At 39.5% G+C, this 72089-nt stretch overlaps 4 protein-coding genes across 5 annotated transcripts in view; 1 reads left to right on the top strand and 3 right to left on the bottom strand.

Moving 5' to 3' along the window:
- LOC124267607 (EF-hand calcium-binding domain-containing protein 6-like) overlaps positions 1 to 19538 on the bottom strand; it is a 25999-nt gene extending 6461 nt beyond the window's left edge. The window contains 5 exon segments of the mRNA XM_046702570.1: positions 213 to 464; positions 787 to 869; positions 871 to 885; positions 1694 to 1794; positions 19039 to 19538. Of these exon segments, the coding sequence (XP_046558526.1) occupies positions 213 to 464; positions 787 to 869; positions 871 to 885; positions 1694 to 1794; positions 19039 to 19408 (821 nt within the window). The 5' untranslated portion in view covers positions 19409 to 19538.
- A 2946-nt stretch (positions 19539 to 22484) lies between these two features.
- LOC124267605 (rab11 family-interacting protein 3-like) lies at positions 22485 to 23288 on the bottom strand. The gene has a single exon (XM_046702569.1). The coding sequence runs from the start codon at positions 23286 to 23288 to the stop codon at positions 22485 to 22487; it is 804 nt and encodes a 267-aa protein (XP_046558525.1).
- Positions 23289 to 26544: 3256 nt separating this feature from the next.
- On the bottom strand, positions 26545 to 46210 carry LOC124267599 (U4/U6.U5 tri-snRNP-associated protein 2-like). 2 transcript variants are annotated; one of them, XM_046702562.1, is made up of 14 exons: positions 46106 to 46210; positions 44709 to 44772; positions 44041 to 44135; positions 43284 to 43420; positions 42921 to 43017; positions 42320 to 42375; positions 40425 to 40650; positions 33317 to 33462; positions 32115 to 32160; positions 31211 to 31434; positions 30112 to 30173; positions 29212 to 29353; positions 27234 to 27320; positions 26545 to 27089 (listed from the first exon to the last, which is right to left on the bottom strand). In XM_046702562.1, exons 1-14 carry the CDS (start codon positions 46191 to 46193, stop codon positions 26976 to 26978), a joined length of 1584 nt encoding a protein of 527 aa, XP_046558518.1. In that variant the 5' UTR covers positions 46194 to 46210; the 3' UTR covers positions 26545 to 26975. The 2 variants fall into 2 exon arrangements, with proteins under 2 accessions (XP_046558518.1, XP_046558519.1); XM_046702563.1 differs by lacking the exons at positions 26545 to 27089; positions 27234 to 27320 and having other exon boundaries at positions 29223 to 29353; positions 31158 to 31434.
- A 258-nt stretch (positions 46211 to 46468) lies between these two features.
- Positions 46469 to 55235, top strand: LOC124267598 (UPF0561 protein C2orf68 homolog). The gene is made up of 4 exons (XM_046702561.1): positions 46469 to 46623; positions 52024 to 52184; positions 53672 to 53754; positions 54145 to 55235. Exons 1-4 carry the CDS (start codon positions 46550 to 46552, stop codon positions 54280 to 54282), a joined length of 456 nt encoding a protein of 151 aa, XP_046558517.1. The 5' UTR covers positions 46469 to 46549; the 3' UTR covers positions 54283 to 55235.
- The last annotated feature ends 16854 nt before the right edge of the window (positions 55236 to 72089 follow it).

The raw sequence follows: 72089 nt of genomic DNA, 5'->3' as shown, positions 1-72089 counted from the left end.
TTTTCAGGTATTCTCGGGGTAAGCGACTGACTTGATTTTGCATGTGTTCGTGCCATCGGTGCAGCAGGATACGCTCGTCATTTGACGAACACCTGGTGTCATCACTAGTGGCTAATGATTCAGAAACACACGTTCATGGTATAGTGGCAATTGTAAATCGACTATGCCAGTAGCAGATATTTATTGTAACTATATTTACTAAGTATAAGTACCTCTGCTTTGCCTTCTCCTTGAGGTGCATGTGGACGGATGCAGCACTCATGGTGACTCTGTCTGTCCTGTTCACGGGGTCCATCCACTGAGGATAGTCCGATTCGCCAGGCACATCTCGGAAGTGACTGAAGAACTCGGTGAAGGAGACAACGCTCTTGTTCTTGAGGCCTATCCTCTCGCTCAGCCTGTTGAACTGAGACTGGCTGACTGGGCGGTTGATAACCACCATCAGTATACGACAGAATGCCTCTCTGAAAGGTAGCAATACAATCAAGAGTACTCTTTAAACTTCTCTGAAACAAAGTAGCGCAGACTTTTGGGAATGGGCACAAAGTCAAACTTCTGAAGGATATCAGGCTTATAGTTGGGGATAGTATCATGACATTAAGGAGGTCAAGTTGAGTATAAGGTCGATTCTACATACACAGAAATACATCGAAGAATTTGTTCTATATTGTTGTATATTAATCATGTATTCTACTTCCATGTGGACTGGGGTGGACTTTCATAGTTAAAAAGCGTAATTTTGTGTGGTAAAATACGGTATTTGTTCCACAGGAACTGGACACTGACCTTGACACATTGCCCTTGCCCTCAGGGTCGTTGTCCTTGAACCTTTTCCTGACCTCGTAGTAGTTGGTTTTCAACTTTTCTTTTCAGCAAAGACTCCAGCTAAGGTCAGAACAATGTTGTTATCTTTAAATTTATAGTTCTCTGGCGGGTCCTTAATATAAGGATCTAGATTTTCTAAAAATCAGACTTAATACCAACATAAGCATTTAGCGAGTTCATGATCGAATGTACATGTTGCATCTCATCACTTGAATAGGTTTACAATGTTCCTGCGTTCGATGATTAATGAACCAGTTGTTATTACAATCTAAGATATGCATTGTATCTCATACAACACTATTACAGAAGGATCGTGGGGAGGTTGCTCCAGAACATATGAAGTAATTGAACTTCTACTTCGTTTGTCTGTCAACTTACACTTACGTCTGCAGTTACTGATTATGCTCGTTTCACAGAGACAATGACACGCTTTCCCAAGTCTTCTAGTCGTTCGAGAGGAATCGGGCACCAGACTATGGGGATAGTTCCCCTTGAAAGCAATTTGACAAGCATTGACAGTCTCTAAGTGAACTGAGGGCAAAAGCAAGTTAACAACCTTGAAAACTGGACTTTAACATTACAAACGTTAATATGAAAATGTTAATAAGCTAACAGTCGCGGAAACACTGGAAGCATAATAACAGAATTAAGACACCCGAAACCCATTGCAATATTTTTTCATATTTACCATATCACCATCAACAAACATACGAGTAGTGTTTTTTTGCCCGGCAGTTTGTTATATTTGTACTTGTAGACTTCTAATATACCTAATATAGTGATATCGGGACACCGTTCGTGCCTTAGTAAACGAATCACATTATTGCTTCAATGTTTCAAGTAAGTTACAATCATCGTCTCCGGATACCTCATCTATTTCTATCCTGGCCTGTGTGCCGGGTCGGGACAGTCTGGTGGAGGCACGGCTTGGAGGAACCTCAGCCCGGTCAGCAACGCTAGCTCTGCTTCCTGAGGAACATACAAAGCAATGCATCACATGTGCAATATATAACATTATATATTTTGATATGAAATGTATTTGGGATTTTTCGGTTTGTACATCCGATGAAAGGACCTCGATAATCAAGCAGTCCCTTTGGTTCCTTGGCTGCCGGTATACTCTGGTCGTGGGTTTGAATCCAAGGTTCGTCCCCTCGGTTAATCTCTGCTGTAACCCTAGGTTAATATCATCACCATACGTTCTCCCATGGATTCTGAAGATGTACACTCTCGTCTGTTTCGGAGTTTCCGCAAGCATTAATATAACATGTTGAAATACTTTACATCTGACTATATTTCATTCCCTCACTGGATTCAGTTATGAAACATCACAGGTTGCCATTACGGTTTCACATAACGGATTGAATCTGAATTGAGCCCAAACACTGATGACATTCTCCACTACCGCGTTGTGAAGAAATGTCTTTTACATTTATACACAAGCATATACATATAATTATAAACTGCTTCCAACAACCTCAGTACCTAAGTGTATAATAGTATGATAAAATAATGTTTAATGTTTTCTTGCATTCCTTCCCAGTCTATTACAGAGTAGTAATTTCGCCGTCAATCGATGGCTTGCTGTGTGTTGGGGATGTTTGTCCACCACATCGAGTTCATCATAAAAGGTAGTTAACTAACATTCCCATTCAAGACAGCAGCAGCCATTCTCTCCAGGAATGTTCAACCAGTTGGAGCGGATAATCCAGTATCACTGTGTCAGATCGATGGCGCCCCCGTCCAGGAGGCCACGGGTAAATGAGTGCTTGAGCACTTCAGATTAGGAGTAAGACTTGGGAGTTATTATTCATAAACATGATTTACAAACACAGCAAGATTTCAACACTTTGACCATTACTCATGAGTTTTGGAGTGAGTGAAAAACCAAATACATTAATTAGGTGAATCAGTCACGTGTTTGAGATATTTTGAGCCTCTAATAACAGTTGCTAATGTTTTGATGATAATGTTTGAATGCAACGCTGAAACATGGAACAAGGGGCACACGGCATGAGTAGGATGAACAGAGGGACATTTAGAATCATCGTGTTGATGACGTATTTACGAAAATTATTTTGCCTAACGATAAGCTTCAAACTGATATTCATGATGTTCTGATGTTCATAGTTGTAATATCGTGGTAGTACAACCCAGACCACTACAAGACAACGCAACTTATACGTGGAACGTGGACACATATAATAGACTTCTTGATTCATTCATTTGGATTTTATATAATACCTGATATAACATTTTATTTGTTTCTAAATTCTGGTAATTGTCGTTCTTTCCTCGAGAAGAATAAATGTAGACCGCACAATAATGACGGATTCCAACGCATGTAAGAAAAAGCCATTACCAATACGTTATTCTATGATGAGTGAAAGAGTATGGTTTTACGACTCTTTTATTCGAACTATATCACGGTGGGGTACACCAGAAATGGGCTTCACACATTGTACCTATGTGGGAAGTGGGCGTGACGAGAAAACGCATTAACCACTAGACCACGCCCCTGGTAAGTAGATGTATGGTGAGTCAGCATTATTCCCGTGGCGATCAGTAACGGATGTCCAGACAAAGCCATTAGGCCATCGGGAAACAATAACAGTCAATCAATCAAGTCATCGAGTCTGACCACCTGGATTGTACGACACACATGGAAGCTGGGGAATTCTTACCCGGAATACTAATGGGGGTATCCTGTCTCATTTGCAGACGGGTGGGAATTAAACTGTCTTGTTATAACACTGAGCTTTACCTACATTTGTTTTTCGGAACAATTTATTATTAATTGTTGTGATACCTTTAGCTCTCTTAACCAGAAAGTAGTGACGGATGAATACTTTTCAAGAGTACACCAGTTAAAACTATTTAGGAATAAGACTTGAAATCAATAAAATTGGTGCATGGTGATCCGTTTCGGGTTGATAAGAGTTGCATTGTTTCTTTATCAGTAATGACAATCCTTAGGAAACTAGCACAGTTATTGTAACTATGTAGACCATTGTCGCGATACAGGATATCAAGGCTTCTAGTGACGCTCATATCGTACATTTTGTGTATGATTTGTCTCCATTCCTGTTTGATTATCTCATTATGTGGGTCATCATGTGGCTATTTTAACAGATTAAGGCATCACAAGGGCGCTCCACAACACAGGTCAACACATATGACAAGGACTTTAAACTGTTAATCGTCAGCTGATCTTCAGTTCCTTAGCAACCGTAAACAAATGATTCAGTTATGATATGACGGTACACGCCACTGGAATATTCAAGTGCTATGTACATACCACTGTGTGGGGGCTGTCTAGAATTCTGTTTGTGCGTTACGTGTGTTCTCGTTTCTGTCCGTACCCTTCGTGTGATGTTGTGAAACATTTCGTGGACAATCTAAACCCGTAATAAGATCTGTACCCTCATATCCATTCGATAGTCGTAACGAAAGCATCGTTTTGCGCACGAGAATTCTGATTCCCTGTGTTAGAAAGATTGTGGAAACGAAACTCGTGTAAATTAATACATAGTTTGTTTGGGTTCTAAAACATAGTAAAATCTGTACCGTTTTTATACTATTCTGTATAGTTGGGTGGCGTCTTCGACTGGATCAACATGTTTTATGCTAATTGTTAGTTTTGCCGCCTTCCTCAGTCACTAAATACGAACGAGGACGAACGCGTTAGGTCTGTGCGTCTTCCTTATCAAACATTGTACCAAGCCCCGATAGTCTAAGATGAAACTGACTGATAAAAAAGCAATGCTGAATCAAGAATCAGGAAGCTCTTATGAATATAATCCCTTTCTTGTAGATATATCAAGCAGTGCTCGCTAGTGTAACAGAACCAGGACCCTACAATGGCAGGAGGTCAACACGGGGGGATACACGCCGTATTGCCCTCACCCTCCCTGTGGGCACCTAGTAACGAGGGGCACCAAGACAAGTGTACTTGACTTCTACCCGACTACAGATCTACATAATCCTGCTACTACAGATCGTGTACAGATGTGATGGACACCTTGGTGTGATCCTTGTGTCAAATACTGCAATTGATAACTGATTTGTGGGAGTACGATGTCAAATGTTATTCTAGTGTAGTATTTTACAGATGGCTAATGAAAGTACGATATTTTGTGTGAAACTCGTGTAGTATTGTAAAAGTAATGACTGGTTGCTGGAGGTGCGACATTTTGTGTGATGTTAGTTTAGTATCTTAGGAATAATGGGTTGTTGGGGTGGGGAAGCACGGTATCTAGTGTGATCCTCATGTAGTGTTGTGCAAATAATAACTAGTTGGCAGGAGTACAATAATATACTGAATCGTAAAAGAAACGTCACCTTTAAAACCAAATGCAGTTGTTTTTTCTTACAAGGTGGTGTTTTTATTATGATTGTGCCGTTTTGTTAACACGGTTTTCAATCCAAATTGACAGTTATTACCAACATCAGTGTGTTTCCTGATGAACAAACATATCGACCAAACGCACCTACAAAGGCAGACGTGGTAAAGGGTCAGTATGACATTCATGAAAATTAAAATGCTCGTGCATATCGTGACAACCCTACCAAAGGGAGTCCAAACTCGCCTGAAATCATTTTTGTTTTGATACAATCGCCATGTCACGACTTACGAGAGATCAGAGAAACCAAGCGTGTGTGTGTGTGTGTCCAATATTTTGGCTTAAAAACTGTTGTTATGAGTGAGTGAGTGTGGTTTTACTCCTGTCCTAGCAGTTTTTCACAGTATCAACACAGGAGACACTATAAAATGAGTTTGAAACCCAGGAAGTCAAACCTGGGTCTTGGTCTTCATGAGCAAATGCTTTAATCACGTTCGTATGTTTGGCTTGGATTTAAATAACTAAATGTGTTTGGGTCATTCAGAATGAATGGATACTGCTATAACATCCAGCTAATCACTCCGTCAATTTTAACTCCACATTGACTCAACCGGCATTCATTTGAAAATATCATTGACGATAACACACTAACAGAAGGTCAGATATTACTGCAGCCGTGTAATTGAAACAGACACTCGAAGAATTGATCAATGATGATTGATGTCGACTCTAAATTGAGGAACAACCGTGCGCGCACTCAATATTATTTTACACTCAATATCGGGGTGCATTACCAGCCGACCCGGTTATCTGACTTAAGGACACGGTTGTTCAAGCAATGACATAGAACGTGTGTTTAATACAGTCGTAAAAATCTTTCCAGTCTGTTATCATTCCAGCCCCACTGTAATCCCTAGTGGTAAAAAGGGAGCATGGAATTTTCTTTTGTTCCGCCATGTTGACGAGGTCTTAATCCTTCGAGGGTACTCTTCCGATAAGTAAATCCGATGTTCTCCGAGTGGGCTTGTGTGAGCTCTGCTGGGTCCGGATAATAGCCGGCTTTGTGGTTGCCCGAGAACCAAGTATTTCAAACTGTATTACATTAGGTTAACGCAAGGTTTAGGTGGCGTCGTTATTGACTTATTATTGCCACCGTTCTGTGTCTCCATGGGCGAAGGAAGGGTTACCTGATTTATGTAAGTTCCAGTTTGTTACACCTGAAGGTTCATGTCACTCAGCTTGACGACTGAATGTGATTCACTTAGAAACAATACCAGCGACGTCATTTTATGGCCAACAGTTTCACAATAAACTCAGGATTTGTTTCCAGTGCGCATTTAAGTACATGAGCTCATAATCATAAATACAAAATCGTTAGGGCCTCTTTAGGTCCATTGTTTTTAATTTCAAGAGATAAGTTTGTTTAAAGTTTAAAGAATTAACATTAATGAGTAAATGTATTCAAGAATAACATTAAAAAGGCGTCTTGATCCCAAAATTAGTCATCGATGTCATGCAATGGGCTGGCCTGTATTTCCCACAAACAACCTTTAAATAATATTATGATTTAATAAATGTAAGATAAATTCTACAAAAATAAGCCATGGACAGTCACATTTGATTTTGCGCCGTTACCATGCTATCCTCTTAAACACGATAAAAGATCGAATACATAAGATGTAGCCACAACACGCCGATCAGCGTACTTCCTGTGCAGAGTGAAATCAGCGTGGTGATATTGTCGATAACGTCACTGACGCGTGTTGTCACCTGACGTTAACGTCTATAGCACGGTGGATAGTTCCAGCGAGTTGATTGGCTGTCTCTCTGCGGGTGGGGACATACGGCTGTGTACACCGGGATGAAGTCTCATTGACTATTACGTCCACGGGAATAATTCCAAATAGATTCTTATTTGAAGAAAATATAAATCGATGTTTGCTTTGTTATATGGAATCTATTTTATTGCTATAGAATATTTTGAGGATCGATGCTGGGTTTATTTGTTAATCGAAGTACACTTTAGTTACAGAATGGAAGAACGTATTGACAGAGTGGATGCCCATATTCCAAGTCCATCTCGGCTGACGACAGAGACATATCAGCATACACATTTGAATATATCAATGTTTAATGCTGCTAAATTTATATTTAGGGGCAAATAAATGCGATATACCTAACCATGCTGTATGGTCAATGGCAATCCGTGCACATCATATTGAAGGTTCTGTACACTAAAGTGATTTTTATGTCAGAATATTGGAATTAGATGTAAACCGATAGTCCGCTTTAAGTACTGTAAGCGATATTGTTCGACAACGTTTCGGATACACATAAATATAATAATCAAATTACACAAACGACAAAACACAATGAGAACAGTGTTCGCCTCACCACTCTGACAACCTTCTCAATGCTGTCTTCGAAGAATAATAGGATGTCTGACACATATTGCCTTATCGTATATATGAGGACAACCAACACCTATTGCATTTATCTTATACATGAGGACAACCAACAGCTATTGCCTTTATCGTATATATGAGGACAACCAACACATATTGCCTTTATCGTATATATGAGGACAACCAACATATATTGCATTTATCGTATATATGAGGACAACCAACACATATTGCCTTTATCGTATATATGAGGACAACCAACATATATTGCATTTATCGTATATATGAGGACAACCAACAGCTATTGCATTTATCGTATATATGAGGACAACCAACAGCTATTGCCTTTATCGTATATATGAGGACAACCAAGACCTATTGCCTTTATCGTATATATGAGGACAACCAACAGCTATTGCCTTTATCGTATATATTATGACAACCAACAGCTATTGCCTTTATCGTATATATGAGGACAACCAACATATATTGCCTTTATCGTATATATGAGGACAACCAACAGCTATTGCCTTTATCGTATATACGAGAACAACCAACATCTATTGCTTTTATCGTATATATGAGGACAACCAACATATATTGCCTTTATCGTATATATGAGGACAACCAACAGCTATTGCCTTTATCGTATATATGAGAACAACCAACATATATTGCCTTTATCGTATATATGAGGACAACCAACAGCTATTGCCTTTATCGTATATATGAGGACAACCAACAGCTATTGCCTTTATCGTATATATGAGGACAACCAACACCTATTGCCTTTATCGTATATATGAGGACAACCAACAGCTATTGCATTTATCGTATATATGAGGACAACCAACAACTATTGCCTTTATCGTATATATGAGGACAAACAAAAGCTATTGCTTTTTATCTTATACATGAGGACAACCAACACATATTGCCTTTATCGTATATATGAGGACAACCAACAGCTATTGCATTTATCGTATATATGAGGACAACCAACAACTATTGCCTTTATCGTATATATGAGGACAACCAAGACCTATTGCCTTTATCGTATATATGAGGACAACCAACAGCTATTGCCTTTATCGTATATATGAGGACAACCAACAGCTATTGCCTTTATCGTATATATGAGGACAACCAACAGCTATTGCCTTTATCGTATATATGAGGACAACCAACATATATTGCCTTTATCGTATATATGAGGGCAACCAACATATATTGCCTGTAGTAACATATATATCAGGACAACCAACATCTGTTGTCTGTAACAGATACATCAGGACAACCAACATCTAATGTCTGCAACATATATATCAGGACAACCAACATCTACTGCCTGTAACATATACATCAGGACAACCAACATCTACTGTCTGTAACATATACATCAGGACAACCAACATCTACTGTCTGTAACAGATACATCAGGACAACCAACATCTACTGTCTGTAACATATATATCAGGACAACCAACATCTACTGTCTGTAACATATACATCAGGACAACCAACATCTACTGTCTGTAACATATACATCAGGACAACCAACATCTACTGTCTGTAACAGATACATCAGGACAACCAACATCTACTGTCTGTAACAGATACATCAGGACAACCAACATCTACTGTCTGTAACATATACATCAGGACAACCAACATCTACTGTCTGTAACAGATACATCAGGACAACCAACATCTACTGTCTGTAACAGATACATCAGGACAACCAACATCTACTGTCTGTAACATATATATCAGGACAACCAACATCTACTGGCTGTAACAGATACATCAGGACAACCAACATCTACTGTCTGTAACAGATACATCAGGACAACCGACATCTACTGTCTGTAACATAAACATCAGGACAACCAACATCTACTGTCTGTAACATATACATCAGGACAACCAACATCTACTGTCTAACATATATATCAGGACAACCAACATCTACTGTCAGTAACATATATATCAGGACAACCAATATCTACTGTCTGTAACATATACATCAGGACAACCAACATCTACTGTCTGTAACATTATCAGGACAACCAACATCTACTGTCTGTAAACATATATATCAGGACAACCAACATCTACTGTCTGTAACATATACATCAGGACAACCAACATCTACTGTCTGTAACATTATCAGGACAACCAACATCTACTGTCTGTAACAGATACATCAGGACAACCAACATCTACTGTCTGTAACATAAACATCAGGACAACCAACATCTACTGTCTGTAACATATACATCAGGACAACCAACATCTACTGTCTGTAACATATATATCAGGACAACCAACATCTACTGTCTGTAACATATATATCAGGACAACCAACATCTACTGTCTGTAACATATACATCAGGACAACCAACATCTACTGTCTGTAACATTATCAGGACAACCAACATCTACTGTCTGTAACATATATATCAGGACAACCAACATCTACTGTCTGTAACATATATATCAGGACAACCAACATCTACTGTCTGTAACATATACATCAGGACAACCAACATCTACTGTCTGTAACAGATACATCAGGACAACCAACATCTACTGTCTGTAACAGATACATCAGGACAACCAACATCTATTGCCTGCAACATATACATCTGGGGCTCCTTTCACGAAGCAACCCCTACTCAGGTTAACCTTAACTACCATTATTTAACATTGCACTAAGGTTACCTTAGTGACTTACGATCACCTTAGTGATTTGTGAAAGAAGGCCCAGAACAACCAACATCTACTGCCTGTAACATATAAATCACGACAACCAACATTTATTGTATTTCAGCTGATTGATGTAAGATAGTGTGATGTTTTGTTAAAGCTCACATGCAACCAAAAAATCAAACATAATTAAAACACAATTATCACTTATTCATGACATATAATATACATTGCTGGTTATGAAAAACAAATAAACAACATTATAAGCGTACAATCGCAAATCAAAAGTGCAATATTGTGTCGGTTTACTTCCCAAGAAACGAAGCAGCTGGGATACCGAACCCAGTCAGAGCGGGTGGGTGTGCACTCAAGTGTAACGGCTTGTTCATTTGCAGATGTTCATTGTGTGTATATATATAGAGATGTTGGGTTTTGTAAATACATGCTCATTTTTTGTGTATAACATTTTGCAATCAACAGACATCATAACATGTCATGTGTTCAAAGTATCACACCTGCCTGTCTGTGTAATTACATAATGTGACAGAGACCGAACTCGGGCCATAAATCAATGCATTTTGTTTATGGTGTATAGCCTGATTGGTGTTAAGTTCAAATTGCATGTGGTCAGTGATAGCAGCTGTGTATTGAATATTGTCATTAGCACACAGGCAGTCAGACACACAGGTGTCAATAAAACAAGACATTGAGTTTTGTCTGTGACAACAACATATCTAAATCACAGTTAGAAATTCTGTCAACGTTAAATAATGACATTGCTTTTAAGTATCGAACTGAGAAAGTGACTCGGTAAGAAGAACGTGTGGTGAAATAGACAAATGAAATCATATAAACAGTTAATTTACTGTCATAACATATAAAAGCTCGCGCCTGTGAGATATCAACAAAACATTAGAAAATAGCTCACACCAAAGCCTTCACCGAGTATTCACCGGACAACCCGCTTCCAACCCGCGCGAACCTATTTCACTGCGCACATGCTATGAGCGTAGCCCAGCTGTTGAAACCCGTTTTCCCAGAAAAGTCTGGGGAAATTTAGTGAAACGTTTGAACTCCGATTTCGCGCGGTTTTTTTCATCGCGTTATTTTTCAACTTTATAAGTTGAATTTGCATTTTGACGATTTGTTTCTGGTAAGTCCATACCGAAAGTTATCAGAATCTGCAAAGTTGTGTTTTACGTTAGATAGTGTGATGTTTTGTTAAGCTAGCACTACCGTCACACAAAGAACCGTCTTTCATTTCCGATGTTTTCCTTCCCATGTCAGCTATTTTATCGGTCTAACAAAGATATTCAAGTTGAAAAACTTAAACCGATTGAAAAAGTCAAATGGTTTATGTTCATAAAACAAAATGTTTCCATTGTTTGTCAATAATGTTATAAGTTATTTCTCATTTTATGTCCCGTAAAGATGCGCTTTTAAACACTCATCGTGTTATGTTTGGGAAATTCAATCTACCATCGCCTTTTTCGAATTTACCTACCATCAGAAATACTTCAAGTACATGTTCTAAACAAATAATGAAAAAGCAAACAGCTCAAGTTCCGAGTTAAAAAGGCTATAGTTAAGTCCCATCGTAAATATTTGCCAACCCGATAACCAGTTCTGTGTGGACAACCATGGGTTTATCGGTGGCCCTGACAAAACAAACGCCATGTCAAGATAAAAATCAGATGCCTTCCACAAATAGTAAAATCAAGTTGACAAAAGAGCTAACGTAAGTTTAGGTGCGTGGACGATATCATTGTTTGGGATAATCTGATCCTCAGAGAGTTGAGACATGCCTGTTTTAAACTCAATAATAAACTACCTCTGGTAGAGTTGAGTGTTTTATGTAGGTCGGACCAAAGTTTGTATTGCATGATCAAAGAATTTTATAAATCTACTGATTCACAATATTGGGGATTTTTTGGTTAATGTTTATTTTGTCATGGCAGTGCAAGCCAAGTAAGTACCATCACAAATGAGTCATCATCTTGAACAATAATAGTGGTCTGTAAATAATCGAGTCTGGGTCAGACAATCAAGTGATCAACAGCATGAGCATCAATCTACGCAATTGGGATACGATAACATGATGTTGCTGGAATATTGCTAAAAGCGGCGTAAAACCAAACTCAGTCAGTAAGTCAGTAAAGGTCACATGCAACGTAAAACACAACTTTGCAGATTCTGATACCTTTCGATATGGACTTACCGAAACAAACATAAAAAATGCAAATTCAATTTATAAAGTTGAAAAATAACGTGATGGGAAAAAACGCGCGAAATCTGAGTTCAAACGATTCACTAATTTTCCCCCAGCGCTTGGGGGGAAAAAGTGGTTTCAACAGCTGGGCTGCGCTCATAGCACATGCGCAGTGAAATTGGTTCGCGCAGCTTGGAAGCGGGTTGTCCGGATTATAAGGTCGTGAGCAGGAGTAGTCTAATCAAAACAAATAGTAAATAACCTACTCATTACATAAAAGAACCTTGTTAGGATCTAGATCTACTCAGCTATGTGTCAACCAGTGAGGCGTTCAACATTTCAAGACGGAAAACCTTCGCTGGCGGTGAATACTCGGTGAAGGCTTTGGTGTGAGCTATTTTTCTAATGTTTTGTTGATATTTCACAGGCGCGAGCTTTTTATATGTTATGACAGTAGATTACCGATTTAACTGTTTATATAATTTCATTTGTCTGTTTCACCACACGTTCTTCTTACCGAGTCACTTTCTCAGTTCGATACTTAAAAGCAATGTCATTATTTAGCGTTGACAGAATTTCTAACTGTGATATAGATATGTCTTTGTTACAGACAAACCTCAATGTCTGTTTTATTGACACCTATGTGTCTGCCTGCCTGTCTGCTAATGACAATATTCAATACACAACTTCGGTCACTGACCACGTGCAATTTGAACTTAACACCTATCAGGTATTTACAAAACCCAACATCTCTATATATACACACACAATCGGCAAATGAACCAGCCGTTACACTGGAGTGCACACCCACCCGCTCTGACTGGGTTCGGTATCCCGGCTGCATCGTTTCTAGAGAAGTAAACACAAGTATAAAATGTTGCACTTTTGATTTGCGATTGTACGCTTATAATTTTGTTTATATTTTTTTTCATAATCAGCAATGTATGTTATATGTCATGAATAAGTGATAATTGTGTTTTAATTATGTTTGATTTTTTGGTTGCATGTGACCTTTAAGTACTGTTTATGAAATATACTTATCCTGCCAAACAGGTGGCACCAGTCACAAACACATACACAGGTTAGTCAATTGTTCACCTGAACATCAGACATGATATTTGTCACTGATGAGTCGGACTCATGTCTGTCATAAAAGACTCTGAACGACGTACTAAACCCTACAAAGGCCAACTAAGATCTTGCAAGCAGCAGTTCATATGTTGGGATACCATTCAAAGCCGGCACTGCTGTAGCAGCCGTTTTAAAGTCTTCCAAATTCATTTATATAGTTCATTGGGTTTTGTTCTGGTCGATGTATGAACTGACATGAAAATGAGATAATTTTGTATGGTCACATTCCTTTGATATTTTGATATTGGGTGACAGGAGATAATTTCCTTCCGCATAATGATCCTATACACACAAGATATATATCATGTATGCCTTCTATTGCCCAGATTCTTAACAAACAGGCAATCGAAGCTTCTATTTACTTGTACCAGAATGGTAGCCAATATCTAGTTATCTTTATACTATTGTACATAGTTGACTCAGTAGTCCCACTTCCCGTGCAATGCCTACTTATCCTCAAAACATATCGGAAGCCCTTATTGAGAGATGAAAAGGGAATTGACAAAATCGGCCTTATCAAGAGCGACAACACAATAAAACACACATGCAGGAGATCTCAAGCTGATTTTTATACCAACCATTGCGTGGCTGGCCAGAGTCTCGGCAGATTTACGAGATAAGTACAAAAGTATGAGCGTGTCGGTTTGAACAGAAGGGAGTCATTTATTACTAGAATAGTGTTTGCGCGTGTTGATATTTTCAGTCAATAAACCAGAACAGCCTTAAGATGACAAGTGTGTTAAGACATAAAAATATGTCACTTTATTGGATGTTACTAGATTTCAAGACAAATATGTGTATATTGTATATTGTCAGGCATCAAATGACATTTTAACTCTATGCATGGTCACATTAAAGCATTCCATAAGCAGTCCACAATAACTAAGTTAACAAGTGCCGTTGATCCGACTGGGAAGAGAAAACAACCCTGTCATCACCCTAATGTTAAAAGTGTGTGTGTATGAGTGAGGTCAGTTTTACGCCGGACTCAGCAATATTCCAGCTATATGGCGGCGGTCTGTAAATAATCGAGTCTGGACCAGACAAACCGCTGATCAACAGCATGAACATCGATCTACGCAACTGGGATTCGATGACATGTGTCAAGCAAGCCAGATAGCCTGACCACCCGATCCCGTTAGTCGCCTCTTACGACAAGCATGCGTTACTGAAGATCAACTCTAACCCGGGTCTTCATGGGTTAATGTTAAAAGTAATTTGGACTTTAGGTAAGGCGATCTTGAAACGCGGGCATATCACAACACGTCTCCACTTCGTGGGAGTCCTTGTTTTTTCAATCCAAATTCGTAAATGGGTTTTTGTATGTCATTACAAAACAAGAACGTGCGATAGCTTTGAAAACAGGGATCAGTTAAGCCAGTAATTTCGAATGCAAATCATATTTTACAAAGTTATCAAATTTATTAAATCTGTCGGCATCAAGATATTCCTTCAAGTTGTGTTTTACTTGTTTACATTTAAATTACTTTTGTTTGGTATGCGCTAGGTAGCACTCCACTTATTTCATTGCCTGTTAACTCACTAGAGTGTACTGCTCGATAACGGGGGCTGATAAGAAAGGCCTGTATCAACCACACAGTATATGTATAGCGAACAGAACTAACCATATCCCAGGAAGTTTAACACGGATTCCATATACTGAAAAATAAGTATTGTTTAAATGTCCTCATTGTTCCAGTCACAAGGAGCGACTTGTCACAAAGCTGTGTAGGCGAGTGGTGGAGGTACCTAGTGTCTATCTAATACTTAGATAACGACTGACTGACTGAGTTTGGTTTTACGCCGCTTTTAGCAATATTCCGGCAGCATCACGGCGGGGGACACCAGAAATGGGCTTCACACCTTGTACCCATGTGGGGATTCGAACCCGGGTCTTCGGCGTGACGAGCCAACGCTTTAACCACTAGGCTACCCCACCGCCCCACTTAGATAACGAACACGCTTATAACGTAATGACTGACACAAGGGGTTTTGTGCCGGCCACTTGCTGAATATTTTAGTTAAAATTCCTATAATGACCAAAGGTGATAACGAGTAAACTTAGGAGTCCCTATGAGTTGAGTATACCCGTAGTTTACTGTACTGCAGTTAAATATACCCATGTGGGGAATCGAACCCGGGTCTTCGCCGTGACGAGCGAACGATTTACCCACTAGGCTACCCCACCGCCCCGGTCCCACACTGAAACAAATCCGTCCCGTCATATACTTCCTGGAATCCCTGTCGACATATAGGGACTATTTGAAAGACAGGTGTGAGCTTGAGTTTAATTGAGTCCACCTATCGTGAAGCTAATGACTATACATATATACAATGTAGAAACTATGTCATACAGGGACATGTACGTGTGAAAAGTGTGAGCATAACCATTTCACGATCTGTGTACAGCTATAACAACCTTCTTCTACAGGGAACGCAAGGAGTTGATAAACCTTGATTACTGCTGAGACCGGTGTTAAAGCACATTCATTTAGTGTTCAGCCATTCCTGGGTGCCGTTGTACAAAGCGATCTTAGTGCTAAGGTGACCGTAACTCCAATACATTAACATAGACTTAAGGTAGTCTTAGCACTAAGGTGACCGTAACTCCAATACATTAACATAGACTTAAGGTAGTCTTAGCGCTAAGGTGACCGTAACTCCCATACATTAACATAGACTTAAGGTAGTCTTAGCACTAAGGTGACCGTAACTCCCATACATTAACATAGACTTAAGGTAGTCTTAGCGCTAAGGTGACCGTAACTCCCATACATTAACATAGACTTAAGGTAGTCTTAGCGCTAAGGTGACCGTAACTCCAATACATTAACATAGACTTAAGGTAGTCTTAGCGCTAAGGTGACCGTAACTCCCATACATTAACATAGACTTAAGGTAGTCTTAGCGCTAAGGTGACCGTAACTCCCATACATTAACATAGACTTAAGGTAGTCTTAGCACTAAGGTGGCCGTAACTCCAATACATTAACATAGACTTAAGGTAGTCTTAGCGCTAAGGTGACCGTAACTCCCATACATTAACATAGACTTAAGGTAGTCTTAGCGCTAAGGTGGCCGTAACTCCAATACATTAACATAGACTTAAGGTAGTCTTAGCACTAAGGTTGCTTTGTACAAGATCACCCAGATCACCCATGTATACTGTGTTGCCATGTCTGTTAAAGTCATTGCACTCTCCCCTGGTTCCTGTCACTGTTGCTGAACTCTCTGTGAGCACTCGTCTGTCACTTGATTTTCGATTACCCGGCAATATGTGATCAGTTTCAGGCTTTATTCACAGAGATCAATATCGATCTGGGCAATCTATCATTGACGATTTATACAGAGCACTTTGTCTAGGGCGCAGCGGGTCGCATTGTTTTAAGTAAAGTGATTTGTTAATGTCAGTGGATAACGGTTGTGGAACAGGGTGTGCAGCTGCATAATCAACTACAATCTTGACGTAAAGACGATTACTGCTATTGGAGCGAGAGGCACTCTTAGGACACGAAATATTTATCAACGATTCTGATTTTTTCTCAGGCAGTTTTCTTCAATTGTTGAATATAATTGTTTGCAAAACAGGAAACTTCTTTGTTTTAGCAGATAGACACAGTTTACATAGCTTGAGAATTTTAACTAAATATCTGCCTTTGTCATGAATACCATGTCATCTCTATAAACCTTAACCAGCCGAATATAGTATTTGTATAGAATACTAAGACTACAGATATGAATACAACGGGGTTTTTCATGTCCAACGTTTCGTAAACATCATGTCAATGAAAATTTATGCTGCCTCCTAAAACGGTTCTTGACCATAGAAACTAATAACTTCCTTGAATACGAAAACTAATCTTTTCCATGACCATTATTCTTGCTTGCGAATACTAATCTTTTCCATTTATTTTGAAGCTTACTAACCATGTCCATGGAAACCAATCTTGTCCACGAATAATAAACCTTTTCATGAATGCTAATCTAATTCCATGAAATATTTTGTCTGTGAATACTTCTCTTGTCCATGAACATATTCTTGTCTACGAATACTTCTCTTGTCCATGAATACTAATCTTGTCAACGAATACTAGTCTTGTCCATGAATCTTAATCATTTTCATGAATATTATCTTTCCCATGAATACTATCTTGTCTATGAATTCTAATCTTGTCAACGAAAACTAATCTTTTCCACGAATACAATCTTGGTAACGAATAGTAATTTTGTCCACGAATTCTAGTCTTGTTCATGAACAGTAATCTGAATACTTTCATACCCGTGAATACAGATTTTGCATATGAAAACCTAGTCCAAATTTTTAAATGGCCTTCATAGAAGTTTTTGTACGCTTTACTTGGGCCTTGAAATTGCAACCCTGATATTGAAACAGACAACAACAAAATAAAATAAAAAATTAGTAGTTGTTTAAACTATTTTCAGGAGATATTGAGATGAAACACCAGGAAGATTTGAAACCTGAAGCATTCGTACGTTATTGTCTAAGATGATCCTGAACGTTGGAGTAAGCACAATACTCCTTGTATACAATTATGACACACAAATGCAGGGATGTTCTCCATAGCTACGATGTAGTAACATATAAGGTACGTTTTTCCCTAATCTACAAACAAACTCCGCTGTTCACTGACTACTTCACAACGCCTACAAGCTGTTTCGGGTCAATCTCAGTGGAACCCTCGTTAACCCGTGTAGTAAGACTATTGTGTGGTGAGTTTTATGGTCATGTGAGATTAACTTTATTTACTGTGACTACCAAATGTACAATGACATGTGTCAAACACGCATGTTTTATTTGTACTCAAACGATAAACATTCAATTCTTCTACTTTTCCACTGTGCTGATACACTCCACTAAGCTCCTTACATGGTCGACACAACCGCCATGGTACTGTTGGTATTATAAGCGTTAATGACATAAACTATGCGGTATGTTTAATTATTTCAGTTCAACCCATCAGCAATTACACGAACATATGCGTCGTCTCATGGACCCTGAACCACATTATTTCCCCTTCCATGCAGCCTTTTCTGCAAAGCACAAACCCTTAACAGAGTTTTCTTAATTTCCCAGCGCACTGTGTCACCTTTTCAATTTTAATGGAGTATTCATTTTTGTGTTCTTTATTATATATTTTCAGAGATTATGCGTTATTTACGAACGTAATTTAACAAGGGAAATCACACTTGCAATCACAGAGAAAACACACGAAAATAGCTGTCTAAAGACTTTTCACACCACTTAGTTCGGTCTTAGTAATTTGATACAAATGGTGATCGGTTTGATCGACACGCATGTTACCGATGCCTTTAAAGGAAAATTTAAATGTTGACAGTGACCGCGACTCTCGCTTATTTGTGAGACGCTATACATACAGTTGTACACCACACTTACCGAATACGGGCATCCTTGGCTTGTCAGGGTTCCCGTAGGTCACCTCTACACCTTCTGGAATGGTTTCAATGGCGTCTTGAGGAGCCATGGCTTCCTTTCTGAAACTTAGACGACTTTCTCGTCGTTCTCCAGTACTGATAGCACTCGTACTTTTCCTCAAACGGTAGATATTTTCATTGGCTAAAGGTCTGCCGGAGCCTGGATTTGAACCTGGCCTGTCTCCCGCTCGTGAAACTCCTCTTACATCCATGTTCCCTGGGTTGCTCATTCTGGAAAGCGGGTGCTGTATTTCTGGAAGACTCACCCCGACCCCAACACCAACTCTCCCGCTGAGCTGGGTGGCAGGGCGAGAAAATCCTACCTGGGACATTTCGACCACTTCAAACACTCTCAGTCAAGTTTTTCAATAAAATTTCACTTGTGGAAATCCCTGTGTTTTTCTGGTCCGCGATACGAACGCTGTACAGGTCTGTCTACCGAGGAGTGGCGATACCATCGGGCCGCTCTAACAACGGGTAGCTATTGGCAACGGCTCCACGGTTACCCGCGACTTGTGATTAATTTGCTAATGTATCGATGTTGAAGGCCCGTATTTCCTCCCCCATAGGGTTTAACGAAATCCCGCTACGCTAAAGCGATCACCCATTTGGAGGATTTGCCCCCTATGTAATCCACACGTCTTGTTTTGTTTAAACCTTGGCCTCAACCTACCGTGTGGCTGGTCGGCGTGCGATCGCTATACCTATACCACGAGATTGTCAGTGGAGAGAGGACACTTTGACATTTTGTGGAGTATTTAATGCACTTAGGATTAGTTATGAAGCGTTGTTTAACGAATATGCTTTAGCACCTTTCGGAAATCTGTTATGGTATATAATTTTTAAAGTAATATTTAAACAAGGTAGGTAGCATTCCAGGTAGGATGCAACATTCAGGCATTTGGATCAGACAAATGGTTCTTTTGTCACAGGGTCGGTGGGGTAGCCTAGAGGTTAAAGCGTCCGCTCGTCACGCCGAAGACCCGAGTTCGATTCCCCACATGGGTACAATGTGTGAAGCCCATTTCTGATGTCCCCTGCCGTGATATTGCTGGAATATTGCTAAAAGCGACGTAAAACCAAACTCACTCACTCTTTTGTCACAATTTCAAGAATGTGCGAATATTTCACAATATACTGGTTTGAAAAAGTGTGGCTGCGCTACTTCATAACAAAAGCAAGGGAACCTTCGGGTGAGCTCTTCCTATGACAGAGTATTCATCCTTTTCTATGTACCCGACACCTACTAACTAAACTGTTTCAGTAATGTCACGGGATGTCCTGTCTTCAAACCATGGCACCATCGAACGTCTACAAGCACTGATGCTCAACTACCTCTTCGACTAAATGCTCGTATAAAGAACTTTCATAATCACGACAGCAACAAACTGATCATTTTCTCTTCGGAATTTCTTCATTCTTCTTTTCAAAATAAGAAAAGGAGTAAATGAATTGGTAGGTGAAGCACGGAGACTTGGTTGGTTAATGACGTGGCAGCGTTCCCAAACAGCGTGGATCCCTTCTCATGATATTAATCACCGGATTGTCTGATGCGGACTCGATCAGATAGTCGGAATATTGACGAGTATGGAGACAAACAACTTCACACGTTCATATTCACTCAACACATTTCAAAATGTGGATATTAAGCACAAGGCAGTTGTACCTAAATCTTGTTTACCGTCAGATCACCAAACGTACAGTATGCATCTAAACGTTTTAACCATGCAGTACACATCCCTTAATACAGAGATTATTTATGTACACTTTCATAACATATGTAAGCGAAACACTCTAGTATAAGGCTGAAGATAACTCCGTGTTACCTGTCTATACACCTGTATGTAATAGCACAATCATATACAGTGTCGCCCCACCGCGGGACAACCGTCAGACCATGGCGCACAACTAGCAATAGCCGCTAATATAAGAGAACATAACTGTAACTCTATAATATACCCCGGCGTTTCGGGCCATCAGGTAGCGCCATTATGTACGACTATCTACGGCAGGTAACGGAACAGCTAGACCGACAGTCAGTCAATAGGTATGGGAGAGGATTATCTAGTGATTAGGTTACCTGATACTAACGTCAAGCGCACTGGTGAGCACTGACCGGGTTGCTAGACATTGTATTATCTATATTGTAAACGCCGACACTTGATACGCAATTGACACCGGTATTGTGTGTGTAGGCTTGTGTTCTGGTTTGCTTGGTTGAGGGTGAATTCATAGCAGTCCTATACATGGGGGATATGTACATGGTGTTGATATTGGTTTTATAACATTTGAGCAATAACAGCAACAATTCACTGGTATTGCCACTAGTCTTCCAGCAATATACAGCTGTTCAGTGGCTCTTACAAACATTCAGCTGAGCGAGGAAATAAATGTATTCGCCACAGTCGGTAATGTTTCAGTCATTTCAGGATTGCGCTTGATAAACCAGTGGTTAATAGCATGAGCATGGATCCATACCATCCCGTATGATGGCCACATGAAACTGTACAGCCATCTTCAGATGATCAAGTGTGGAACAAACTAACCATTCAGTGGAAGTGATGGCAATTAGCAATGCAATTAAGAAATTATTGTAGAAGTCCAATCACAAAGCATGAACAAATAGATCCATTTTAAATGACTTTTCCAAACATAGGTTACTGGGACCCAATAGTGAATCAAGTCTCAAACGGTCGTTTAGACCCGCAAACGATAAGACTATCTTTAGCAAGGAATCCGAGTCTGAAACCGAAAGACTGTCAATGTCATGACCTATGCGATGTCCACACACAGGCTGTACAGAAACACCAGCCATGCTACTGTTGCAGCCTGGGGTGTTCTCTACAGAAGGATTCAAAACTGGAGGATCCATCCACCTAGCCCCATCAGCTGGCCAAACATCCGAACATGTGCATGCAGAAACTACATGACCAGGGCCCTTATTCTCGAAATGTTAAGAATTCTTAACTTTGATCGTAGCCAATGTGTTAAGAATGGGCTTAAGAAGATCTTAGGGCTTAAGAAGTTTCGAGAATAGCTAGCCTGGTGTTTACAGTCACTTTGGACAAGACAAGTAATATGTTTCAATACATGTTTTGTGGAATGCCAAACTTCCTTTGCACTTCATCCTCCATAATCATGCCAGTACCAGCAACATGCTAGTGCTTATGCACTTAAAACTGGACATGAGAACTGGACAAGAGGTTGACTTCACTTGGGTCATATTTTGAAACGTTGGCCATCGCAACTAAGTTATCCAATCATGGGCATGCAACACATTCATATTCATTAATACCTCTGAGCAAGTTCATAAGATGTTTATTTTATTTCACCTACAGTAAATAAAAGTGTTCATTCCACAAATGTAAGAGATAACCTAGAGCAGGCTAGGCATAAATACTGCTGACATCATGATGACACTTGCAGACACTGGGGCTCATACTGCCACGATGGTGGAACATCCAGACACTGGGGCTCATACTGCCACGAAGGTGGCACATCCAGACACTGGGGCTCATACTGCCACGATGGTGGAACATTCAGACACTGGGGCTCATCCAGCCACGAAGGTGGCACATCCAGACACTGGGGCTCATACTGGGGCTCATACTGCCCGCGAAGGTGGAACATCCAGACACTGGGCTCATACTGCCACGATGGTGGAACATCCAGACACTGGGGCTCATACTGCCACGATGGTGGAACATCCAGACACTGGGGCTCATACAGCCACGAAGGTGGAACATCCAGACACTGGGGCTCATCCAGCCACGAAGGTGGAACATCCAGACACTGGGGCTCATCCAGCCACGAAGGTGGAACATCCAGACACTGGGGCTCATACTGCCACGAAGGTGGAACATCCAGACACTGGGGCTCATACTGCCACGATGGTGGAACATCCAGACACTGGGGCTCATACAGCCACGAAGGTGGCACATCCAGACACTGGGGCTCATACTGCCACGATGGTGGAACATCAAGACACTGGGGCTCATACAGCCACGAAGGTGGAACATCCAGACACTGGGGCTCATACAGCCACGAAGGTGGAACATCAAGACACTGGGGCTCATACAGCCACGATGGTGGCACATCCAGACACTGGGGCTCATACTGCCACGAAGGTGGAACATCCAGACACTGGGGCTCATATAGCCACGAAGGTGGCACATCCAGACACTGGGGCACATCCAGCCACAATGGTGGCATATCCAGACACTGGGGCACATACACCCATGAAAACAGCACATGTATACTGCCCTCTGACACACATGTGATAATGATGGCACATGTATACTGCCCTCTGACACACATGTGATAATGATGGCACATGTATACTGCCCTCGGACACACATGTGATAATGATGGCACATGTATACTGCCCTCGGACACACATGTGATAATGATGGCACATGTATACTGCCCTCGGACACATGTGATAATGATGGCACATGTATACTGCCCTCGGTGATAATGATGGCACACACATGTGATAATGATGGCACATGTATACTGCCCTCTGACACACATGTGATAATGATGATGCCCTCTGACACATGTATACTGCCCTCCCTGACACACATGTGATAATGATGGCACATGTATACTGCCCTCTGACACATGTGATAATGATAATGATGGCACATGTATAATGCCCTCTGACACACATGTGATAATGATGGCACATGTATACTGCCCTCTGACACACATGTGATAATGATGGCACATGTATACTGCCCTCTGACACACATGTGATAATGATACATGTATACTGCCCCTGACACATGTAATGATGCCCTCTGACACATGTGATAATGATGGCACATGTATACTGCCCTCTGACACACATGTGATAATGATGGCACATGTATACTGCCCTCTGACACACATGTGATAATGATGTGATAATGATGGCACATGTATACTGCCCTCTGACACACATGTGATAATGATGGCACATGTATACTGCCCTCTGACACACATGTGATAATGATGGCGACATGTATGTATACCCTCTGACACACATGTGATAATGATGGCACATGTATACTGCCCTCTGACACATGTGATAATGATGGCACATGCAACATGTATACTGCCCTCCTGACACACACATGTGATAATGATGGCACATGTATACTGCCCTCTGACACACATGTGATAATGATGGCACATGTATACCTGCCCTCTGACACACATGTGATAATGATGGCACATGTATACTGCCCTCTGACACACATAATGTGATAATGATGGCACATGTATACTGCCCTCTGACACACATGTGATAATGATGGCACATGTATACTGCCCTCTGACACATGTGATAATGATGGCACATGTATACTGCCCTCTGACACACATGTGATAATGATGGCACATGTATACTGCCCTCTGACACACATGTGATAATGATGGCACATGTATACTGCCCTCTGACACACATGTGATAATGATGGCACATGTATACTGCCCTCTGACACACATGTGATAATGATGGCACATGTATACTGCCCTCTGACACACATGATAATGATGGCACATGTATACTGCCCTCTGACACACATGTGATAATGATGGCACATGTATACTGCCCTCTGACACACATGTGATAATGATGGCACATGTATACTGCCCTCTGACACACATGTGATAATGATGGCACATGTATACTGCCCTCTGACACATGTGATAATGATGGCACATGTATACTGCCCTCTGACACACATGTGATAATGATGGCACATGTATACTGCCCTCTGACACACATGTGATAATGATGGCACATGTATACTGCCCTCTGACACACATGTGATAATGATGGCACATGTATACTGCCCTCTGACACACATGTGATAATGATGGCACATGTATACTGCCCTCTGACACACATGTGATAATGATGCCACATGTATACTGCCCTCTGACACACATGATAATGATGGCAATGATGCCCTCTGACACATGTGATAATGATGGCACATGTATACTGCCCTCTGACACACATGTGATAATGATGGCACATGTATACTGCCCTCTCTGTGATACACATGTGATGATAATGATGGCACATGTATACTGCCCTCACACATGTGATAATGATGGCACATGTATACTGACACACATGTGATAATGATGGCACATGTATACTGCCCTCTGACACACATGTGATAATGATGGCACATGTATACTGCCCTCTGACACACACATGTGATAATGATGGCACGTGATATGTATACTGCCCTCTGATGCACACATTCTGTGATAATGATGGCACATGTATACTGCCCTCTGACACACATGTGATAATGATGGCACATGTATACTGCCCTCTGACACAATGTGATGAAATGATGGCACATGTATACTGCCCTCTGACACAATGTGATAATGATGGCACATGTATACTGCCCTCTGACGCATATGACAATGCCCTGATTCACATGTGTGTGATAATGATGGCACATGTAATGATGCCCTCTGACACACATCTGACACACATGTGTGATAATGATGGCACATGTATACTGCCCTCTGACACATGTGATAATGATGGCACATGTATACTGCCCTCTGACACATGTGATAATGATGGCACATGTATACTGCCCTCTGACACACATGTGATAATGATGGCACATGTATACTGCCCTCTGACACACATGTGATAATGATGGCACATGTATACTGCCCTCTGACACACATGTGATAATGATGGCACATGTATACTGCCCTCTGACACATGTGATAATGATGGCACATGTATACTGCCCTCTGACACACATGTGATAATGATGGCACATGTATACTGCCCTCTGACACACATGTGATAATGATGGCACATGTATACTGCCCTCTGACACACATGTGATAATGATGGCACATGTATACTGCCCTCTGACACACATGTGATAATGATGGCACATGTATACTGCCCTCTGACACACATGTGATAATGATGGCACATGTATACTGCCCTCTGACACACATGTGATAATGATGGCACATGTATACTGCCCTCTGACACACATGACATGTGATAATGATGGCACATGTATACTGCCCTCTGACACACATGTGATAATGATGGCACATGTATACTGCCCTCTGACACACATGTGATAATGATGGCACATGTATACTGCCCTCTGACACACATGTGATAATGATGGCACATGTATACTGCCCTCTGACACACATGTGATAATGATGGCACATGTTGGCCCAAGGTAAGCATATCTACCCATGCATGTCATCACAGAAACTGTACAAGTTGATTTCAAGAGAAACAGGTTGTCACTGTTTCACCAGAAGACAGAAAACAAGATGACCAGGCATCAGATTACAAACATACACAATCAACCAATATACCAAGTCTGACCACCTGATCCAAGTGGTTACCTTGTTTGTCACATACAGGCTTCTGGGCTTTTATTCTAACCATGAAAAAACAATGACTATGAGGCAAGTTGGATAAACTTGTATTAAAAGATTATCTTACAATGACACTTCCCTTGTCAGGCCAACATTATATGTCCACATTCAGCAACATATCTGCAACTATAACAAGGTACAATATAGCAACAGTCTGCTACAATGAAGTCCAATTCACATTCCTCATGAACAGACATTTTCATCTAAACACACTTTCATGAATGAAAGAGACATCTACGTTTTAACATTACTTTCAAGTAGTATTTTATCCATGAAATGACTTGTCTGCTCAAAAAGGCAATATTGTGAATCTTGTCAACAATCTGATCAATACTGTCAGCAATGCTATCATATTCTAGTTGCAGCCTCTCCTTGTTTTCAAGTCTTCACATGCATTTTCAAACCAGTACAAATACTGCCATGTCATACAAAACTGTCCACTCTTAAAGAACTAAGCATTCATCATGATTCATTTGGTTTTTCCTTTGTAGCACCAGATGTCTCTGTTTCCATGTTCTCCTGTTTAGTCCCATCACTGTAGAAAGGGTTCAAGATGTCTCGACGAACCTCGAAAATCTGAAAATGAAAACAATCATCTTGAACTAGATGCTTGAGAGGCATTTTAGAAGCATCTTGAACCATCAAATTTATACTTTAACAGACTGGTCACAAAGAAGAAACAATATCAACAACAAAGCAAACAGAATTCCCCTCTCTCACCTGGATGTAACTCTCCGACAACGTGATCATCTGAGGAAGGATGTCTGCCACATGGAGATCCTGGAGCTCGTACCACTTCCCAGAACCCTGCAATACAACAATCTTCACGGTCAGAAATACAGTCAGTGAGTGTGTTGGTTTTACCCCTCTTTCAGCAACATTCCTGCAATAATCACAATATCATTGTGGGGAACGCCAGAAATGGACTCCCCTATTGCTGAAATGCTGTGCTAACAATGCTCAATACTATGCCTGACACTGCCCTAACATGGAACCTCAGCAATGCTACTGAAAGCTATCACTGGCCTATGGATCTAGTGTCAGTAATAGTGACCAATCAGCCATGAGAAAGCAGCCCCACAGCTACCACTGTCTGGACTTCAGGCTTCAAGTATGTGGCATACAACTATTCAAGGGACCGTTCATAATGTATGGCTAGAAGGGGTGATGATGATTTTTATGGAGAAGCATGTACAATGTGACAGACCCCCCCAAAAAACATTTATGCACAAAGTGACCCCATTGCATGTCATGTAAAAAATCAATGACCCCTCCGTCCTCCTTTCCATATATTTTTAGGATAATTTTTGAATATTTTTATGCCCAAAATTGCTCCCCCACCCCACCCCAAGGCTATGTGTACAAAGTTAATGACACCCCCTACCTTTCCAGAAGAAAATGGGTGACCCCCACCTTAAAATCATCATCACCCCCAGCAGGCCTACCAAAGAAAAGTTTCACACTGTGCAGAAAAACGCAGAAAAGCCCACATTAATCGTGGTAATAGCTACATAAACATAATACCTCGCTACTGAAACAGTAAAAACGGCAACGAAAGACTATGAAACTGCAACATTTTTATATAAGCGAACTTAGACCTCTACTGCGCATGTGCATTACGATCCGCGCTACTTTCAATTTCCAAGCAACCGTGAATCACCTCACGTAGAAAAAGTATTAGATATGTCGAAATAATTGCTGTCAATCATTTCATACAAATGGAAAGTAAACTAAACAAGTGTGCACACAAGTATCATGATGATAAATGCCACATAACACAACAGAAATACTTAAAAAAGGAATGTAACTTTTGTCCAAGCTGGAAAATGTAAACATGCGGTTGAGACTTCCTCTTCCAGGTGCGCATACGCAAAGTCGAAGTTGCAGGCTCATCGTTTTTTTATGCAGTTTTAGCGATTTAAAGTTTTCTTTGGTAGGCCTGCCCAGTCTAAGTACACTTAGGCTCAGTATTATTCGTTACACTGCTATACTGAGTCTAACAAAACCTAGTAGAAGGTTTGGGACTGACCAATCAGAACACAGCTTACCAAATCGTGAAAGTTAACATTCGCACATAGCGTTTGAACCTTTACCTAAAAAACCTGAACGATTCCGAATGCGATTTTTCTGCACGATCACTTCCGAGTGATACATGCAATGAGTAAACAGTCGCTGAAAATAGCGTAGTAGTCGTTGTCTGATTGGTTAAATCCGTTCGGCCGTCTCGCGTTTGATTGGACGGTCATAGGTCGCTCAAAGGTAAGCTGACGCGACCTTCTACTAGGTTTTGTTAGACTCAATATAGCAGTGTAACGAATAATACTGAGCCTAAGTTTACTTAGACTGTATCACCCCCTCCTAGCCATAAATTATGAACGGTCACCCAGTAAACAATCATCCAATCACACAAAGCATCATTATGCATTACACAGAGTTCATGAGAGTCACACAAACAGTGACGAGCATGGCAACTTCAGCACATAAACACAGCATTTCACATCAACTTACTGAATGTCTGCAAACACTACACTATCACAGAGAATCGAAAATAAGAGATGTCACTGAAAGTACAATTAATGGTTTCACTCAATTACACAATGACAGGTTGAAAACCCTAGCTATCCAGGTTAGTCATCTCTGAGGAATACTCCTGACATGCACACAGTGATTCATACACGTAGCCAGTTGAATGTGTTACCTTGTGAAGTATGTGTCCCCTGTATGTGCCCTTGCCCGCCCCGGGCTCTCCGTCATGGACAACGTTGGCTACTAGATCATACGATGTGTACTTGTGCTGGGCTCTCACCTCAGTTGACAGCATGTCTCCAAAGTCTATGTTCCTGCAGAAACAAGCACATCAGTACATGACTTGCATGCTGAACATTAAGCACAATCCTGGGATAAAAGCTTCTGATGTTACTAAGCTCAAGTTTAAAAAATACCTAAGCTCTGCTCTTGTATAATCAAATCTTAAATTATGTCCATGAAAAAAGTGACATACACAAACAAATTTCAAAAGAAAATACACAAATTTTAGCATTGGGTTTTAATACTATCGATATTTTGCTGAACATTCAGGGCACAATTAAGTTAAACAAAAATGCACTAGTTCAACCTATTAATGACTAATGGGTCCTAGTTTTATGTTTATTTGCAGCAAGTGCATGTAAAAAACATTCATGTGTGTGTCTAACTAACCCTTACTTTTCTGACCACTGATCTTTGAAGATGTTCAAAACATCTGCTGCTATATTTACCACAATACACCGCTCATCTTTGTGTTATGTGTACTTTGCCAGCTTTCTTGGGCTTAACATCATCAAACTGTGGGTACAAGATGACTATGTACACAGGTTCCTTTTATATTTACAGCAATGTCATAAACTTATGTCAGATCATGACACAGTCATTGGTGAGCTGAGATTGTATTGTTCAGGCTAGTTTATGCATGTACGTTGTAGTTATGACAGATTTATGGGTCCATAAATGCTGCATATTCTTTGATATCAATATTTCCCACACGGATGTAATTGTAACTGATAAGTGAGAGACATTATAACTTGGTAATATTCAAAATAGAGGTGAAGATTAAACTTACTTGATAGGAAAATTCACAATAGTGGGATTCTTTTCTCGTACAAAATAATTCTTTGTAAATCTCTGCAAATAAAACAAAAAAGTATTATTAATATATAAAGTGAAAGGAGGCAACTGATGGAGCAAACATTGTGCTGCAGACTGTGCTACCATAGCCCTGTATAGGATGTCCCAGGTTTGAACAGCAACCACCTGCTACTCAGAACCATACTGACCCAAGTCACTGTCCCAACAAGCAATGGAGACTAGGGTCCTATCCTAACCAAGGTCTCCCCCACGAGGTGCTGTTTACACACAATGACATAAGATTGTGAGACAATCTTCTAGAAGCATTACCAATCCTTTCGAACTTCCCAAAGGAGGTACATATGATGATATATGGGGTATTTCAACATAGTTACAGAAGTTCACCTTGATATATATGATGATATATGGGGTGGTCCAACATAGTTACAGAAGTTCACCTTGATATATATGATAATATATATGGGGTGTTCCAACATAGTTACAGAAGTTCACCTTGATATATATGATGATATATGGGGAGTTCAACATAGTTACAGAAGTTCACCTTGATGTGTATGATGATATATGGGGTGTTCCAACATAGTTACAGAAGTTCACCTTGATATATATGATGATATATGGGGTGTTCCAACATAGTTACAGAAGTTCACCTTGATATATATGATGATATATGGGGAGTTCCAACATAGTTACAGAAGTTCACCTTGATGTGTATGATGATATATGGGGTGTTCCAACATAGTTACAGAAGTTCACCTTGATATATATGATGATATATGGGGTGTTCCAACATAGTTACAGAAGTTCACCTTGATATATATGATGATATATGGGGAGTTCAACACAGTTACAGAAGTTCACCTTGATGTGTATGATGATATATGGGGTGTTCCAACATAGTTACAGAAGTTCACCTTGATATATATGATGATATATGGGGAGTTCCAACATAGTTACAGAAGTTCACCTTGATGTATATGATGATATATGGGGAGCTCCAACATAGTTACAGAACTTCACCTTGATATATATGATGATATATGGGGAGTTCCAACATAGTTACAGAACTTCACCTTGATGTATATGATGATATATGGGGGCAGCCTGGTCAGCTCAAATCTTTTCATGGTGCTGTCTTTGTGGGTCTTGTACTCTTTCTCCGACACGCCATTGAACTTGGACAGGATGGTAGCAAACGGTACTTGAGGGATGATGTTCTCCTTCAACTCATCTGGATACAGCGGCGGTGATGGCAGGTCACAGGTCAGGTACAGCCAGGGCAATTCTTCCATCGTCTCTACAGGGAGAAGATCAGTGAGGAAGAGAGTCTTGTTTAATGCAGCTTGAAACATTATTTCTATTAGAGCAAGGGTTATCTTAATGTTATCGAAAATCCTAAAGTTTGACAAGTCGTGAGCACTTACCATCCTGTAAAACCTCTGCAAGATCAGGTGGGGCGCAGATAGATTGAATATCATACTCACACATGATACCAAATTTAACCAAAGATAAGCAGATATCCTGACACAGCTAAGAGGACATAACTCTGACACACTGTGAAACTTATGTCTCCATACTAGTTGGAGAACATGAGACTGAATGGGCTAAATTAAGAAGCTTTCTACTTAGAAATGGCTTCACACATGGCTACACTTATTTTCCCTTCTAGGAAACCTTCAGAGAAACAAACTTTTACAACTAGGACACCAACCAACTGAAGAGGAAGTGAAAAGGATCAGATTCAATAATTAAATTCCATGTGCTGAAATATGAATGGATTTTAAACTTATGCCAGTGTAGGGAATCTAGATCTAAAGTTAACCCAGTAATCTTTAACTTGACTGTGAAAAATCTGTGATGACAAGTTGGTCATACTTAACTGCCTACTCATCCAGATCTAGCTGTGGACTAGCCCCATCAATCATACCCAAACTCTCCAAGTAATGATCCAAATACAGTATGGGATTCGCTACATACCCATATAATCCTCTGTGAGCATCAGCGCCTCCTTTTCCTCTTCTTTCTGTAAAACAAAATAAGATAATGGTGTGAGGGTGAGTGAATGAGTGAGTTTTGGATTTACCCTGCGTTTGGCAATATTCCAGCAATATCATAGCAGGGGACACCAGAAATGGGCCTCACACATTGTACCCATGTGGGGAATCGAACTCAGGTCTTCTGCGTGATGAGTGAACACTTTAACCACTAGGCTACCCAACAACCCTGAAGGTGTAAGGCCAATACATCAAAGGTCCTTCATCACAAGACTGTGGTGTAGCCTAATGGTTAAAGCGTTCGCTCGTCACCGAAGACACAGGTTCGATTCCCCACATGGGTACAATGTGTGAAGCCCATTTCCGGTGTCCCCTGCATGATATTGCTGGAATATTGCTAAAAGCGGGGTAAAACTAGACTCGCTCACCACAAGACTACTGATCCTACTGCTATGCATTGACTTCCAGTGGTACCCAAAAACTAAACTCAGTGAGTGAGTTCAGTTTTACGCCGCACTCAGCAATATTCCTGCTATATGGCGGCGGTCTGTAAATAATCGAGTCTGGACCAGACAATTCAGTGATCAACAGCATGAGCATCCATCTATGCAATTGCGATACGAAGACATGTGTCAACCAAGTCAGCGAGCCTGACCACCGGATCCCGTTAGTGGCCTCTTATGACAAGCATGGGTTACTGAAGATCAATATTCTAACCCGGATCTTCAGGGGTTAAACAAACAGAGAGGAATAGAGTACACCACAGCAGCTATCTATACATCATTCATTTCCTAAACACTCTGAAAACTAGTCAGAGAGGATGAATGCTGTCAGCAATTTCACTACATCAATGCAGCTTTCAAACATCTTTTTCCAATTCACTTGTGTGTGCCAATTTGGTCTGAACCATAAAATATATCAGTGTTGGTGCCGAACCATGTGCAGCAATATATCATGAAGATGGTGAGACGGCGGAAGATAATAATTGCTGAATCATGACTGACCAGTGGATCTGTTCAGGTGCGGAAGATAATAATTGCTGAATCATGACTGACCAGTGGATCTGTTCAGGTCCTGTATTTCCTCTCTAAACATGCAATACAGAGATCTTGAAATTATTCACACTACATGCATGATGATTTCATCAGCTGAAACAACTGTGACAGTAAGCTTGAGTGCTCTCACCATGTCAATTGGTGGCATCTTCCTGGAGTAGACTCTCATCTTGCCCCGAAATGTCTTGTTGATGATGCTGCTGTTCAACTTCCGGGTTCCGTTCATTGCAGTGTGCAGAGCATTCAGCAGCCAGGACAAGAAGTCAACAGGGTCACCTACAATCCGACATAGCACTTTCTGTACTACATGAACAGATCTACAATCAGTGCAATTCATTGCAAAACTGAAAGTCTTTAGTTGTGATCTAAACCATCCCAGTAACAGTGAATGAAGATACAATTAATCAAATATAAATACAATTAGGATCTTTACATGTTAAAAAGGACAAAAATCTTAAGCTCCTAAGCAATTGAATTAAAGGAAGCTTTGAAATGATGTCCTAGATTCAGAAGACTGCAGGTTACAATGGTTAAGCTACATAACTAAACATCTTATATGGAGCTCCAAGAATCTTTGTACCATTTATAATTCGAAATTGAACATCTTGTACTACCATATTTTAATGAACCCTGGAGCTGACAGGGATTAACAGTATCAGCAGGGCACCATCACAACACACTACAGTACTGCCGTGCCACAACACCATACAACTAGTGGGTTGGACACTGTCTGAGCTCATGGTCACCAGTACCAAGTACAAAGTCCCTGAGTTTAGATAATGTAATTTTTGGAGTAAAATTGATATTTTATACTTATCCTGACTCATGCTCTTTTGCTTGTCTTCTTCTTCTTGCGAACATAGTGGAACACTTGTATCTCCTTATTTGAAGCTCCCTTCAAAATAAAATCACTAATTGGTACTCACCACGAGTTGCCTCCCTTTGTCTCCCCTGGCGGGAAAAGGTGTCGCCACCCTCTGCCCATGTGCTTCACTCTCTCCTGATTTTGCGAGCCCAACACTTGGACTTACAGGGAAATCCAAAGTGTTATGTGGGGAGGATGGGAGGGCTAACCTCATGAGTCAGGATAAGTATAAAATATCAATTTTACTCCAAAAATTACATATTTTTCCTTATCCTGACTCATGCTCTTTTGCTTGTAGCATCCTACGGAACGGAGGTGGGAGTAACAGAATACTTTGGATTTATAATTAGTGATTTTGTATAGATATACTGTAATATCCCCTACGGGAACTTCATGAAGGCTTAGATTTAGGATGTTTCCTGTATAAAAAACCATAGGTTATATAAAGCCATTAAAGGGGAATTACATTATGAATATATTGAACAATACATATAATATATATATATATATATATAGGTGACTCTGATAGAGGCACTGAAATTGAATATATCAAAGTATATGCTTAAGGTTGAATAACTTAAGCTGAACATATATACATAGCCCTAAAACTCCTTGAGAGTTATAAGCTAGATAAGTATGTATAAAATACATATTAATCTTGTGAGGATAATATTTAACGCCCTCGAGGGACTGTCCAGTTGCTGAGCCGAGACCAGTGGTCCAAATGGTGAATGCCAGAGACATCTTCTGTAGTGATGTCTCTCAGGTAGTGATTAGCAAATACCATGTTAGATTTCCAATAGCATCCTTCCATAATCGTGTTCAAGGAACAGTTACCGTGTAGGGCTGAGGGTGGAGGCCAGTGCCCTGATCTCATGTGGATTTGATGCTGTTGGTGGGTCCAAGCCTGCTGCCTTGTAGGCACGAGGAGAATGACAGTCCTTATCCAAATAGATATTGTGGTCCGTGACACTTCTGTTTGATTAAGTAGGCGATAAAGGGGATGAATAAGCGTTTGAGAAATCTTCTCCTTGTTTTTGGATCGTTAAGTAAATAAACTTTGAGCTCTTACTGGACACAGTGATAGGTCTTGTGTATCTTGTGATCCGAGAATAGAGGATAAGCGCCGGGATGTGGAATAATCTGTCTGGTTTGACCTGGCAGTTGATTTTTAAGCGATGAAATCCCATCTTAATCCAGAGGAAGCGCGCTGTGTTATGATTGTCATCAAACTGTATCCTCTCGCTCCAAGAATCGGAAGCTGAATTTCAGACATTCTTGCTGCGTGGCTAGAGATAGCAGAAACAGTGTTTTCTGTGAGAGAAATTCAAAGTTGTTGATTCCAACGGTTCATAGACCTCACTTTCGTGAGGTGTTGTAACATACATTCAGATCCCAAGCTGGAAATTGGAACTTCGCTTTTGGTCCTCAATCCGGAATGCTTCGTAAGTAAGACCAGTAACTCTGGGGATCTTGTTAATTTGACACCGTTCTCATGGTGATTACAGAACTAAAGCGGCGGCAAGATATGTTGATATCGTTGAACCTTTTAAATGTTTGTTTTGGCGCGAGGTAACACAAATAGTCTGCCACTTGAGGTTGTAAAGCCTCTCTTGCTGTAAAACCTTTCTTTGCTGCATAATTTTCGAAAATGTGCCACTTGTCGTCATACAAGTTCTGAGAGTTGAGTATAGCAGTAAGAGCCAAAGCGTGACTGCTTTTACCGCCCTGGCAGAATATCCTCTCTTGTTTAAACACATTTGTATGCAGTCCATACGTGTAGTTGGAACATTGCTGGGTTTCCGTGCACTTGTTTGGTGTGAGGATGAATTAACAGGTTTGCTGCTTAGCAGAACAGCTCCAGTGCTGGTTGACGATTTCTTGAATTAGTGTAGGGAAACCATGTTCTACAAGCGACCAGTAGAGGTGTGAAAAGTGAGTTATGTAGGCTCTGTGTTTGTCTGATTTTCTGTAATACTTGAGGTATTATTGCTGGCGGCGGAAGCGTCACGCGTGAGGCCTTCCATGATAGACTTAGGCGTCCGTTGCCCAAGCTTGGGGTCTGGGACTGGTGACACGAATGTCCGGTAGCTGATTGTTGAATGCGTGTGGCGAATAGGTCTATTAAGCGGCGGCTCCTAATTGCTTGATTATCTGTGCAAATATTTCCCTGTTGATCATCCACTCTGTCGGTGATGGTAGATGAGGCCGAGAGGAAGCGTCTGCTAGTATATTTCTGGCTCGGGAATGTGCACTGCTCTGACATGTAGATTTAGATCTTGTATTAAATCGAACAGTTGAAAACTTAGTTCAAAAGGTTCATCGATCTCGTTGAGCCTTGCTTGTTTATGTAGAACGCCACTGTCGAATTGTCTGTATGGATCATTAGTCGCATTTTGTAGAAAAGTGCTCCAATGTAGAATGGCGTTGATTACAGCTTTCATTTCTAGACTGTTTATATGGAGTTTGCATTCTTGCTGATTCCATAATCCTGATATCGTGTGGTTGGTGAGATGAGCTCCCCAACCTTGGAGTAGCAGGCGTCTACATACAGATGGGTTTTGTATTCCTGCTGCTAAACCGTCCCTTATGCAGACATTCGATTTCTTGGTCCACCATAGTAGATGAGGTCTGAGATGTTTACGGTAGACTGAATGGTTGTACATACGTTGAGATAATGCGTTGATGAGACCTGTAGGGGGCGTAACTGTAATCTGCCTGTGACAGTCATGTCTTGGGCTGATGTGAGAAGACCCTAGGAGGCTCTGCCATTGTCGAAGTGGTAACGGAGAGTAGAGCTGGTGGAATGGTCTGTTGTATCTTGAATAACGGTCTTCTGGTACCATAATCACGGTTGCGATTTGTGATGAATCGAATACCTAGGAACTACAGGTCTTGCGATGGTACTAGGGTCCGACTTGCGTAAGTTTACTAACCAACCTAGTTGTGTTAGTAGCTTTATGATGTAATTTAACTGTAGTTTGAGGCGCTGTGGATCTTGATCTACTTGTATCCCGTCGTCGAGGTAAAAGCGCTCGCACGTAGCCCTTGGCGATGTAGAAATATGATAATCGGTTTTACTGTTATCCTAGAGTATTGAATAGCCAGGGGCTGATGATATTCGAATGGGAGTACTTTCCACTGAGTAATAGTAGCCCTTCAGGTGTAAATCGTGCGAGTATTTCCCTGGAATCGGGGATGAATGGGGATGTGCAGGTAGGCATCCTGTAGATCTATGCTGCCCATGTAGTCCATAGGGGCCGAATCATCTGGCGTAACTGGGGTAAATGTATCATCTGAAGAACTTGATGGTGGTTTCGCGTAGATAATTCTTGTTGAAAAAGCTCATGTTGTAGAGTGAGTCTGTATTTCTCCGTGGAGTTTTTCTTGGGAACTAGGAGGAAAACTGGGGGAGTAGAAACCTGGTTGGCGTTTGCTTGATCTATTACTTCTATGGCCTGTTTGGATAGGGAGTGATGAAACAGCCTCTCTCTTATCTTTGAGTAGTTGTTAAGCTTATAAATGTCGAACTTGGGGGTTTGATTGTCAATGGAGGACAGCCTGTAGTGGGATCTGAAATGGGTGTTGAAGAATGTTGGAGGCGTAAGGGTCTTGTAATTCCCCAGTTTTCCCAGTGTAGTTGGAGGCGTCCACCCACTTGTGCTGGCTGTACTGGAGCGGCTGGGGGTGGAAGACTCCAGTCGTTCGAACCTGTGTTTCAGCGTCTATAGTTCGCGGAACCTCTGGGTGTCCCTGCCTCTTCCTGATCCTCCTCTATAGTTGCCATTTGAAGCTGACGTAGAAAGAATCTTACCTCTATAGAGCTGGCTATCTTCCACTGTCTCTTGCTCTTTGTAGGCCCGTGAACTTAAGATCTGCCCAAGGAGTATCTTTGTGAAGTCTGGCCAGACTGGCTGGCTAGTGTGTCCATCGATTTAATCATAAGGACTTCCCTGGAATCTTGCCAGAGACTTCCTTGGCGACTTTATTAGATTTCTCAAATCAAAGATGGATGTTGTGCCGACCAGGGGCTGTATAAAGTGGGGGCTGCCTATAAAGTTCTCCCCCAATACAGAGGCGAGGAGGCCTTGACTGACGAGGCTAAAGGTCGAATGCTGCTGAGAACAGATGTAAGATGATCCGTTAAAAGACTGCTGATCTTTCTTTTGTATAAGTAGGCAGGATAAATCATTTCTATCATCTTCCGTCATTGGAATCCGGGAATCTAGTAATAAGAGTCTCATTGAATCGACCTAGATCTATTTGCCCCAAAGAACATCGTCGTGAGTCATGAACTTTCTATATGAGCCCAACTTGCGATCATCCATCTTGTAAAATCTTGTTCTTTACATCGCTGATGATCTTATAGTTCTCATCGATGTCCTGGGCTTTGAAGAGGGAGTCCATGTTATCAATGAGAACTTCTTGGCATGAAGTTGGAGCGAAGATGTGGTGTCTGAACTTTTGTTAGCTTTCTGGAAAACTGCATCTAGATTCTGTGGCACTGCAGAGTAATGGCAGAATTGATCCCGGGGTAGAGTGATTGCATCTGGATGAATCTTCCTTCATCAAATCGTCCTGCGCTGTATTGCCACTTTTAGATGGTGATGTGAGATCTAGGTTATTGACCATCAATGCGTACGTATCTGCATCCAGAAAATATGATTCCTCCATCATCCTCAATACCATCATCATTAACAAATTGTTGATGCTCTTGAGGGACTACGTGTAGCTGTCTGTATATCTGATGATGGGTTTTGTGGCGATCTAGTTGACTTGTCGCTCTATGTGGAGATCTGGCGGGTGATCGACCTGGTGATGAAGCGAAGTGGAGATCGTCTATGGGATGATCTTCGGAGACTTGTTGAGGTGAGCGTTGATAGCTTAGCTGAAGCTCTTCTATAGTCCCTCGATGTTCTTCTAGATGATGAGGGATTTGGAATCATATGTCCTTGGCGAATGCCTTAGCGAAAACTTCGTACTTGCGTCGGTCGGGGGATCGATGATATGACCTTAGCGAAGGCCTCCGTGATGTCTGATGGTCGAGTCCATATCTAGAGATGAAATCGAAGATGGTGATGATCTATCCGCCCGAAGGCCTTAGCGAAGGCTGTACATCTAGGTCCTTACGTCAAGGGAGTGGTCGGGACTTCCTTAGCCAGAAAGGTGACATGCGTCTTGGCTGCTTCGTTGGCCAATGGTGCCTCTGGGGTGCTGTCACGTTAGAGCCTTCAAGAAACTTCGGACCCTGCTTCTGCAGTTTGTAGTGAGTCCTCCATGATGTTCATAATCTGCCATCATGTCTTCTGGGATGATCTGTAGCCCGAAATGCGTCCGAATCGTCTTCTCTGCGATGGGGTTCACATCAATAGCGTCTGGCGTCTGGGTGTAGAGGCATCCAGGCTGCATGGTGATCTCTGCAGAAGTCATAATTAAGCTGACACCGTTAAGCTTCTTCTGCGTAAATTCGGGGATGATTATCGGCTGATCATCGTAGAGACCCAATTCTGCTGCTGGAGCGATCTCGGCTGAGAAGTTCTTTCATCTCTTAAATAGATTTTTCCTTTTGGAAGTCCTGCTGCCCTGGAGTGTCCTCAATCTGCGTTGAGACGGCGATGAGAGACCCTCTTAGACTTGGTCTGCAATGGCCAGGATGTCTGGGGAGGCGGTCGTTTCTTAGTGTCGGACTTCGTCCCGCGTTCCTCTACCGCAGGGATCTCTAGCAGAACACCAGGCGGAGAGGGATTCGATCGCTAGCAGCTGACTGGATGGAATATCTGGACTCTCTGCCATGTTTTGCCCTTGTTTGCGTTGATCTATCTGCAGCGCGTCTTAAGGCGCTTAAAGATGATATTTATTAAATGCAGAAAGAGATAAATTAATGCAGTAACTGCAACGTGAATGAAGCATTACCACGTAGAACAACTAGGGGGCATATTATATGTGGATCGGAGGCAGAAAAGCGTAATCTACAAATTGTACAGATTTTCATCAGCGTAAAGCTAGCTGAACAATCCGCGAATACTGCGTGAATAAACGGTAGAAATCGATAATTAATCAATACAAATAGTAAAGGATACTAGCTATACCTCTATAGTAACCTATGAGAGGTAAATATTTCTGTTTCTAAGTCCAAGAAAAGGAGCTTCATTCAAGTTTCCACTAGTTTTAAGACAACCATATGTTGAGATTTGATCCAAAACTACTTGGATATGGGTATGCCTTCAATATTAAAAAGTTAGGGTATGTCAAGGACCCTTTGACTTTCACATATATATATATATTACAACACAGACTAATGTCCACTGAAACAATCTATCTAAGATTGGGGCTAGTGTATCTGATGTACATGACACTTTAGCTTGACACAAACCTTGTTCTGTGATCTGGAAGCGCTTCTTACTACACAACACCACAGCCTGAAGCATCTCATGGGGGCTGACATGGGCCTTGAAGTTTCGGGGGTTCCACAGTTTCCGTAGCAACTCCCCAAACCTCTGTACAAGCAGAAATGCCTGGTCTCCAGGGGGACGCTTGATTTTCTTGTAGCTGGCCTCCTGGAGGAAGTAGTTTCTCAGCGGAACCACATGAGACAAGGCCTAGAGGAAGAAATATATCAGTGTTATCTTAACAAAAAGATTGGGTAGGCAATAAACAATGTCATGATCATTGTAATCAGGCCTAGAAAAAAACATGTTGTGGTTCCGATTACCCAACCATTATACATTGATAAATGTGTTATTAGTTCATGATTTACTTCTAACAAAAGGAAAAAAAAAAGAATTCCTACCTATCTACCCTAAATGTTAAAGAGGTGTAATCGGAACCACAAGATTTTTTTTATTTGGCCTCATCAGAATCATACATGGTGACAATAAAAAATACATTTCATCAAAACAAGTGTCCATACCAAGAAATTGTGTTATTCATTTTATGGCTGCATCAAAGCTGTTTGTACAATTCCCGTCAAGAGTTACCTCCCTTCATAAGTGACAAAACTTTAACCTATTATAGTTCATGACCTGCAAATTCCAACCTGCAACTTTGAAAAACTTGAAATTCACTATAGTCGGACTTGAATGTTAAATTCTATATAACAATGGTTTTCTATATGACTATGATTAACAAAAACAGATACCATGAACCGTGTGAGATGGACAGACAACTAGTGGTCAGGCCAGGGAATAGAAGACATGACAAATATTACATTAATATTAACATACTTAACATTAACATTGAAGAAACTTGGGAATCTGTTCTCAGCATATAAGTAAGCACTGGCATAGACCTTGAAATATAATGTCTGTACCACCAAGATTTTTGTTAATGACATACAGTCGAGCACTGTTGTGTCGAACTCTGATAACTCGATATCTCGGTTGTCTCAATATAACATCTCGGTCCTGGCAAAATCCTTCATAATTTTCTTATTATTCAAACTCTTTTAACTTGATACGGATGTCCCAATATTTCAGATATCTAGATATAATTTCATGGTCCCAACAAGCAAAATTACCCTTTTAACTCGATATTTGCAAAGAAACTCGATATTCACTTACCATTCATGGGCAAGTATCCCTCTAGAGTGTGGTTGTTTCCACAAGTTTACACACGGTGCGGCATGAATCAAAGGGATGCGGTAGTGTAAACTAATTAGGGTTAATTGACTGACTGACTGAGTTTGGTTTTACACAGCTTTTAGCAATATTCCAGCAACATCACGACGGGGGATACCAGAAATGGGCTTCACACATTGTGCCCATGTGGGGATTCGAACCCAGGTCTTCGGCGTGACGAGCCAACGCTTTAACCATTAGGCTACCCCACCGCCCCAGGGTTAATTGAGTTGAAGGTGCCACTTGTTTGTTATTTAATTAGGATTAACTAAGAAGGAATTAATTAGGAAGTACTCACTGTTACAACTAAACACTACTGATAACAGATTATAGTTTCGAATCAAAACATACTGAGAAGCGTTTTGTTTTCTTTCATAGTGATATGTCATGATATGCCCTGGTCGGATGTCTCGAAGTTCGGATAACTTGAAAATTTTTCTTGGTCCCATGAATATCGAGACAACGGTGCTCGACTGTATATCAGTTGTATATAGAGCCTGTTTGTAGTACAGGAAAAATTATGATAATACTTATCATTATGTGGAATATATCTTTCATAACTACAAGCATTGATAACGGAGGATCAGTGTAATTATGCATACATGGAAGTTACATACCACTTTTACCCAAATAAAATGATATGACAACATACCTGCAGCACCACATTGCAGTAATCATTGGCTTTGATGTTGTTCAGACCAACAATACCTGACAAGCATAATGATAACAACATAATCTCAAGTTTACAACAACTGGTAAAAAACAACAAACATCTCACCACTAGAAAGAACTTGATACACCCAACTCTTTGATATTACTAGCAATACTCTATAATGTAATGATAGATTAATTATAGTAATATGAAATAATTGGGTGGTGTTTAATTTCCTTTGAGCAGTATAATCACAAGTAGGATATATCATTGATCTGTTGAAATAATTTCATTGCAAAAAAAACATTATCTCCATATACCTACACATGAAAGATACCAAAGAAACCTCAAATAAGTCATTTATCATGTTTATAGTGCATGATAAAATGATAAATCTTTGTTTTGACATACACACTGTTTTTCAAACATAAATCAGTACATTTAATACATATACACTGTTGATATGATAAAATACTGTTAGAAGACACTTGCAATTCACTCATGACAGAACATTAGTAATCCTTCCTATTTCACTGCTTATCTTAGAAATTCTTGCAAGAACAGCTAAGTAACAATTGACCAATTCAGGTACGAAGTCTACCTGGTAAGTATGTAGTGCCATCATAGGCCCTGGACATCTTGGGGTTCTTGTCAAGTCTCTTGATATTGAGATCCGTGAATGTTGGGTTCAGGACATACTGTAAGTGAACAACATGAAAATCTGACATATGCTCGTACCTTGTGCACTGATCCCAAGACAGTACGTTCTAATAACATTTGTGCTGTTTTTAGCATCATTACAGCAAGGGACACCAAAATGATCTCTACTTTAAGAAATAAAAAATTATCCCTGATCATTTATTTATCATATATACATCAATAATTAATCAATGGTCAACGCTCATGAATCTGTATTTGCAGGGGCAGTACATAACAATGAAAAAGGCTTCAGTTTGTCACTCACGATAATATCTTCAAGTGATGAGTCGATAATCTCGTAGTTGTCAGGGAGACAGTAGAACTTCTGCGTCTGAAGGTTGAGGAAGACATGGTGGCCTTCAAACACACTGTGGATGTAGGCATGAGTGTTGGGTCCACGGCCTGGACAAAGATACAGAGATCGTCATTAAAGCATTCATATTCATGATGAAAGTTATTCATCTGGAAAAGTGTTAGCACAAATCCACATTACATTCACTAATTCCCAGTCCAGATTAACACCCCAAGAAATCCTATATGAAATCCTAAACGGACACAGGATGTAGAAGTTCAGGGTTTGGCGGAAAACCATTAACATAGTCATGTGTAAGAGGAGTCAATCATCATTAGAGCATGTAAGAACAAGTCATGTTTCAGCACATTTTCATTTAGGCTTTCACCACAGAAGCTGAGACTCCATTGGTCAAATTCAAGTAGCCAGCTGCTCATTTAGGACAAGTGGTTATGTAAAGTAACTAGAATGTGGGAAATATCAACAAGTCACAACTTTCACAATTTCAACTGGTCTTACAAAAATGCACTATGTCAATGTCTGTTCCTAACAGTTTTCCAGAGATATACAGTGAATACTGTATCAATGTGTATACATTTGTATTTGGTCCAGACTAACAGCGTAATGGCAGTGTCTGATAACAGTACCCTGGGATGTACTGCATGACATGAGGATAACGTTCACTCCTAATGAGCTTATCATTATGTGCGTTCCATGTACAGTTACCTACCTTGGAAGTACTTGCCACAGACCAGACAGGCATAGACGTTGATGTGGGACAAGGACACAGAACATAACTTCTCAAAATCAAAGTCCAACAATGATCTGAAACAGGAGAATGTTACTTTATTTAACATTCAATGTCAATATCATTGTATTAGGTGGTACAAAACTGGAGTTATATGTTGCAAACACTTGCCAGATATTTCAGTTTGATCTTCGGATGCATGATAAGACACTTTTAAGACTGCAGTTTCCATGTCAGACCCTGTATCAACCCCTGGCCCCTTATCATGCTTATATGCACAAATGGGGGTATGACCAGCAAGCAAGATATGAAAACTGACTGACATATGATAACCTCTAATTATCAGATCCTGCAGTTATGTAACTTAATCTTACACAATTAAAAGCGTGAAAAGTGGTAACAAATAAATACTGACTGACTGACTGAGTTTAGTTTTACGCCGCTTTTACCAATATTCCAGCAATATCACGGCGGGGACAACAGAAATGGGCTTCAAACATTGTGCCCATGTGGGGAATCGAACCCGGGTCTTCGACGTGACGAGCCAACGCTTTAACCACTAGGCTACCCCACCGCCCCAACAAATAAATAAAAAAAAATGTGGCACAGATATAAACTGCAAAAAGATTAGCACAAAAATAACTGCATACCTGTTGATGGTATCCAAATAGGGACAAGATCTACTTTTATCAATTTTTGGCTCCTTCACTGGGACTGAAATACAGAATGTAAAGGAAATAAATAACATGAATAGGGTATAACATAACACACTGTAATATTTCATATCTAACAAATCTGGCCACTACACATCAGGGACATCCCCACAAAGCATCACCCATATTTCTGTTACACAGAATAATTGCCGAAACAAACATTGTAACTGAGACAACAAACTTTGAAACTTATCAACATATCAGCTACTGATTATGACTGGTAGTGGTAAACATGGTTCCAAATATGTTGTTCAATTTTTAGGAATTATAAGTCAAAATGCCCGTTCTTCGTCATTTAAACATAAAAGCATTACATTAACTATTACAGTTATTATTTATAATGATGACAGGGGCTGAAAACTGTTTTTACACTCTGCATGCTCCATAACCAAAGATTTATCTGGGATTGAAACCAAGTGCACTTGGCAGGCAAATTAGTAAAATAATCATTAGATTCAGTCAATAATTCATGGGACTTGGTATAACACTTCAGAATTAAAAAAGTACACGTATTAACTTTTTAGTAGGGTGTCATGGTTTGAATTTCTCATCTCACTGAAAGAGTTTTGAATCAGATTAATTTCATACCTGTCAAAATATTCCAAACATCTATATCATCCACAGTACAAGGTACGATCATCCTAACAGAATAATACACTCAGAAAGATTGTGTGCAAGTTATATTATTGTTAACTTTCTAGGTATTGTGTGCCTTATTCTGAAGTCTTACAATAATATACATTTAAGATTGATTGGTCAACAGATTAGCCCAGCATGCAAATTAGACTTGATTATGTTTACAGCAAAAACTGGTCATTTGCAATGTATGTATTTGGTTAATTGTTACATTAGTACTTCAGAACTCAATTAAGCAATCATTAGACAATTAGCTGTGTTTCCTTCAGCATTATTACCATGATTACCGTTTTGTTTCTTACATTAAAACTACCAAGTGTTTCTACTGTAATTGTATCGTAAAATAAGTCAGAACTAGCAATCACCTGTACACATTTCCTCCCAGACCCCCCCCCATCATGTACCATCATGGCTCACATTAACAAAAGCTGTCAATTGATCAACAGGAAGGCGTTAGGTTAATTGTCTTGAAATTAACTTGGTCAGGATGTGTTTTCTGGAGAATATGGGCAATGTTTTAATAAGAAATAATAGTCGCTGTGCCCCCACGTCTGAGCAGACGCACAAAACAATGTCCGTGAATTAGTGAATGCGAGACATGTGTATCCACTGTTTGTATGTCGATATAAGAATAAACCCCAATTCAGTTTGAGATCTAGTACGGAGATAAATATTTTAGTTTGCCCAAGAAGACCTACCAATGTCATCATCATCATCTACTTCGACGACTCGTTTCTTCGCTTTGGAAGACTTTACAGATCGTCGCTTTATCGAAACCTCCGCCATTTTCACCCGGTGTGATATTCGTCATTTCCGGTTATGGTAGGCCTAGTAAATTACGGATAGTTGGTTTTCACAAATATTGAATTGTTTTTCCATGTTTTAATCTCAAAATTTTATTTTTGACATCATTAATAATGACATACATTTGCTTCCATCTTAATTAAGACAATTTTGAAGGCGTTTTGAAATATATATTAAAATAATGATGAATATTGGTCTGAGACGGATATATATTATCCGGCGTCGAAAGGCATTTTATTCACTACTGGTGACGTAGTTCACGGGAATCCCCAAAATGACAGAAATGAAAACAACAATTTCATAGTTGTCAGCATTTTTCAACCAAACCATGTTGAAAAATGTCATCTACAAACAGAAAACTGGACATGAGGCATGGCTTTATGAAAAGTATTATAAGGAACCAACTTGATCGGTAGGAATGATTGTGATTTCCCGTAAAAGATCATCATTTGCTTGAGTTTTGATTTAGTTTTAGGAATGATTCAACCTAAAAGTTCTTTATCTTTATGTTCAACTGACTTAAAAGATAGATATTTTATGTTCACGTTTACACCTGTTCAACATATCTTTGTTACAACAGTATCCATTTCATTTGAAGTTGTAAAACATGTTTGACTAATATATATCATTGATTTTAACAATCCATTCATCTTCAGAATCTACTCTGTGATAGCTTTACAGCTTTATCTACTACTATACTTTTATCATATAGTATAGAGTGTCTGCCCACAGATCAGAAGATCAGTTGTTCAAGCCCCATGTCACGCATTAACCAGTAGAGAGGGTAACTTTTACACAAGATGGGTCCCCACTATGTGCACAAGTGGCTAATGAAACATACAACTTTATGGATGACAACTTCTGGTTTATTTGCGTTGAGCAACGTTTCGATGTAGATTCTTACATCGTTATCAAGCTAAAAGTGAGTACAACCAATTGGTGAGGAGCATATATACATGGTATGTTGTGACAAGCAGCAGATTAACATTAACAACAGCATGTAATAGAAAGATAAGCAGGATTATATAAGCAGCATTACTGAACCTGACCAGATTATCAGCTACAATGTTCTTGACCTCTTTACAAATGTCCCCAAATCCCTACAAATCCTCCGTCAGCGCATCTCCAACCTTGACCAACCTCTTGACACCAACCTTTCCATAGAGTCCATCATCAGCCTCACTAAATCATGCATAACATCCACCTACTTCACCTGGGGAGACAACATTTTCGAACAGATCCACGGTCTCCCCATGGGGTCCCGTCTTTCCCCCATTCTTACTGAAATCTACATGACCCATTTTGAAGAAGAAACCCTGGCCTCCTCCCCCATCCAACCTGTGTGCTGGTATAGGAAGGTGGATGACACCTTTGTCATCCTCAGAAAAGACCAAGATCCCACCTCACTACTCCAGCACCTCAACACCCAACATTCCAGGATCAAGTTCACCATGGAGACAGAGAACGACAACAAACTCCCCTTCTTTGATGTCCTTGTTTCCAGAGACCCCTGCAACAAGATCCAAACCACGGTCTACAGAAAACCCACCCATTCCGACCAGTACATTCATTTCAACTCTAACCATCCCCCTAAATCCAAGTCTGGTGTCATCTCAACCCTGACAAGGCGCCGCAAGAAGATTTGCTCCAGCAGCGATGACCTAGAGCATGAACTTAACCACCTAGAACGTGTCTTCACCAAGCTCAACCAGTATCCCATCAATCTAGTCAGGAGGACCATCTCCATCACTCTCCAGGACAAACCCAAAATGACGAAGCATGAAGCCACCCCCATTAGAATTACCCTTCCTTATATTGGCAAGACCTCCCACCAAATCAGCAGACTTCTCAAGCACCAAGCAGGTATCGACACCATCTTCTCTGGCTCTCCAACCCACAGGACCATTCTCCACCGTAATCACCGTAATCCATCCACCCTCCACTAAGCAACCCCCAAAGGAGTGATTTACAAGATTAACTGATGATGATGATTTGAGGTTGAACGTCGGCTTCTGGCTGTAGCTGTTATTAACTGTGAATGTGGTGATTCTTATATAGGTGAAACCTCCCGTCCCGTTGACGCCCGCACAAAAGAACATGAAACCTCTACAGCTAAGGCAGACAGCAAATCTGCCCTCTCAGATCACCAGCAAAAGATCCCTACCCATCAAATCAAGTTTGACGAATTCGAAGTCCTATCAACCAATAATCAGGACTTCACAAATAGAAAACTGTTGGAAGCCATCGAAATCCACCGCCACAATCCTTTGATCAACCGTGACCAAGGATACTACATCCCATCAGCCTATGAAGAACTACAGACCATCAATAGCACCCTGTCTATGTGTTGTTACTACTTAATCCCCCTGTTTATTGGCTTCATCACTAGTGCTATTTGTTGTTTTTAGTTCCCTACTGGCTTCTTCCAATTATGTAATAATAATAATAATAATACACAAGATTTGTATAGCGCCTTATTTGCTTTTTTAAAAAACACTCTAAGGCGCTTAACATATAAAATACTGTATGGTGATATACAGGTGGTATACAAGTGATGCTAAAGATGCTAAAAGATGAAACATCTAACACATGGTAAAAAGATTCTGATCTGAGTGACCTGGTTGGATGATATGGCACAACAAGTTCCTGAAGATAGTATGGGGCCAAACCATGGATACATTTATAAGCATACATCAAGATCTTATACTGGCATCTCTGTCTGACTGGGAGCCAGTGTAGCTTCTGTCTCACGGGCGTAATCTCCTTACGTCGGCTAGTCTTGGTAATGAGTCTAGCCGCACAGTTCTGCACCTTCTGTAGACGACTGGTGAGGGTTTCAGGTAGTCCACAGAGAAGACCATTTCCATAATCCAGTCTAGATGTCACTAAAGCATGTACTAGAGTCTTACAACAGTCTTCTGTGATGTATCGGCGTATGGCTGTTATACTTCTGATCTGGAAGTAGCATGACTTGGCGATGGCATTCACTTGTCTCTCCATTGTCAGTTTGTGGTCGAAGTGAACACCAAGGTTCTTCACAGAAACAGCTGAGTTAACAGAGCTGTCTCCAACTTGTACTTGCATATCACTGGTGTCAACTTTAGGGTTCTTAGAACTGACAATAATAAATTCAGTTTTTTCCTGATTGACTTTAAACATATTGTTGCTTGTCCAGTCGATGACATCTGACACACAGGCTTCCAATGCTCTCGAAGTGGGCGTCCAAGAAATCCAAGGTTGAACAACTCTGTACATCTGCTGATCATCCGCGTAAACCATATAGGAGAGATCATGTTGTTGGCAGATGTTGCCCATTGGCTTTGAATACAGACAGTACAAAACAGGCCCCCAAACGGAGCCCTGTGGTACACCGAAATGAATATCCGCACACTCAGACACTGTAGATCTTATTGCCACACTCTGTGATCTGTTTAACACATAGGACTGAACCCATGATAGGGCTTCTCCGGTCACACCATAGCTGTACTGTAGTCTTTGTAATAGTATGTCGTGATCTATGAGATCGAATGCAGCTGACTGATCGATCAATACCATTGCGACGGCAGTTTTGTTGTCTAGAGCTTTGATGATATCATGGTGCACACGCAGGAGAGCAGTTTCCGTCGAATGACCAGATCTGTAGGCAGATTGAAATTTGTCCTGGAGGTTATTGACTTGAAGATGCTGACTTATGCGAGAAAACACAACCTTCTCTATCTAAGATTTTGGAGATAAAGCACAAATTGGAGACAGGTCTATAATGCTTCAGCACCTCCTTGTCCAGGCCAGCTTTCTTTAGCAATGGTCTCACCAAGGCTTGCTTGAAACACTATGGGACACGTGACTTCTTGAGGGACATGTTGACAATGGCCGTGATCAATGGCAGCACCTTGTCCAAGCACCCCTTCAGTCAAGGGGTACCACTTGTTAGTTCTATTACATGCTGTTGTTAATGTTAATCTGCTGCTTGTCACAACATACCATGTATATATGCTCCTCACCATTTGGTTGTACTCACTTTTAGCTTGATAACAATGTAAGAATCTACATCGAAACGTTGCTTAACGCAAATAAACCAGAAGTTGTCATCCATACATGTGTATGTTTCATTTGTTGACTCACCAACTTCTAGAATGCTGATCAAACAATCACAAGTGAATACTTATGCAGGTTGAGGTTGAGAGAGGGGACACCTATTTGCTCAATTGCCTGTTCATGGACAAACCAGAAGTTGTCATCCATACAGTTGTATGTTTCATTTGTTGACTCACCAACTTCTAGAATGCTGATCAAACAATCACAAGTGAATACTTATGCAGGTTGAGGGTTGAGAGAGGGGACACCTATTTGCACAATTGCCTGTTCATGGACAACATCTATTTACTGAACTGATTAAACAAAATTAAGTACAGTTATAGAAAGTATTATGCCTGTTATAGAAATGTAAAAAGAAAATTCTAAATAGTCAAATTTTGAGAAGAATGTGTGAAAATTCTGCTAATACTAGCCAGTTTGGGACTGCAAATGTCTCCCATATTTTTATTTTTGCAAGAAATAATGCTAGTATTTTCTACAAGATTATTCATCATAGAGTTGGATGTTAAAAAATAGTACTTGTTATTACCCTGCCTGACAGTGTATGAGAGCAAAGGTGTACTGGTTATTTGGCTGGATGGACTATTATGTGTCCAAATGAGGTATCCATGATAACTAGGTCAAACTGCTGCAGTAAGGTGTCTTAGCCAGCTGTGTAAAACCAGCATAAATCTGGAATAATACAAGGAGGAACGCATTTTAGTGAAAACCATTGAATAAGATGTTGCAGAATTTGCACTGGCGTTCACCATGTTGGAGAATGATGGTACTAAAATGCCCATCAAGGAAAACTTCACCATGTTCACAAGCTGTCCAAGTGCAACCCCAAACATTTTGATCCAATTCCTATTTCAGCCCATGAATAGCAAGTAGTGAGATACAGATGAAGTGATGTGGCCAGCTGCTATTTGTTAAAAGAAATTGTATGGTCCCCTATTGTCATGATTATTGCTTGGCTCCAAAAGGTTTTGGTTTGAGTATAGGCAAATAACTGAAAAAAGATCAGAGCTCAGGGATTTTCCTCGAGTCCTGTATTTGAGGGTATGTGGGACTCATATTCTTAATTTTCAGGGGTCCTGGACTACAAAATGGGGGTCTCAGACACTTAAATATTATTATTAATACTGTTTTGTAATATTGTTGTAATTCAGTTACTTTTATTATATTGTTACAGTAATTAAATTGCAAATGATACCATAGCCCAGCTAGTAGCAAACTCAGTGATAACTTATTGTTACTTGATTGAAATTTTACAAAAAGTATTTGGACTTTTTCTGCATCCCTGTGGATGCGCTGTTATATTTCGTTGGGTCCATTTTCAATTTTTATGCATATAGGATGCAGGAATTCGCATCCCGTAAAACCCTGAGAGCTTGTTTTTTAAACTTATATTTATTTGTATCTAAAACGGTCTCAAATTTAACATGTTGGAAGGCATTATTTGCGCATTAAAGATCAAGTACTGGGGCTGATTGTAACCTTCAGATCTAAGACGATATCCACATGCTTGTTTGAAAATGCTAGAAGTATTTGTTATCTGGTAATCTCAGTTAGGTACCGGTACTAATTCCCACACCGGACTTCAGCAAGGTTCTCGTCATCATTTCTGGTCAAAGACTGTGTAGTGACTTCCCTGACCAGTGGTGATCTAGAAGCATTTGCCTCTCCCTCTCTGACATGTACATTGCCTTGTATTGGCTTGATCTTGTTTCCATAGTGACAACTATGACAGAGAAGTAAAAGCAAAGGGTGAAGGCCAAGACAGAGGTAAACATACTGAGAGGCACAGGAAGGTAAAACCAGATGCCCGCGCATACGTCCCACCTTTTTCAAGGAAGAGAAGAGGAAGACAGGAAAAACAGGACAAGTTTTATATGGGTAATACTTACCATTTAAATGTACTGAAACTGTATACATACTATGTTCAATGTTAACAAATTCTTGGCAAAATGGCCACAAAAATTAGATGAAATCTCTCTGAATATATATGTATGAGATGACAAAATACAAAAATATTTGTGTGTGGGTTCAAATCTCTGTAGTTGCATGTGGAGATGGATTTAAGCACAAAAACAGTTCGATTCTGATTTCAAGTTGAAGTTGATCATGTGTTTTCACTGTGTAAGAATTGAGTAAGAGAGTAACCATACTAGAGAGTGGAACACCTTAGACATGATTCTGTGATTATAGCCTCTAGTCCGAAGCCAGAGTCTAGTAAAATTTCTTCATGTCTTGTAAAATGAGCTTTTCTCATCAGTATAAAACAAATTGAGTCATTGAGACTCTGGGTAAAGAAATGCGGGAGTCCAAAACATTAAAATGGGGAACCCCTCGGTTAGCAGTTTAGCCACAGCAAATACACAATGTGATGTTTTTTGTGATGACCTATGATTATCATAGATGTTGTTATTGTTTATATCAAAATTTGGAAATGAATCTTGAAAATCTGACAATATTTGGTCCGACCACAGATTGTATTGCTCTTCAGAACTGAAATGTCATACAAAAATCTTTTATAGATGTTTCACTAATATATCTCATTCCAAGATCCATTCTCTTTTGCATCCACCTGGACTTGCAGTGGATATTATTTGTGTACTTTGGTAATTGACTTTTCGATTCAAGTGAGCTTGATGGTTTGTCCCATGTTTGTGGTGTATTGTACACATTTTCTGTCTATTTTTATATACCCGTGTACATGAATACCTGTGACCCATGAGACCCGTGAAGATCCGGGGTAGAATAGGCCTTCAGCAACCCATGCTTGCCACAAAAGGCAACTATGCTTATCATAAGAGGCAACTAACGGGATCGAGTGGTCAGGCTCGCTGACTTGGTTGACACATGACATCGGTTCCCAATTGCGCAGATCGATGCTCATGCTGTTGATCACTGGATTGTCTAGTCCAGACTCGATTATTTACAGACCGCCGCCATATAGCAGGAATATTGCTGAGAGCGGCGTAAAACTAAACTCACTGACTCACTCACTGTGACCCATGAAGATCTAGATTAGAGTTTGTCTTCAGCAACTCATGCTTGTTGCAAGAGGCGACTAATCATGGTAATAGGATCAAATGGTCAAGTTGCTGCTAGGTATATGTATGTCATCACATCCCCATTGCGTAGATCGATGCTCATGATGTCAATCACTGTATTATCTGGTCTAGACTCGATTATTTACAGACCCTTGTCATATACATGTTATTGGAAAATTGATTGTTGTGATATTGCTGGAATATCGATAAATGAGGCATAATACCCTACTCACTCACTGGAAAATTACTGAGTGCTTTGCTAAACAACAGCAACCTTGAATACACATGTCACTGTTCACTTATGGAGACATGTCTGTTTTTCCTCAGATGATCAAGAAGACAGAGAGGAGTTATTCATGTTAGAATATGAAGACAAAGATGGACATATATACAAAAGAAAAATATATTCGGTATGATTGTACATTATTTTGAAAAATCCCTAAGGTGTTCATAAGTGTAACATCAGATTTCCTGATATACATTCATGTAGATCTAGATCATATATTTGATAAACATCAATGAATTAAGGCAAGCAAGATTGGAGCTTGACAAACATACCTTTTAGCTGAAAACATTAATACAAATTTAATTACAAATGTAAGTTTCACAAAAATATCATTCCTTTGGCAGTATATAGAAAATAATGTGGTAAATTGAATTGAGTTAGCAGAAAGGTTTTGCTTTTTTCAAGGTCAGAATTTTCTAGGAATGCAACTTTTCCAGATCATGTCCGCCCTTTAAAATCTTTCTATGCAGTGACACCAGTCAATGGAGAATCACCTATCTCACTTCATTTTCAGACTGATAGTCCTGAGAATGTAGCTCGCAAATTAGGACAGGAAAGACACTTGTCAGGGCCATACATAGACGCACTTGCTCAACGTCTGTCAGAAGAAATGGAGAAGCATCACGGTTCCGAAAACAGTAGTGAAACATAACTTGTTGACTTGTTGGAGTATTGAACTAGTCACAGACATGATCTCATGGAAGAGTCGGGACATGACCTAGGACTCTGTGTATGAAGGACCTGCAGCTATCACCATGGTAACAGTTGTGATACACTTACTATAGTGACATGGTGACTCTGTTTCATCAACAGTTTCTGTCTCATTGACACACAGTCTTTGTGACAATATTTTTCAGGTTTTAAACATGTTCAGTATTTTCTCATGTATGTATGGATATTATTAATGACTGAGTGTTTGGTGTGGGGATTTTCAATTTTTGTCAAATCCTCCATTAGTATTTTTACCTGTTGCCATGAGAAAATGATTTTTTTGTGCAAAATGTTGCAAAGTGATGAAGTCAGTAATTGCACTTGTTTGATTGGACTTTATTTACATGAAATGAAATATCACAGCAGTTTTTGCATCATCAACGAAAATGTGAAGACCAACCATCAGTTACAAATGTGTTTTGTCATGAATGTTACCGAGTGGCTACAGCATTCTTTTGACATAGTGAAGACCTAGATTTGATCCCTCACGTGGGTTCAATGTGTGGAGCCCATTTCTGGTGTACCCTGTACGATGATTCTGGAATTTTGCTAAAAGCAGTGGACTGAAACTACTCATACATTCAGATAGAGATAAATATGACTTGTTGAGGTTGATGGTTCTTCAGTGTGACTTCCACTGCTGTGAATCTCTCAGTGGCACACTGCCAACACTCACCACATTGACAGTTACTGCCATGTTGGAATTGACGATGCTGAACCATGACAATACATTTTCATTTGAGGATGTGTACTGCATGCGAAATTACATCATTCATGGAACTACTTCATAAAAATATGAGTACATTTTTCAAACAAAACCAATAATCAACATGATAAAACGCTTATAAAACAGAGGAAAAGATATTCTTCATCAGTAATCAGAATAAAGTACCCTCCATGGCAGCATTTTGTAGCTTGGGGGAGGAGAAATTTATTTAAACTTACTTAACACTTTTAAAATTAGAATAAATCAGGCTACTAATCTGCACCAGGTTTTCAAAGAGTTGATGGCCAAGAATATTTTTTGTTGCCTAATGGATTACCGTGGGGTTTCAGTATCAGGGACTCACTGTGATTGTTGAGAACAAAACTGAAAAAACTGTGTCACCTTTTAAATCATTGGGTTTTTGCATTAATGGGAGACTGTTTACACAGGTGTATTGGTTAAAGTGTGGAGTTTTAGATGACACTGTTTTTTACTTGTGAGTTTGATCTCTTCTACAAATGCTCTGATATGAGGAAGTGTCTGGGTCCATATTTACTTGAAGACTCAACCGTTAGTAAGGGGACGACAACTGATGGTAGTGATCTGACTTCAGATATGTAGATAAAGAACTCCAATCATTATGATCCTTTTATGGGCAAATGGATCGTAAATTAGTGTAGTTGATTAACACTAAATTTACAAGGAAGACCTCTTCTGTTCTATGGATGTGATCTTACTCCATTTATTGATGTGTAAATAATTTGTTCTTTCTGTTTTTTAAACAAACATGTTGTAATAAGTGTTTTTAAGTACTTACATTGTTGAACTTTTCTGTGGCTTTTAGCAGTTGGTTTACCATTTATATGTTCAAGCTGTATGACCTCCCGGCCCTGCCATCAAGGGGAATGGAGGTCTGGTGACAGAATGGTTACCACTAGACGCATTCACACACACTCAATAACAATCATGTCAGCTCGTAATGTTCGTATTCCACTGAGGCCCAATATGTTTGCTCAACTTGATGATTGTACTTAAACTAGTTATACTTGGCATAAAGTGGTAAAAGCATTTCACATAATATGCTTTCAAGCTCACATCAGAATTAAGTACTAGTAACTACCATCATTACTATAATAAGTGGTTCGAGAATTTAGAAGGTTTACAAAGTTAGGTGATTATAAACCATGCAGAAGTTAAATTTCATTTTGAAAAATTAAGATTGATAGAATTGAAACTTTGTAGACATTGGATATTAGGCTGCGATATAACCCTCTACCTTGTTCTTTTCTATACACAAATTTGTGAAATAGAAAGAAAATATGGTCATGTTCAGTTTTGGTCTTTGTAGGGATGCTTCTAAATATTTCTTACAGACTGGTCTAGAAGTTGGTAAGGGGATGATTATTTTCATGCAGTGGATACGGTAATATATTACTCTGCCTTGTTCTCTAATACCATGGCAAACCAATTGAGGACAACCTAATACAATATATTTTAGCCACACTGGAATAGCATTACGAGCATAGCTGCCATCAATTAGTTGTTGTGGCCTGGGAAAAGACTTAAAGTTCTTGGTGGAGCAAGTTAAAGTAATGATGGTAAAATGTTAGTAGACATACTTGGAGCAGAGCTTACTTCAATATTAATAGTAAAAGTAAAAGTGAGGGGTAAGGGTACAGACTGGTGGCCCAGTTAACAGAGACATTGCTGTACACTGTTTTATCCACATGGCATGTCAATAACAGGATGGCAGGTTCGAATCCCAGTTTCAGTATGAGTCTGGGTTTGTCAGCACAATACCCTTGCTCATGTTTTCATCCGAGTGATAAGTGTGAGGCCTGCATCACTCTTGCTTGTCCTCCCACATCATGCTGACACTCCGGGAGATCAGTGAGATACTATTCAAAGTGGAGTAAAACTCACACATTCTTTTGTGGCACGTTGTTCCTGTTGTACTGTTGTCATAGTGATTTCACTAGCAGTGCATACATGTCCCAGCCAGATCTATTCATTTGAACTTGTCAATTTGTACATGGTACATATTGGTGTGTGTTGTGATGTTTTTGTATTTGTTTATTGATATTTATTTAAACTTACAATTGTGCCATACACTCATCCATCATTTTATTTCTGATTTTGTGAGTATGTTTTGTTTCAGTGAATGTGTGGTTTGTTTGAAATATGTGTCTTTGATGAGAAACTTGGCACTGTTCATTTCTTTTTGATCGATGGTTTAGTTTTAATTTTCATACTTTGACATGTTTTCAGTGTTTGCCATTCTTTAACATATTTCTTCAAAACGTTAGATGGATCAATGTTTTAAATGTTGTTATCTGGGTCAAATAAGTATACATGTGGTTGTTCCATACATATCATTGAGTATGTTTTAATTGAGTGCTCACTCACTCACTCTTGTCTTTCACTCGGATATAAGTCAGGAGTTGAAAGTAACCAAAGACATCTTCAAGCACCACATCATCATCATGATATGTCCAGCTGGCAAATGAGGATAGTCTGCAGGATAACATTACAAATTATTAAAATACATGTACTGGACTTGCATGATGCCAGAAATATTACATCTACAGTGATATCATGACAGACCTTATTAACAGAGCAGAGTTACACTTACACTACCCTACCTGTTGTGCTGCAACTATACAAGGTTGTAACAATCACATGAGGAATCACTACAATGTTGTCAACTGTGTGTCTACTTTGTCTACCATCTCACTGTTACAGAAAGGTAACATTAAACAGTTTTAATTTTTCTATCAATGGTCATGGTCAATTTCATTTATTCAGTTTAAGAACATTTATTTATATTTTCATTTTGACAATTTAAAAGTTGAGTCATGAAATTAAGAATGACTTTCTTTTCACATTATTACTAAGTACAGTTTGCAATTTCTGATGTCGCTGTGGCATGTGACACAAAAGATCTGTATGAACCCTGAATATTTTGTGATTGTTAAATCTTCCCCAGCGAATGAATGAGGACCATTCAGAGGTGGTCGTGTTCCTATTGTATTCGGGGGAAATTAGTATTTCATTCATACAGTTATTTTGTTTTATAAAAACATCTAAGGTTGTTTTTTTAAAATCAAAGGACTTTTACCTAGTACATTAAACATACATTCAATATAGTACAATTTAGTATTAACGTCTTTTTGTCACAATTAATCATTATGGGTAAAATACAAGTCACCTCTACAATGACATATTTAGTTATTCTCATTTTTTTAACATAAATTTGGGATATTTATGTGCCCATTTGGAATATTTATTGACAATTTCTGAAGATATTGGTCTGAATTTTGGACTATCAGCAGCTCTAGAGAGCTCCATGTGAAGGACGGGCACACAGTGCCTTAGACATATGTAAGTGTGACGGAATCTTTCTATATTGGAATTTTTTTATATATGGCTTAACAGTTGATGTGAAAACTGTTTGGTGTGGCTGGCCATCCTAACTTAATTCCTCTTTTTAACGTCTTTATATATTGTGTTGTGTCTTCATAAGTGCAGTTTGAGAGTCGCTGAATATCAATTGCTGACTTACATTAGAAATACACCACTTCATGAAATACTTTAGCTTCATCAACTGTGCACGTCGTAAACCATCGTATTCACATGGAAACACCTTTGTTCTAGCTTGATAAAGTAAAGAGTGTTACAGGTTTTGTCTTGTTCTTTGTGATGTTTACTATACCCATCATAGTTCTGGAGGGGAAAGGGTGATGTCTATATATCCTTAAATCTGCCCTATCATCATACGTTTTTATCCAATCAAACACCATTAGCAGGATGAGAACATAACTTCTATAGACTAAGAAATGACACTTTGAGGGTCTCATAATGGTAAGATCTAGAACTTGAGTCTAAACTTGTTATAATTTTTGTCGATCACTTATGTCTCTAGCCAAGACTTGATAGTGTACCAGATCCCATGTTGTAGCAGGATCGTGGCTGATTGAAGCATGGAACAACATTATTGAATCATTTCTGAAAATAAGGCCGATGTTCCAAAAACACAGAGACATTGCAAATTAGGATTGCATTTAGTAGTTATCAAGTATCCTTGCTTCAACTCCTTCAACATCAGTGGAATGTATTCAGTGTTTGTGGTTTATGCAGCGGTCAGCAGTACACCAGCCATATCATGGTGGCCTGTGTCCCAGACATACCTGTTGGGTGGTATTATGAACAATGTTGAGAGGTGTCTGGGTTGGATGACATGCCACCATTAGTCACCAGATCTGCCCACCTCATCCACTGTAGACAACTTACACTGCATTGGACTTGTTCCAGCCCTGAATCCTTGGATTAGCCATTTCAACCCATCTGAGCATTTGGAAAGCCATGAGCATGATATACTGTATTATGGACACATACACATAATTTGTATTTGTGTCATTCAGGGGGTGGAAATAACCCATTGCCCGACGTCCAGAGTCCAGTGGTTTTTTTCTGTCGGGCAAGCAAATTTGTATATCACACTGTACCGGTGTCCAGTTGACTTTCCAATGTTGAACAATTCCGACTATATCATGGACATGTGTTTATGAATCAGAATCAAATAGTGATGATACCAGCTTCGCTAACAGAGGAGTGTGTCCAGGCAATCTGGATACAGGTTGGAGACCCATGAAGATCCGGGTAAGAATTGGTCTTCAATAACCAGTGTAAGTTAGAGGTGACTAACAGGCGCGTAGCAAGCCAATTTTTTCGTGTAAGCCCGATAGGTTGCAAAGCTTTATATTTAGTTAGTGTTGAGGCCTTGCCTAACTTTCATTTTCAAAACGATGTGTAAGCAGGGGCTTTTTTTTCATGATGATAACTTCAAAAACCCAAATCACTTTATTAGGCATTGAGCTAAAAATGGAATTTTAACAATTAAGGACCTTTGTAATGAAGATGGTTTTATGTCTTTTGAAGATCTGAAGCTCAAATTTGATAATAGAGGAACATATAAGGATCTTTGAAATGTTTTGTATATCATACCTGAATCATGGAAAAGGACCATAAAACAATACAGAAATATACATAACAATGATCTGGATAATAACCTTCTTCATAAAGATTTTATGGATTTGAAAAAAGGTTCAAGATTATTTTATGATAAACTCTTATCTGACAATATTAAACCTCATATTTGACTAAATGGGAAAACTTATTTTATTATATTGATTTTGATTGGCGTATGATTTTTAATATTTGCAGAAACAATTTAAAAGATGTAAAACTTTTAGATTTTAAATTTAAATTTTTGCACAGAATTATTTATACAAAAAAAGAGCTTTCGAAAATGAAACTTGTTGACAATACAGTATGTAGCTTTTGTAATGTGGATAGTGAAACTTTATGTCATGTATATTGGGAATGTAATATAACCCAAACCTTCTGGAAAGAACTTGAAAACTGGATAATCCAAAACATACAGACATTTGAAATAACAGAGTTTGGTTTGGTTTGGAATTTGGGGTAATAGGCCATTACTAAATCATATAATCTTTTCTTCTCAAAGACATATATATACTTGCACTTTAAAGAAAATAATTCCAAAAGTTAATAATTTCTTAAATTTTTTGAAAGACACTAACACGGTTGAAAATTTCATATCCAGAAGGAGCAATGATTTTGATAAATCTTCAGAGAAATGGTTTCCTTTATCCTCAATTTTCAATCTCTGACTTAATCTGTAATCAAACTTGAATAACTTTATTGGATTATACTTTCTTTTTGTTACAAGTTGATGAACTTTGATCATGCATATGTACACTTATTGCTTTAATTTATATGCTTGTATTCAGTTATGGGAACAATTAAAAAAAAAAGAGAGCTGTGTTTGTTCAAACAGGCCATAGAAAGTCAAGTGAGTGTATGAGCTTTTGTATGAGCCACGTGGGCGGACATACACACCATTGCAACCGCATCACAATATATACTATTCCAAAAAATAAACGCATAACCCAGAAATCTGTTGTGAAAATGCTGTATTTTCAAACATGTATAATTCGTCCACAAATAGACTTTAAGATATGAATTTTTACATCAGTTTAGAAGAAGGTACTGTCTATACAACCAAGTGGATAATTTTAGATAACGGAGACCTTGAGCGCGATGGTGACCACGTAGCAAGGTCCCGACGTCGGGTCTCCTGGCTCTCAGTCCAATCTCTCTCAACCTGTTCCGTACAGTTTGACCGGATATCCTCCGAAGTCCAGGCATCCTAGCTGCTGTGCTCTCACACGTGGCAGTACGATCACGCAAATGTACTACCCGGATGTACCGATCTTGGGCTGCAGTGGTGACTCGAGTTCTGCCTGTACGGGGACGGTCATTTGTTATACTTGATTGGTTGTAACGAGCTGCAAGCAGTGATATCGTAGCTGAGTGCGACCTAGTGTATGTTGTCTGTCTCATTAAAAAAAATGGTTCTGTTGAATGCCATAACAAATAAATAAAAACAAAATGCAAATATTAAGATTTAAACAGACTAAAGTTATAGCAACAATATCAGGCTATTACCTTGTTCGGGGAATGTATCCAACAATATCCACATAAAGGAATGAGATGCCATTCATCTGCAGCTGACAAAGAATCCTGTTTCATGTCATGTGTCTTTTAACAGTCTAATATGCGAAAACGTGATCTATCGTTTCAGGTTTTTCACATTGGTGTGTAGTCCCATTGGTCACCCAAGATAGCACACCTGGCAACTACATGTAATTGTATGATGTCTGCCATTCTTTAAAAAGAAATTTAGTTAGCCAATAATGAGCAATGAATCAAGGTTTGGGCGGTTAATCCTTTGAAGGAAGGACGTAGTTTTTACAAAGAGACTTTACGACAGGGTGTATTCAGTATAGATTAGTAAATCTACATACATAAACACTACCTTTTGACAAATCCGCTGTGCAGGATAAAAGCAATTAATCAATCAGCGTGTTATCGGTTAATCCTTTGATCGATATTTGTTTTGTAACTCAGCTGATAATTCCTCTTGCTGCACTTCCATGCGCATATTACATAAGATGTAATACATTTGCCACATCAGACCTCAATTTATAATGATGAGTATTTACTCCAGACACGAGAAATGCCAAATGGGAACCTTTGTCGGGTAAACTGAGTGGTGTTATCGCCAATTATACCTGATGAATGAAATCCAAATTCTTCTAAATACAATCATATAAGACGAAGAGGAACAATTTTGTGGACAGACATCTTCTTCGTTGTAATAGATGCGACGTTTCAGCGCAGAAAGAAGTTGTCTATCCATAAGATTTGTTCCTCTTCATCACACCACTTTATGCCACTTAAAGAAATAATTTTAGGACGGAAATTGAACGCCGATGGAGCAGTTAATGTGCCCAAAATGTATGTGAGGTGAGGTGAAATTGGGTTTAACGTCTTGCTTGAGGATATTTTGCTCATATGACGACGTGCATGCGTGTGTATGTGTATTTGCGGCTGCTTGTACTAACCCAGACTAAAACTGGTTTTATAGTGCTAGACCACTGAGATACCTAGCTGCAGTGAACCCCCTCTGGATCCGCCACTGTGCACAGTGGTATTTCTTTGATGCAAGGCGATGTTTTATATGCACATATGAAGCTTACTGTGTTTATTTAAATTTAAACCTCGCAGCTTGTTACCTCAAGGGGACACGGGTGCACAGTCGTCTAAGGCGTAGTTATTCGCCGAACGAAGCTGCATTCCTTAGGAACACCAGTTCGAATCTCGGCTTCTTCCAAGGAATATTATCAACATAAGGATGATCAACGTTCTTATAACAGGAGGATATTTGATGCGGGTTCTAACATCGGTATTCAGCAAGTGAAGAAAGGAATAGGGTTTGAGAGGCATATAGACAAGTATGAGGAATCTTGTGTTTCCGCGTATTTATGTTTTATATGTAATAGGACATCCAAGGATAATTATACAGTAGCCGAAGAATTAACCGAGAAGATGTAGACTTTATGGTCAAACTAACATCATTAATAGGTTTTTGATATGGACCATATGATACAACACACTTGATATGGATATGCAACTTCTTTATTATTTACACACGACGTTTCTGGGCTAATGCTTGCCCCTTCATCAGGTGAATGACAGTGAATAGTTACAGAGGTATATATAGTATGTACAGGAAGCCACAGAGTTGTTATTACAATAGATTAGCGAGGGATTAAGTTTAATACATACTGTTTGTACAATATGTTTACATAGAGTGAATGACCATAGATGGAAGCCAGTAACGGATATACAGTGATACAGATAAGCTGCATTCCTTAGGAACACCAGTTCGAATCTCGGCTTCTTCCAAGGAATATTATCAACATAAGGATGATCAACGTCCTTATAACAGGAGGATATTCGATGCGGGTTCTAACATCGGTATTCAGCAAGTGAAGAAAGGAATAGGGTTTGAGAGGCATATAGACAAGTATGAGGAAGTGTTTTACAGTCAATAGGATAAGGACAGCAATAGCATGAATAGCCAGTTAACTACACAATGTAGAGTATATAAACGCTAACACGTGAAGCATGTAGTATAAACCACAGTATCACGACTGATATGAAACTTTGATGATTCCCACTGTATAAAGAAGTTGTTCCTCCATATATTGAATTATTCCTTCTTTTGTGCTCCATCCTGTCACTGCTTATCAAAGACGTCACTGGGTTTCTTCCGATTATGGTTCTAGATTTTTCAGCACACTACACTAAGACGTGCATCACTTCAGGCAGTCCTCCAGTATCAAGCTTCCACGCGGTGGTGACCCGTGAAGGTCTGGTTACAACAGATCTTCCTGCTTGTCGTAAGAGGCGACTACCGGGATCGGGTAGTCTGGCTCGCTGACTTGGTTGACACATGTCATCGTGTCCTAACTGCGTAGATCGATTCTCATGCTGTTGATCGCTGGACGTGGTATAATCGAAATGCAGCTGCCTTTACACCGTGTACAGGCAGTATTTAGTTACATTGTACTGACGCTGTTGTATGTTGGGTTTTTTCCTGTTGCCCCTCCCAATGCTTTATATGAAACATGGTCGACTGTATGTTGCTGTCATTATTCTACCTCCCACGCAATTTCTATGAATTTCTGAAGGCCTTCTGAAGTGATACACGTACAGACCCGTGCAAAAAGTATTCGGACACTTAATGTAATTTCCATCGACTTAAATGTTATTTGAGTATAGCATAAATAATTTTCATGAAGTGAGTTTAGGGTGGATCTTTGTAAAATTTGACAGGCAAATAGGAAAACATCTCTGCTCTGCGCACATAATTTCAGTTCAATTGTCCGACCCCTATTTAACTAATGACATCACATTTATCAACTGACGTATGGCTCCACAATACACAAGTACGCAAGCCGCCATGTTAAATAAGTTCAGGGCACTGTACACATGTTGATTAAATTGTTGCCATTCGATAAATAAGCAACGGAAAATTAAACAGAAATTATGTGATTGTAGGTAAGATGATTCCTCACAAATGTGCAAAATTTGACTTGTCTCTTACGAAAATTCATGAAAATTATTTATGGTACACTAAGTAAGTCTATGGAAATTACGTCAAGTGTCCGAATACTTTTTGCAGGACTCTGTACTTGCATTTCAATACCCGGACCAAGAAGGAAGTAAAATAGCTCTGGCGTTGCAGACCGTCACAGACAGCGCAGTGTTATCGACGTTGAGCAACCGTCTCGTGTACTCACCTACAAGAGGTAAATATATTTTATTTTATTTATTTTTTTCCACATTTTCAACCCAGCATATCTGTAAATCTCTATTAGGTCAGAAAGTCTTGTGTTTCCGAGTAAATTATGTTTTATATGTAATAGGACATCCAAGGATAATTATACAGTAGCCGAAGAATTAACCGAGAAGATGTAGACTTTATGGTCAAACTAACATCATTAATAGGTTTTTGATATGGACCATATGATACAACACACTTGATATGGATATGCAACTTCTTTATTATTTACACACGACGTTTCTGGGCTAATGCTTGCCCCTTCATCAGGTGAATGACAGTGAATAGTTACAGAGGTATATATAGTATGTACAGGAAGCCATAGAGTTGTTTTTACAATATATTAGCGAGGGGATTAAGTTTAATAGGGTATACATACTGTTTGTACAATATGTTTACATAGAGTGAATGACCATAGATGGAAGCCAGTAACGTATATACAGTGATAGAGATTAGGTGATGGGGACCATTTGGTTATAATATCTAAGAAGTAATGAAGCAATATACGTAATGTTTCAAGTGGTAGAAGCTAGTGCATCAGCAGCCTGGTTCCCTGGGTCTGTTGCGCCTGCGCTAACGCTCCGACACTGACCCAGGCAACCACTGCCGAATGGCGGCCTTCACTGCAGGGAGACGCGCCATTCATTTACTATAGGAAAATCCGAGAACGGGTGGTTAGAATTTTTTCATAGCATTTTCATCGATACTATGGGAAAATATAGAACAACGACCATCGTTACTTTCAGTATACAAACACGTTATTTAAGCAGTTTCGAGACACGAAAATCGTCGTTACATTGGCGATATGTAAACAATGACACACACCCTATTTTCATCACCGACATGTGCTTTGATATTTCGTGTCAGCTCGCTATTGCCACGAAATCGTACATATAAAACATGGATCTGAACGACCACATTGATTGAATATATATATCGCCGATTATGTCCCGTGTCTTCCATCGTTTCAGGGTTGGTTAGGTCGATGTATTTTTCGATCGCCTTGTGAAATTACAAGGTAAAGTGTTTAGGATGGATGATGTTAATGAAAGGGTTTGTCATTCTGATATTTAGCCTCTACAAAACAACATGAAACAGTTAACAAATATACCAATATCATTCAGAAATGTTTATGATTATTATAAACATGGTGACTCAAATGATCTATATACAAAAATACACACACATATACATCTCAAAACAATGAATTAGTTACTTTATATTACTAAACTGAATGTATAAAAAATACATGGTATGATCAGTATGTTAAAGCATTGGTATAACATATATGTGAAAAAGAATGTTTTAGACAGATAAACATTCCACTATTTGTGAACTGTTGAATTAAGGGTGATTTTTACCAATGAAACCTGTCATGAGAACTGTAGTTTTTATGGCCTTAAGCCAGTATCAGAGTATACATTTGCTGTACATTGATTATTTTGAGCATGATAACCCTGGTGTTATTAGAATAGATCTGATACAAATCATCTGATGTCAGCAATTTTTCAGTCAGATATCAGTTAACTAGTTTGGTTAAATGCTGCTATGGACTCTTTTCTTTACTTTATTATACTTTACAGCAGTGCATGCATACATAATTCAACACACCATCAGTGATTTTGCTTTTGAATTTTGGGTAATTTGCTCTGTACCAGTCCACTAACCATACATACTCACTCACTACTCAGCCATAAGAATTATGTATGTGTCTTAAACAATTATATATATAAAGTCTGTAACACACTGTAACATTTTTTTATCGGATCGATGATCATGCTGTTGATCTCTGGATTGCCTGGTCCAGACTGGAATAGAACCGAGTGCAGCCTTAAACAACAAACCAACCAACATCTTTTATCGAAATTCTTTCATCTGAAATCTTCGACAGACAGACAAGACAACTTTGATGTTGTGTATAACTCATGTCTATATTTATATTAAACAGCTAAGGGAATTGTAATAGAATTGCTTCATTGGCATGCGTGTTTCATGCAATCAAGGTTAGTCTGTATTAAACTGTCTGTTTATTGGGATTTTAATCCCCAACAGGTTTCAAAACTGAATGTATCCCATTCCCCACCCCTCTCCAACCCCAGATATAGCTACAGTGTTTTTTTGTAATATGAAATGGACATATTATGAAATATTAATAGCTGTTTTTAACTAAACATGTCTTTAACAAACATGAGCCCCATCTGGAAGTGTTGTGTATCAGTGTGTTTTAGACAATGCGCACTTTCCTTTTTATGAGTGGGCTCTTTCAAAACAAGTTAAAACACACACAGTTATGAATATTTCATAATGTGTCCGTTTTCCTATTATATACAAAACTATACCTATATATGGGGTGGGGAATGGGGTACATTCAATATTATATATAATGGTCCAATGTGTAATCGACTTCCCAGTGGAATCACGCAGATGTTGCCATACTATGACTATTGTTAAACTTTTTAAGATCAATGCCTATTGCATCACCGTGATCAGCCCAATGTTATATTGAAATGATTTATGCCAAATGAATACAAATAATAAATAGGCCATATTCTTCTATTATTATTTCATTTTTGAAAGCACATACATTGTTAAAAAACCATTGTTGAATGAATCATTTATGTGTTTCAAATGTATTAGAAATAATTATTATTAATTATATAATGTGGTAACAACCATTTTCTGGTTACTTTTACTGGGCGTTCAGTTTATTTCCAACACACAAAACAGGAGAAATGGGGGCCAAATCATCGAATTACACGTGATCACATTTGCTAAAATAAAGATGCTAACTATATTCAATCAATGTGGTCGTTCAGATCCATGTTTTATATGTACGATTTCGTGGCAATAGCGAGCTGACACGAAATATCAAAGCACATGTCGGTGATGAAAATAGGGTGTGTGTCATTGTTTACATATCGCCAATGTAACGACGATTTTCGTGTCTCGAAACTGCTTAAATAACGTGTTTGTACACTGAAAGTAACGATGGTCGTTGTTCTATATTTTCCCATAGTATCGATGAAAATGCTATGAAAAAATTCTAACCACCCGTTCTCGGATTTTCCTATAGTAAATGAATGGCGCGTCTCCCTGCAGTGAAGGCCGCCATTCGGCAGTGGTTGCCTGGGTCAGTGTCGGAGCGTTAGCGCAGGCGCAACAGACCCAGGGAACCAGGCTGGTGCATCAGCCTATTTCTGTCGTTCTATTCACCTGACCTACCACAAGTTGAAGAGATCCCTAGAAAGAACAAGACCTATGGTGATCACTGTAACAAAGCTGAAACATAATATCCCCCATCACTCGTGGAATTCGTGAGCAATTTGAAAAGATTTGTTTTTTGCGTGACGCATTTCATTTCTCTGGCATATGTTCACATATCCTTGCCGAAAAATGTCCTGGTATTTTTGTAGCCGTGTTCTTAAAGGTTTACAGGCTTGTGAGTAATAAACTACATGTGCAATGAGAATAAGCACTTGTTTTTATTCCGTTGCACTTTATTTCAAACACTGATAACAGATTAACAAGATAAATTTCTGGTCTGTTTGTTACAATGTTCTGAAAGCGTTACGGGACTTAATTGCAAATGTACCATTTATGTAAGATTTTGGGGTAAACAATTGGACAAGAAATAGTGGAAACCATTTGTGCTTCCCTCCTTGCGGATCTGTTTCTGTATGTGAATCAGAACTACTGCTCGTTTTGGCAAAATGAAAACAAGGTTATTTGACCGAGACATATGATTTCAGCTTCAGGAATATGGATGATCTGATATCGTTCAATAACACTGAAATAGCCAATTCCCTTCCACTGATTTACCCACCGGATCTTGCAATAGGCCACAGAGACAGCTTCATGTGTTTCAAATTTAGATCTATCCATAAAGATTCAGAGTTACAAATATACTCCACAAGACTATATGAAAAAGAGGGATGAATTCAACTTCCAATAATAAACTGTCCCTTTACGTCGTACACTGTTCCAACAGCCCCAACCTTTAGTGTAAACTTATCACAGCTGTTGTGGTACAACTCACCAAGATTTCAAAGAGCGCCATATGACTCGATTCAGAATTTGTTTGATCAAGGTTACGACATTCAGGGCCTCTCTAAAGATTTCAAAAGCTGTAGACATATTCCATTTCATACCCTTGTTTTGACACTTCGCGTTCACATACCCTTGCCGAGAAAACAGGTTTGGACAACTTTAAGTCCAGGTCTCTGAAGTGTAAACGTTTATGCAATATACACCCAGTTGTCACTATCAGCAGCATCAGTCACATAATTCTCAGCTGTTGCAACTACAGCCGCCGCTTCAATACCTACTGCCGTGTCAGCATATATGATTACACTATGTACAATTACGTCGACAGCCGTATAACACTTGTTATTGTTCTCTGTGTGTATATCTTATTACCTATAGGTATTCGACAAGGTCAATGTTTGTCACCGTATTCTGCAGTGAAGTAAAACATCATGGGACTACAACGCTGTCAGCGCTGTTTTGTAATTACTAACTATACTCCCCATCAAAAGTTTACACTCACTAATGTCAATGTAGCCACTCACTTCAGTCAACTGATCTAAATTAGATTTTGCAAAATATTCTATACAGTTTAAGGGTACTGTTTACACATGAACTGATGTACTGTAAACCAAATTCGTAACGTTGAAAAGATTATTGTCATGAGTTCAATAAATGATGAAACTCAGTGAATATTGGCGAATTCTTAACAAAACTTTACACCAAAACGCAGCTGTTCACATGAACGATATTTGCACATGCTTTTCAGCAATTTGATGCATGATCCTCGTCCAATTCATCTCCTTAAGGTTTGCAGTTGGTTCCCCCCAAGTTAGTGGAGAAACTACATATATATACATAACATATAGCGAGTGCTTTAAGTGAGGCTAAACTTTTGATGGATTGTATGTATAGTCCCAGCTGGCTCATCCCTCTGTGTTAACATAGACCGACTCTCAATAAGAACCTACAGGTCATAAGAAATAAATCCCAAACGAAATACGATGTACACAGTAAATGGATTAAGGGTATCCTTATAGTCAGTATCAGACGTATTTTGATTATTTTTAAAGAAATTGTGCTTTGACATATTTATTACATTTCACACAATGCACTTTTTCTTCTTTTCATCTGGGCCGGCGGGCTAGCCTTGTGGTTAAAGCGTTGGCTCGTCACATGGAAGGCCCGGGTTCGATTCCCTACATGGGTACAATGTGTGAAGTCCATTTCTGGTGTCCCCGCCGTGATATTGCTGGAATACTAGTAGAGTAAAGTTAAGAACTTCAGAGCCACCCCATGTGGCTCTATGACGTCACCAAGCCACGTGACCATCGAGGGCTCTCTGACGTCATCATTATGCATGATTAAAAATGCAGAATAACTCATTAATATGCAAATATATGCATGACGTCACAGGTAAACAAAGTGAGGTCACAAGTGATTAACCTTTTCACTTATGCAATTAAGGGACCATGCCTTCATTAACGGAAAACAATGCATAGTAATTAATATTTTGATATTTCACCTGAGCTGGTCATGTTAAAAAACCTTTGATATCAATTTAATAAATATATAGAGAATACTACACGAGGTCTCATTACATACGAATTATACGAAACGAGTGTCCTTCCTATGGTATCTGACCGAGCGAAAGCGAAGTCAGATAACATAGGAAGGTCACGAGTTTCGTATAATTCGTATGTAATGAGACCGAGTGTGGTATTTTATTTATTACCCACGTCTTACATGCATTTAAATTGACAAAATAGCGTATTTTTGTTATGTTTTTTGGTTTCAAACCGAAACCGGTTTCATAAAGAGGTTGCGGAAGAGTTTTGTACTGTAGTGCAATATTTGCATGACGTCACACTAATGACGTCACTGCCATGGTAACCGACGTCACGATGCATGTCAGTTGTAATCGCCTCGTACAGCCTCCTACAGTAAACTACTCCGTTGCATCTCGTTTCTTGGTTTCCAGTTGCTTCATTCGGCTAACATCACTGGTGGAAACATTGCGTTTATGTTTTTCGACGGATATAATGTCTCAGTTCGACTCACAATTAAACAGCGACACGGCAACGTTCGCAATGTTTACATTCCCACAATGCATTTAAGTTGTAGAATGAATGAATTCACGTGTTTGTTATGAATGAAAAAATAGTTACGTCAGAATGTGACCTAATTGAGAGGTCATCGGTTATCCAATCAAATCGTTAGAATTTCAGGTCAAGTCGTTACGACACAGGTCAACGTGATACGACACTCGTGTGACGTACGAGATTAATATGCAACTACCCATACGTTGACCACGTGGGTAATAAAGTTAGTTAGTAGTCTGTTTCACCATGTGAGCATTGTGTTTACAGGCACTTCCAATAATGTGTTCCATATGTGACCCCTTCCCTCGCTATAAGACGTCCAGCATGAGTGTAAGGACCTTTAGGCAGAAACCTCCCCTCTGTGCGTTACAATGAAGTCAAGTGGGAATCATAACATTTCCGTCACCGCATAATGCTAAGTACATTTAATATTTACATCATAAATGGAATTTTTAAACTGTCTGATAACACTAATGAAGTAATCTTTCCCTCATAACATGTAAACATATGGAAATGATAGAACCTTGCTCTGTGTTTGTTTATGGTATGTCGAGGGAGAGGTGATACATGCCTCATTAAGAGTTAAATCACAATAATGATTGACCCCAGAGCCTTCAAACCCTGCCTCATCTAAAAACAACAAAAAAACCAAAAACAACTTCATCTGTTATTTCACTGTTGTAAATTAAACATTATTGTTAGGAGTCTTGGGAGGGGGTCACGGTGACCTGACCGAGAAGGTGGGAACGAGTTCATTTTGTTGAGCCCATTCATTTCTTGGGGTGGGGATGGTGTGTGTGTGTGTGTGTGTGTGTGTGTTTTTCAGATAACTTAGTAGTTTTATGGACATGACGTGTATTCATTGTAGATGGAGATAGATAGATTGGGTTTATCAATTAATCATATTGCGTCAGAATTATTGTTTTGTTAAGAATACGTCCGACTTTGTGTTAGCAACTGTATGATACTCAATCACTAGCAGCTACCACCCGTCACCCCTTTTTTTTCCGACAAGTTCGTTGTTTGACATGCATTAGGCGTTACTGATTGTAGATATTACAATTTGGCTTGGTAGATTGGCGTTTATTCATTGTATATGGAGATAGAGAGATTGGATTTATCAATTAATCGTATTGCGTCAG

This window comes from Haliotis rubra, unplaced genomic scaffold (genome assembly GCF_003918875.1).
Source record: "Haliotis rubra isolate DU_JTF1 unplaced genomic scaffold, ASM391887v1 Scf1322, whole genome shotgun sequence".
Classification (NCBI taxonomy): Eukaryota; Metazoa; Mollusca; class Gastropoda; order Lepetellida; family Haliotidae; genus Haliotis; species Haliotis rubra.
Note: the sequence above shows the minus strand (reverse complement) of the source record. Positions and strands in the feature narration are given on the sequence as shown.

What these genes read in the sequence shown, in the direction of transcription:
- LOC124267598 (XM_046702561.1), top strand. Translation starts at nt 46,550, where the DNA reads ATGTCATCTACAAACAGAAAACTGGACATGAGGCATGGCTTTATGAAA. An exon ending in ATAAGGAACCAACTTGATCG is followed by an intron (nt 46,624 to 52,023) that starts GTAGGAATGATT and finishes TTGTTTCCATAG; the next exon opens with TGACAACTATGACAGAGAAG. An exon ending in ACAGGACAAGTTTTATATGG is followed by an intron (nt 52,185 to 53,671) that starts GTAATACTTACC and finishes GTTTTTCCTCAG; the next exon opens with ATGATCAAGAAGACAGAGAG.
- LOC124267605 (XM_046702569.1), bottom strand. Translation starts at nt 23,288, where the DNA reads ATGCCACCATTGTGGCTGGATGTGCCCCAGTGTCTGGATGTGCCACCT.
- LOC124267599 (XM_046702562.1), bottom strand. Translation starts at nt 46,193, where the DNA reads ATGGCGGAGGTTTCGATAAAGCGACGATCTGTAAAGTCTTCCAAAGCG. An exon ending in TATTTGGATACCATCAACAG is followed by an intron (nt 44,136 to 44,708) that starts GTATGCAGTTAT and finishes CTCCTGTTTCAG; the next exon opens with ATCATTGTTGGACTTTGATT. An exon ending in TGGCACTACATACTTACCAG is followed by an intron (nt 42,376 to 42,920) that starts GTAGACTTCGTA and finishes TATGCTTGTCAG; the next exon opens with GTATTGTTGGTCTGAACAAC.